The sequence below is a fragment of the Impatiens glandulifera genome, chromosome 7 (assembly GCF_907164915.1).
Source record: "Impatiens glandulifera chromosome 7, dImpGla2.1, whole genome shotgun sequence".
Taxonomy (NCBI): domain Eukaryota; kingdom Viridiplantae; phylum Streptophyta; class Magnoliopsida; order Ericales; family Balsaminaceae; genus Impatiens; species Impatiens glandulifera.
The window spans coordinates 31,220,311-31,285,169 of record NC_061868.1 but is presented as its reverse complement, the minus strand read 5'-3'; the positions used below and the strand labels follow the sequence as shown (position 1 = coordinate 31,285,169).

Below are 64,859 nucleotides of genomic sequence, written 5' to 3'. Positions count from 1 at the left end.
TAGTTGTGTTTTTTTTTTCTTTTCTTAAATACATATCATATCTCATCCTCCTATTTCCTCTAAAATTCAACTTATGTTATATTAAATTATTTTTACAATATATTTTCAATTTCATAATTAAAATATGAATAAATCATCCATGAAAATTATTTTAATTTTATATTTATAAATTATTAAAATTTTAAATATTATTTCATTAAATATTTTAATAAGTTATTAATAACAGGTCACTCCACTAATTATAATTCAATAAAAAAAGTGACAAATTAATTATTTAATTTAAATTTATTATTTTTTTTATTAATTAATTTTCAATTATTTTCTTGTTAATTAATTTGACAGTTATATAAATTATCAAAAATTATAATTATATATATATATATATATATATATATATATTATAGTTATTAAAATAATAAAGCTACATATGTCCAAATCAGTTTTGTTTACCTTTATTTTATTATTGGGTACTAATTCATTTTAATTATTAAGCTTAAATCTATTTTATTATTTAGACTCTATTAATTAAGTTTTATATTATTTTATATTAGTTAAGTTTATTAACTAATTTTTTTAATTAGTTTTCCTTGTAATTAATTTTATGATTAAAAGGTTTACTACTATTATAAATACATAAACCATTATAAATATTATTAATTTAATCTTTATTTTTATGAACTCAATTAAATAATTTTTACCTATTTTTATATTATTAATTTTAAAATTTAAATTGTTATAAGAGTTGATAAGTAAAAACTCTCATTTTAAAGAAAGAATAATAACACCTTAGTTTTATCCAAAATAATTGAAAATGACAAGTTACTCATATTGTAACTTTTTATTTTATAGATATGTTAGAAAAAAATTCAAAACTCAAATTCTTTCAACTTATAGATAGAATATTGTAATTAAATTAATAATTCAAAATTTAAACAATGTTTTTGTCCAATATCGAAGGTCAATAAAGAGATAATTGTTTCAATTAATAAGCCTACTCTCCACACAAAAATACCAACTATATTCTTAACTAATATTAGAAACTAAACAATTAATAAGCCTACTCTCCACACAAAAATACCAACTATATTCTTAACTAATATTAGAAACATTGGATACATGTATTATTGTCGGACGATATATTACTAATCAAAATTTGCAACTAACTCTACACCTTGGATTCGAAAGCGAATTTGAGTCTATAATATGTTCTCTAACTTCCGAATTTTTTTATCATTTATTGATATGACAAATATCATTCTAAATCATGAACAACGACTCATATAATATTTTTTATCTTCTTTATAAAAATATTCCGCCATATACTATTTCGACGAATACTGCATATATTTTTTGGAATGGAGGCGGAAAGAACCGATGACAGAATCACCTTTAAAATTCAGTGACAACTTTTCCTCCAATAGCCCATAACAATTTTGTCAAATTATTTTTGTAATCCAACTCGTGAGATAATATACAAGAGAAGACTCTCAAGTGTATCACTTTAATTCATTTACAAATTCTACGACAATGCTAGTTACATGGTTTTCTATTGTGAATATTATTGTTGATCGACTTGGTTCCCTAATTCAGATTCCACCTACCATGTCATACTAACCTTAATAATCCTTAAGCACATACTCTTTATACATGTATTCAAACTATTAAAGTAAAGAGTAATGATAGGAAATTCCTAGGGCAGTCAAAACGAAAGTCCACGAAAATAGAATATTCCCTTTAAACATCAAATATTCTCTCTTCTCTTACTAATTAATTTCTCTTTCTACCTTTACCAATTAATTTATCATTATTTTCACGATTAATTATTGAATTTTTTCACTCATTTTTTATTATCTCTCATTTAACTAGTAAAATAACTCAACATTTTATAACAATCTCTCACATTAAATATTTTAATAATATATTTAAATAAAACATAATGTATTGTATTTATTAATTATTATTTTTTTGCTAAATCTTAAACCCTAAACCCTAATTAATATCTCTTACCTTTAGTTTAGTTGAAATCTTTTATTTTTTTGTCTGACTTTTCAATTATTTTATTTATCAAATACTTTTTATTTATTCTTTATGTTCTTTTTTTTATAACACTCGTTGGTGATCAAATATTGTGAAAGGATGATAACATTCATCATAATTTTGTGTTCATTATTTTGTTATTCTTGTATTATATTACTAGTAATTTTATTATATCACATTATTTTTTATTCAAAAAAATATAATTATGATATATTAATAAAATATTATTTTTAATTTTTGAGTTACGTGTAAAAATTTGTTTTTAATTTTTGAGTTTTTTTTATTGGAAAGAGAGATAAGTAATAGAAAAGAAAATATAAAATATAATTTATTAACCAGAGAATAAATTAATTAATATTAAAGAAAAAAATAAATAATATGAAAATAGAGAAATTAACTAATAAAGATAGAAAAAATAAATAATATAGAAATAGAAAAATAAATTTATTAGCAAGAGAGATAAATTAATTAATTTGAGATAAATTAATTAAGTTGAGGGGAGAAATTAATTAATTCGCAGAGGTAGAGAGAAATTAATTAATCCGTAGAGGTAAGGAATATTCGGGTGTTTAAAAGAATATTCTATGTTCGCTGACTTTCGCGGAACCAAATTCGCGTTCCTATGTACCATTAAAGTTTTAAATTAACAAAAACATCTATACTTACTCAAATATTTTACACCATCGAGATATTGCTAAAAAAAAAATTAATATGGTCAAGATTCATCTAATAAAGATATAAATATACTAAACTAAATAAAACATAACCAAACCAAATTATTGTCCCATAACTAGTTCAAATTATTCAACTAAATCATTCATCTCATCTTTAGTATCCTCAACTTTTCTTATGAGACTTAAGAATATACATATTTACATAAGGAGGATTTACTTCAACTTTTATAAAATTCTTCAAAATTAGTGTTTTATGTTGCAATTTACATCAAAATAAATATGAGGTATAAATCGGTAATAAGTGAGATCAAGAATAGAAAACTAATTTCTACCTTCCATAAATCTCGTGCTCGTACTCATGCTATAGTTTTTGGTTGAAAACCAATATCATACAAATATGCGATAATTATATTCTTTTTGGATCTCATGTTTCACACGATAACAACATATTTTTACTCAGAGGTCCAACTCAAACCTATAACTAAATGTACAAGTAGATTTAGTTTTCGAACATAGATGTTTTTTTTTTCTAATTTGTAAAGTTAACACGATCTCATCGTGATTATCTTCATAATAGGTAGTATTTAATCTTTTAAACATTACTTTTTGTCATTTGAGCTACCTACTCTCATAACGAATAATATGTATTCTCAAAAAATTAATAAATATAATTAATATCAGTGTTAACTCTAAATATTATTTTGCAACATCTTCCTAACTTGTATTACAAGTGTGTTTTTTTTGAAAAAGTATTCCAAGTTTATCTAATAAATAAAAGTAATATTAAGAGATTAAGAGAAAATAAAAATCAAAATAATTTTTTTTACTATAAATGAATTTAATTAAGCATGATATGTATTAATGTATTGTGTTTAAATAATTAAAATAACAAATATTTTTTATAATTAAATTTTAATTGATAATTTTGTTAAATTACTTTTCCTACCTTGATTGACTGCAATAACTTCTTTATTGTTCATAACCGGTGATAAGAGGAGCCGGTAATATTATGTACAAATTATATATTGAAATAATAATAATAAAATACATTTATCAACATTTCTTATTCATGTTCAAAATATCTTGACAAAATTATTTGATTAAATAAGCATGTGTACAAAAAGAAAACAACTTATAAATATATTTTTTCTTAAAAATTTATATCATACTTTAATAAGTACTTTTAAAGTATTATAGCATAATAACTCATAAACATGCACAAAATGATCTATTAAATAATATGTATTTAATTTGTTGTTATTTTAAAATTTTTGAATTTTGTAAACATAGTAACTATCATTTAATTGTAAATTTTGAATATTTATAATCCAATGTTTAACTAATTTTCAATGTTAATAATTTTACACAAGTTTTTTCTTACCTTAACAAAATAGCCCAGATACTAAAATGGGATCATATTCTTCTGTTGCCATATTTCAATTTTAACCTGGAATATAAAATAAACAAGTATAAAATTTTGAGAAAAAAAATCTGACATTACAATAGTTAACACTGAGTCATATGTTGTACATAGGTCATTTGAATCACCATCAACAATAACACTGAGTCAAAGAATCAAATAATTCTACTTATTAATATTTATGTTTTGTTTATTTATTTATTTATACTTATTATTTGTTAAAAATTGTAATTAAATATTAAATAAAATAATAATACAATATATATGTTATCTATCCCAGATTCCCAATAATCTCTAATATCTCCCGTTGTTCTCTAACTGTTTCTAGGAGGATGAGCCCAAATTGATACATTTTATTGTCTTCTGATATCAATTTATATAATTTAACTAAAATTTTTAATTTTAAAAAATAAAATAAAATTATGACTATAATACAATTTATAGTAGTTTAACTTACCATGCATGTCATGAGAAAAATATTGATCTTCCTAAATTCAATAAAGCTCTAGTCATTATAAGATTAAAAGTACTAATTAGTATAAAGTATTAAAAAAAATTAGAATATAACACTACTCTAACAGAGATGATAAAAATAGAGTAAGTGAATATGTTTTAATGTCTCAAATTATAAGTGGCCGAGATAATATCTAAGAAATAAAAAAAATCGAGTTAAATTTTCACTAACAATATTTTTATTTAAAATGAGTTACACTAGTCTTTTTTAGAAAAATAAAATCATATATATAAAACAAATCTAATATATAAGATTTTAATAAATAGAGAAATAAATAAAGAAATCCTACATGACCAATTGTTCCCAACAAAATAAGGTATAAAAATCTTAACAAAATAATGTAATAGAAATCTAGAATTTTATCATAATTATGTATCATTACAATCACAATCATTTTTTAAAATTGTCAAAATAGAAAATGATATTGATTTTATTTTCATTTAATATGGAAAATGTGAATTAAATAAATGAAATTATTTTAAATGAAAAACAGAATAAAAATTGATTTTTTAATACATTTTTAGATTAAGTTACAAAAAATTATCTTTTATCAAATTTTTTCTAACAAACATGATTGGTTTTTAGTTTTAATAAAATGAAAATTTGTTTTTGTAAAAATAATATATTAATATGTGTAAACTGAATTTTGTATTTTCAATAAATAAAATTATTTTACTTATAACTTGTTAAAAATAGCTCAAATTTACAAGGTTTCATTCACATTTAGAATCGATTTTATATGTATTAAACATGAAAATAAAATGAGAGAATGTATGAGAAGAAATATGTAAAAAATATATATTATGAGATAATTGCAAAAATACTCCATCCATTTGATGAGACGTGTGTGACAAGTGACAAGTGACAACTTGGAGTTAGCTATGAGATTCCTTCTAAGTCGTGATCAAAATTTACAAAAATAAAAATAAATAACATATTAATTATTAAGTTTAAATTAAATTTATTATATTTTATTATTAGTCAAATTTTTTATTATTTTCTTATTAGTTAATTTTTAATTATATAAATCTTCTAACATTAATTATATATATATATATATATATATATATATATATATAACATATTATGTCTTTAAAGATAATAAAATAATTAATAAATCTTTTTTTAAATTATATAATTTACACATAATTTATATATCTAAATATATTTAAATTAAGGAAATAATATGTTAAATAAGTTATATATATTAATATGTTAGGTGTATATATATTAATAATTATAATTTTATATAACTAAAAAATAACTAAAAATTAATTAATAACAAGATAATTCAAAATTTGATTAATAATAAAAAATAATAAAATTAATAATTAAACCACATGTTTTTATTGGATTGTAACGAGATACAACCGTTATTAATAATTTATTAAAATATTTTATAATTTTAATTAAAATAATATTTAAATTATAAATTAATTTAAAAAATGTATAAATATATGATTAAATATTTTTTATTAATTATTAAAAGTTTATTTATTTTATAAATAAAAGAATAGACATTACATAAATTAAATTGAATAATAACAACGGATTCATGGTCACTACTTTCATCAGATGGTTAATGTAGAACAATAAGTATAGTAAATACATCCATCTATTGCACCAGTCGTTATAGGTTCTGTAGCTAAATTATGTATTGGAATCAATACTTTGGCTAAAAATGATGGCCACATGAATAAAAGTAGAGATGGCAATGGGACATTCGGGTGGGAATGTATTTACCATTCTTGTTCCATTTTAATTTTAGTGATTTTTTAATACTATCATTGCTCCATTCGTTTTTTTTTAGGTTTCAGGAAATTCCGCGAGGCATTATTAATAAATTATTTTTAAAATAAATAAAAAATATAAAAAAAATATATATAAATGGAATTTTTTAATATAATATATATTGTAACATATTAAAATTTTATATTATTATAAAGAAATAACTTTATTATTCTTATAAAATATAGTGAATAAATAAATATATTGGTGATTTAATATATTTAATTATGTTTATGGTGTTTGGGACATAATTGAAGTGAAATCGGGACGGGGAACACAAATATCATCCATGTCCTATCCCCGTTCGGTTTCGGGAAAAAACCGTCCCAAACGGGCAATTCAGTTCGATTTTCGCGGGGCGGTTTTAAATTGTCATCCTTAAATAAAAGTGTGGCTACAAAAATATATTAATTACCGTAGCTAAATAGATAGCGACGGTAATTTAAAGTAGTACTAGAGAATGTAAAAGCTTCTTCAGGATCAAGATTAATTTTGGCATTTTTTGAATCTGAAAATTGCATATAAACTTTAAATTTTCTTTGAGCTCACTTCACCTTAGGGTGTCAACTAAAACACGATAAATAAATTTCAACTATGGCTCATAGTTAACTAGTAATCAAAGTTATCTATCTCATATAAACCTAATCATTATCTTAGTAACAATAATATGAGAACTTTTTTTCAAGACATGACATGGGACGTATTCAAGAGGGATCTTGTTGCAGTTCGGTCCTTCCATACTTGACACCCTTATGAGACAATTGATGCACCAAAAATATGTCAATTCTGTCCAAGAATACAATTTCTGATAAATGACAATTTCTCAAAAACTGTATAATATGTCTAGGGAATATGTTATAGACTATTACATGTCCGAATTGAGGAAGAAAATCGCAAATGTGATTAGGCTGCGATTTCCCGAATCCTTAAATGAAGTCATGTCGATGGACAAAGTACAATAAGTAATATAAAAGTTGAGCAGCGGGCACTTGTACAACGATGAATCACTATTGTTGTCCAAGCCAGTTAATGTTAAATCATCCTATCCAAGCACAAACATAACCACCGATTTCAAGTCAAGTCCCTCATATGTGTCTTCTTCCAGCGTGAACCAGGGCCACACAAAACAATTAGACTCGACTGTAATGGATGAAAAGTGAGAACCTAACCACTTGTGTAAATCAAAGTTATTCATGGTATCGGCTAATGACCAAAAAGACTTACCAGGTTTCCAAGAAGCCACGGTAGAATTGATTCTTGATATCCTCCTTTGCAGTTTGAAGTAGTGGGAGAGCCTGCCATTTCTTTGCATGCATTGACCAGTTCTAAGAATTATCAGACACTCTAGATTTTTGACAAGACCAGAAACTTACCAGTGGTAATTCTGATTGATACGGGCATCACCCATAACTTCATAAACAAATGGATCATGGAGAATATATGACACGCTGCCATGTCCACTTAGGTGTTGTTAGTTCAAGTGGCAATTGGCTCCAACATATTTTGCTTCAACATTTGCCAAGACCTGAAATGGTCAATGAAGGGTAAAGATCACCAAACAGATATAAAGGTGTTTACCATGACTGGGTACGATATTATATTAACAATGAATGGTTGATTATTTTATGCCTTTCATCTTGAGATTTTGAGAATATAACTTTCTCTTTTGAAAAAGAATGGATAACCATTATCCTGCAAGGTATACCTCATACATAGATCAACCTAATAAGAGATAATTATTTGGAGAAGTTATTAAAGAAAGGTAGTGTTGCTTCCATGGTTCAAATAAGGAGTGATCATGAAGGATAACTTTTCTCACTTACCACAATGGCACTTGAAGAGATCCTAAAGATCTCCAACGGCTACTCGAAGACTTCAGCACGCTATTCTAGCAATGTGAAGACCTACCACTTGCCAAGGAGCAAGATCATTAAATTCCGTTAAAAGAAAGCACAAAAGTTGTGTGTCTGCATTCATACCGATATCATGTCCTACAAAAGATAAAAATTAAGCATTTAGTCAATGATATGCTGGACAGGAGAGTCATTAGAAGAAGTCACATTTCTTTTACTACCCATGTGGTGCTCGTCCTGAAGAAGGACATCTCTTAAAAGTTGTGCATCGATTATAGGCGTTTAACTCAACAACCATCAAGAATAAGTTTCAGATCCCTATCATGAATGAGCTGATGGAAGAGTTACACGGGTCCAGGGTCTTCTCCAAGCTGAATTTGCAGTCTAGGTTCCATCGTATAAAGATGCATCTAGGTGATTGCCACAAGATAACATTCTGAACTCACGAAGGCCTCTACGAATTTATGGTGATGCCCTTTGGCCTAACTAACACCCTATCTTATTTCCAAGACTTAATGAACGCAACCTTAAAGTCATTATTGAGGAGGTTATGTGCTAATATTTTTCGATAACATCCTGGTGTATAGCCCGAACTGGAATGAGATTCTCTTCCATCTATACCAAGTCTTATCAATATTTCAACAACACAAGTTATTCTTAACAAGGGAAAGTGTAACTTTGGTTGCAAGTAAATTTCTTACCTAGGCCATATATTGGATGAAAGTGGAGTGTCTACTGACCCAGAAAAGTTGGAGGCAATGAGTACATGGTCGGGTCTACAATCAGTAAAGAAATTGAAAAGGTTCTCTAGACTGACTAAATATTATTGAAATTTTATTTAGGACTACGATTGCATAGCCCGACCCTTTACTGCCCTGCTAAAAATGGGACAATTTGAATGGAATGAGAAGGTCAAGGTTGCGTTCCTGTTGTTGAAGCATCATGTGAAGAAAATGACTTTTAACGAGAGTAGGAACTCTCGGTGAAACTCAATATACCCTCGATGATAGTTTTCACCGAGGGTGACAAACGCTCTTAGAAGGTGTCAGTAATATGGTTGTTAGTGAAGAAAATTAATCTCATCGAGAGCATTTGTCCCCCTCGGAGATAATTAAATTCTTTTACCGAAAACAGAGTCAATGCTCTCAGTGATAATCAGCCTTTCTAAAAAAATTATAATATGAAATCTCCATCCGGTTGTCCAGACTCAATTACCATTTTTAGAATTTGAGTAGGGCTATATTTTAGAAATGTATTTAAACAGAAAATAGTCCAACAAATTACAGAAACAAATCAAAAGGATGAAGAAAAAGAAGAACGGTTGTATCTGGAGTACAATCGAAAATTCAAACAAATATCCAATTGAATATGGAGTACAATCAATGTATATATCTACTACAACAACAAATTAGAAGAGGATGAAAAAGAAGAATGATTGAGATTTTTTGATAGAAAATAATGAATAGAATGAGAAATATATACCAATCTTCAGATCTACAGGTGCATTTCGTTTCCTCCAGGGGCGGAGCCAGGATGAAAAATTACCTGGGGCTGACTCCAACTTGCACCTCAGATTTAACTTTCTATGTTCGGTTTTTTTTTCATGTAATTGATACAATAAATTAATAAATTCAAACATATAAAATAAAAGATGTATGAACATTTACTTTATGAAATTATGAAACAAAATAGTACATTCAAAACATTTAAAACACACATTATTGAAGTTGTGCCATTCTATTCTTCTTAGAATAAAATTCTTTAATTATTGTATCATTATCAATGTTTTCAAACAACTCTCGTTCAATATAGACGATCATAGAATCTGTTAAAAACTCTTCTTCCATCTTGTTACGAAGAGTTGTTTTCACGAGCTTCATAGCTGAAAATGTTCGTTCCGTTGTTGCTGTAGAAACGGGAAGAGTTAAAACAAGACGAATCAACCTGTCAATTAAATAAATATATTAGTATAAGTAAACAATATAACTATATTTCATAGATTATAACAAATGATAAAATTACCTATCGATCAAATTGTAGGTTTTTGACTTATTTGTCTCAACTAATCTTCGACATAATTCAGAAATAGTTGATAAATTCTGAAATCTTTCATTGACGGGCATGTCAAACTCATAGTGAGCCAATTGTGTTCTCAAGTGGTGCAAATCTTGTGCATCAAAATCTAGATGATAGAATTTCTCAGCAAGTTGATAGATGTGATCAATATTAAGAAGTTTAAAGTTGTCTTTAGGTTCCAAAGCACCACTGAGCTTAAGAAGTTCGACTGCCTCGTCCTTGAATATATTATTGAGCTCTTCAATTTGAAAATCTATTGCAGCAACAAATACATCAAATTGATAGTGGTGCTTTGATTAGTTTGCGATTGATTGTTGATCAGAATTTGAAATATAACAGAACATATTACAGATAAAAGAGATTAAGAGAATGAAACATGTAATGAAGGAGGAGAGTTAAGCCGATCTTGCAATGCGTAACATTAGTTCAACTTCCACTTCCTCCGGTAACAATCATCGATCATATATGCTCAAAAGATTTGATGAATGTATTAAACGTTTAAGAAAAAAAAATAATTGTGGACATCTTTATAAGAAAAACTATAATATATTATATAATATAATATAATAATATAACAATAACCGTCGGATGTTTTTTAATTTAATTGGGTGGAGCCCACCATAATCAAAAAAAATATTTTAACTAGACGAGAAGTTTGATCATTCTTTAGAGGGGACTTTTATTCACTTTGTTTTTTTTTTTAATTTCATTGGGTGGAGTCCACCATAATAAAAAAATATTTTAATAACTTGTGTGGGGCTGGAGCCCACCCTAGCCCCCTTGTTGGCTCCGCCCCTGGTTTCCTCGTTTACTTCTTCAGATCTGTGCGGATGGTTCTGGTGAGATCGAAGCTTCATAATATGATACTTTCGCCGAGTATGATAGCATATGATGAAGTCCGAGCTTGTCTTATTAGAAGCTGAATCATTTTTGGAGTTCAGTGGGGACTTGTATCAAACACATGGGGAGCACATCAAGTGTGGTGAAAATTGTCCTCTTAAGGAGCCGAAACTGATTAACGATGTAATGACATTTCATCATCATCCATATCTAAGAATCATCACGGCAATATTCTTGTAGAAGGAAGTCGATTCTCTAGAAGACGAAATAGTGGTCGGACAAGCATAAGAGGACTGTACCAAATATATCATTCATCCTTTATTACGAAAAGAAACCAAATAGAAGGATTTGGACCTATAGCCGATTATGTTATGAGAAATGACAAGCAAGGAATCGAGAAGAGCCGCCGGAGAAACAGTTTGGGATGAATGAACAGACGGTTGCGTCAAAAAAAAGAGGAAGAAGAGATTTGCAGAAATTAAGAGAAATAAGAGAGAATAAGAGATGAAGAAAGAGTTGGACGGCCGCTAAAATTAAATAGGGCACAATATATATTTTTTACCGAGAACAACCATATGCTCTTGGTTATAATCATAATTTGGTATAATCATAATTTTTACCGAGAACAAGCTTTTTCCCTCGGTGATATTAATATCACCGAGAGCATTCTTTCACTCTCTGCGATAATTCTCGTTTATTGTGCATTTTTTAATAGTGTCCAATCCTAGCATTGCCCAACTTATTTTTTTTTTTGAAATGAAAGAAAAATAGCATGACAACTCATAACCATGATCCCCACTTAGAATTGTCTTTGTGGTAAAAACGGATACATGTAGAGCTGGAATTGGTGTAGTACTAATATAGGAAGGTCATCTCATCTCATTTATCAGCAAGGCTATCTAACCGAGGAAGCTACCATATCATCTACATACGAGAATGAGTTGATGGCCTTGATTTTTACTATGGAGAAATGAAGATATTATCTCATGTATAAGCTATTCATTGTAAAGACAGACCACGAAGCTCTCAAATACCTATTAGGACAGGGAGTACAAACCTCGGCCCAAGAGAAATAACTTTATAAAAGGTATGCTACAGTCTCTAACCATTCCCAATCGGTTTTAGAAATTGGTTTCTATGGATTTCATTGAGAGTTGTCAAAGTCACAAGGGAAAACTATTATATTTATGGTATTAGACAATCTATCAAAAATGGTTCATTTTATGAGTTTACAACATCCTTTTACTGCCTGGACAGTTGCTGAAACATTAATGACCAACGTTTCAAAACTCCATGGTATACCAACAATCATTATCAGTGATCGAGATAAGGTGTTTTTGAGCACTTTCTGGTGGGACTTCTTGAGGATACAAGTAGTTCAACAAACCTTGTCCACAGTTTATCACCCCAGATAGATAGCCAAACCGAGATTGTCAACAAGTATTTGGTGACTTATTTACGCTGCATTGCCAACCAAACTCCAAAAGACTGGGTGCGCTGGTTTCCTTTGATAGAATGGTGGTACGACACTAATTTCTATACGACCATACAAATAACTTCATTCGATGTAGTATACAGATATCCTCCCATTGTCCACACACAATATGTTGTAGGAGACTCGAGAGTGGAAATGTGGATGTGTCATTGACAGTAAAGAACTTCACTTCAACTACTGAAGTTTCATTCGCAAAAAGCTCAGAACCGTATGAAATAGTTGTAGGACAAAATGAGAAAGAAGTTTACTTTGGAGGTGGGAAGTTGGGCATTGGTGAAGCTGTAGCCATAAGGCAACTCTCGGTCTAAAAGTTATTCCACAAGCTTTTATCCAAGTATTTTGGGTCCTTCCAAGTGCTGAAAAGGATTGGGGAAGTAGCCTACAGGCTGGAACTCGGAGGCAATACCAGGATACAATGTCTTCCATGTTTCACAATTGAAAATTTTCAAAGAATTTATACTACCATTATAGAAATTCCCCAACTTGGTGCACAAACTAACATGACATACAATATTGTGGGTGAACGGGACTTCGTGATGCAAGAGAAAAATAAATTAACCCCTTGTGGCCATATTTTTTTTTACAAAAAGACATATTCTAATCAATTGGGAAGGGAGAAAAATAGTAGACTAGGCGTGGAAAGATGTTAAAGTGATCATTCAATGCCCAGAGAGATGTTGTCAACCTGTAGGACCAGATCCAAGATCTCTTCATCGAGGACAATGAATATTTGAAAGGGGAATAATGCTGTGATCCCAAGATAGAATCGCACCCTGTAATATCTAATAGAGCATTTAGGTTGGATATGTGATTGTTGATTTTTCTGTTTTCTATTATTCAGTTTTCTTTCTTTTGTTTTCTTTTATTTACAAAATAAAATTCTATTAAATCCCAAATTCTCTTTCGATCATTTGTAACTAAATACTTTTGTGGGTTCAGCTTTTATATAAACTGAACTCACCCCCAATTACGGATATAAAAAGTTTTGTGAAAATTTGATTACTCTCCATTTGTATTTTCTGATTTCTTTCTTCGTCTTTAACTCTCAGACTATTAAGTATACTAATAATACTTTTTTCTCATTCTTGTTTCTTCTTCTATAATCATTGAATTCTCATTCTCATAATTCGTCCGCTGCACTTTGAATAACAAATTTCCCTCTTTACCTCTTGGTCTTTGAAATCAAGAAGAAACAGTAACCCTAGTTACAGATTCAAGTCGTAACACATTGTTGTAGAGTTACAAATGAAGCTGGAACCAACATACAAACACATTTGAGATAGATACTTTAGAAGATATCACATCCAAAAGTATAAGCACAACAATCAAAGACAATCTACAATAATGAAAAAAGGAGACGAGATTAAATTATCAGATAAAAAAGTCGATTTCAGTACAAAATCTGCACTTATGAAACTCAACTAAATGACGAACCATGGGATATTAAGATATTGCATGTCTTAGGGATGATAATTTTCCGACCACAACTCTCATTGCAACAAAGTTAGTTTAGAGCATATATATTGCGTGAGGACGAAGCTGAAAACGAGATGGGGCGTGCGATTTTTTGGCGAATGAAGTGAGCCATAGAGACAATTTGATGGATTTTATGATTATTTGGTATTTTTGAGCCATAGACAACCAAATGACAAAGTTAATTCAAACGAGAAAAGATGAAAGCGATAAAAACCTACCTAACTTCCTCTACATATACTAGAGTTCCGAATAAATCAAATTTTATGTCTGAAAATGAAGTTGAGCAGGATTGTATTTTAAGTGGAATGAGTAAAACAACCAAAAAAAAAAAAAAATTATCTATTTCGGAAAATAAATTAGCCAAGTATAAATTGGAACTATATACAGCCCAAAAGATTGGGGATAAATTATAGTTTCCAATGGATCATATTGTCAAAACTCAAAAGTATCTATCCAACAATAAGAAGATATCTAATTTATAAAATACAAAGATTGCAACCCAAAATGCAGAAAAACATGAATAGAGGAAGGAAACCCAACCTAAGTTTTATTCCATAACCACTTTTACTCCGACAACTTTCAACTTCTCTATTATTTGCCCTCTTTCATCCTTCGATACCCCTTCTTAAAGACAATCGGTGCCTTTTCCACGAAATCTTTGGTCAATCACTACTTCTTTGTTTTCATTTTCCTTCGTTTCAGGTTGGGCAAGTAGGCAAGATACCATCTTTAATTGACTGGGATAGATAGTATGAGTTAATGATAGAAGTTGTTTACTATATAAGTTTTTTTGGCAAATGAAGCCGCTTTGCAATCAAACTCATCTTTAGAAATCTTTAGACTGCTTTTAAATTGGGGGAGAGGATCTGCTGCCTAAATGAAGTTATCTCTTGCTGTCTATCTCATTTAACACTCACGGTAATTTTAATAAATTAGACAAATAAAAAATTATATATATATATATATATATATATGAAATAAACTCTAAATCCTAAATTTTAAATCTTAAATTTTAAACCCTAAATTCTAAATTCTAAATCTTAAAAATTTATATATATATGACATTTTATTTTAATATTCAATTTTCTCTTTCCTCTCTCCACTCCTATGAGACAGGAAATGAGACATTATCTTTGGAATAGCATATCCTAATTCTTTTAAATGACTCTACATAGCAACAAAAACTAATTTCAGAAATGAGAACCCACCAAACCAAGGGATTAAGAGAACCAGTTTTTGCACAATACAATAAAAAAAAATAACTTTTTTTATTATTTTTTTAAATTTTAATAATATAAAATAAGATATAAATAGTTAATATATTATAATACGAAAAGAAGAGATTAAAAAGGAGATAAAAAAATTTATATATATATATTTAATATGAAAAGAGAAAAAAAATAAGACTAATTATATAATATATAATTAATAATACTATTAAATATTAAAAAGATGTGGCTATACAACTCCTAATGAGAAATGAGAATGAAAAATTTTAAATTTTAACTTAGGTTGTTTAGTTCCGAAATGAAAAAGAAAAAGAAAAAGAAGAAAGCGTTTATGAAGAAGATTTATAAAATTTATAATGGTTTAAGATGGATGAAGAATTAAAAATAAGATGGTTTATATATTAAAACTGTGAAGGAGAGACATTGTAGATAAAAAAACAAATATTATAAAAGAATCAAAATATGCCACCTAAAAAATATAATAATACATGGACGGTTACATGACAAAAATTAATTATTGTTAACTTTTTTTTCTTATTTGAATAAATATAAACATAATTACAAGATTATAAATATACACAACAGATTTTCAGGTAATGAATAAATTTAAGAAATTGTTACTTTTAAATTTAAAAATAAATCTTATATTCTATGTGATATGTATTTAATATGAGAGGTTATATGTATTTAAGATGATAGAAAATTAAAATGTATTAATAATTTTAATAGATAACCTTTTAATAATATATTGTAAATAATATGTTAGTAATACAAATTTATATTTAAATATATTTAATTTTTTTTCTTTTATGGTTTTTTTAGCATGGTGTTTTCTTTTTCTTTTTACGTCACTTAAATTTGAATTTATATTGTGTTTGTTTGCATATTGTTTATCTAAATGAGATTGTATTGTTGATTATTTCTCTATTTTGTGTTCAATTCATTTTTAAACAGCAAAGCAGATTAAGTTATCAAATTTGAACTATTTTTTTTAATAAAGAATGACTGAAATTAATCTTTTAGTTGGAAGTCTCCTTCCAATTATCCTTTCATTATTTTTATGATTTTTTCACTTTTATATATATACAAAGTGAGTTATCATCTGGAAAAAAATGACTTATTTACCAACTTTAAGTTAAAGGCAATTTCACTATCCTTTAAAATATTTTGTATCAGATTCTTAAACATCATAATTTACTATTTTGTTCAATTTACTTTATTTCATTTCTTGTCATCGTAGATCTTTGAAGTTACTCTTAAAAAAATTACAAGTTTTTTTTGCAGCATTCAAATTTTATTTATTGTAAATTTATTATATTATTTAATATTTAGATTTTTATTTAATTGTATTAATTTTTTATGTTATTTTTTAACTCGTTGTTTAAAATAATAATAATTAAATCGTTTTAAAAAAATTGACTTGTCTTTTATTGTCATTATCAATAAATCACGCATGCATAATAATTTGTTCTGCCACAATGTGCTTAATTAATTATTCATATTCAGGATAATAAATAACGTATTTTATAATAAAGCAAACTAAAGAGGAATAAAGTTTCCAACATAGTCGTTGTTAGACCTTTAACCTTAAAATTGACCCCTCTTTGGAGAGTTGGTGAGCCGTGAGTCAATGCTCACTTAGAAAATGAGTCTATTATTGATGGTAGATGTCGTTTGTCTTAGGTAAAACTTGGTCTTCATCTTCATAGATTTTAGATTCATGTTTAGTTACAATTTAAAATGATAAAAATTATGTCTTAATATCTTGTCAAAACCGTTTACTCCAAATGTTTATTGAACAGTTATTTTATTTTTTATAAAATGTTTCGATCAAGATAATGTTCGGTCAACGTTTAAATAGTTTTACGAGTAGAATCAAATAAAAAAACATTTAATGTTAGAGAGAACCTTGAAATGTTGTTTCTAGTAGGTCGCACTTGTATGCCAATCTAGTTCTATTTGAAAGCAAGTTATACATAACACATTTCATAAACAATCATATTTTGATTTGATATTTATCTAATAAAACATTTGAGCTAACTTCTTACTTCTTTTTTTCAAACATTTTATGTTACTTGTTAGGGACATATCCTATATCTCTTTTGATTGATTAGTTTAGGGGTTTACTAGTGATCTGCCTTGAGTTTGAAACAATTGGTTCAAATGCTATAGTGTTGGAATTTTTAGGGTCACTTGTATAATAAATAATTGTGCATGTGTCATATTTAATATAAGCCAAAATAATGCGATCTAATGTGAAATTAAGTTTATGGCTTATGGGTGTATTTGTCATGAAAATAAAGTGAGGATACCTAAGTGACATTTCTAATTTTATGAAGGGGCTAAATTAGAAATTGTCAAACTATAATAACTAACTTATTGTTGTTTATATGTAACGGTAATGGTCCCCATTTGAAGTAATGTCAATTCTCCTTTGTGTCCCCATCAACAGAGAGAGAAATCCATTGACTTACTCATCAAATGGAAGAATCATTCCATATAAGGAAAGTTTAAGGAAAGAATCATTCAATCCATGCAAAGTTTAAGGAAATAGAAGATTCACTATTCATGTGATTAATTAAGGTACGTTTTCGCCGCATTCAAAATTTTAATTTCTCACATATTAAATTAGGATTTAATTAGGATAATTCTAACAATTGGTATCAGAGCCATCCTAATTTACTAATTTAATTATGTGAGAAGATTTTATATCATTCGGTTTAAGATATATATGCATGAATTTATGATAATTTCAAATAATATATATATTGACAATTTTAAATCACATCAATAATATTATTAGGAATAAATATATTGATTTTGATAATATTATTAAGAATATATATATTTTAGATATGAAATTTTAAATCGGATTATACATATATATATATATATATATTTCATTAATATTGATATATCTTTAAATTAAGATTATATGATATATCATGAAGATTGATGCGAGATATTTGAATTATCTCATAAGATCCCTAGATTTAGGGATATTTAGTTTTCGGATTATTTATATTGGTTTTGATAATTTCAAATTAATTAAGGAATATATATTGATTTTGTCAATCAATTTGATGAAGAATATATATATATATATATATATATATAAATTTGAAAATTTTAATCTGAAATATATATATATATATATATTTATCTTTCAAGATTTATATATTCTGAATTAAAATTAAATTTTATGAAGTCTATCATAAAAATATGAAAATTGATGATAGATTAAGGGATATTTGAATTTAATACATGATTAAGATAAGATGATCATGATATGAATATTTGAATTTTTTCTCATGATTTCGGAATATAAAGATAATTGAATTTATGAAATAATTGAGTACGAAATATAAAGATTTATCCTAAATTTATGGATATTTAGAAAATTTATGGATATTTAGATTCTCTCTAGGTTAAGTTCTATATATATGATATTTAGATTCTATCGGTTAAACGGTTAAATTTATAGATTTATGAATATTTAAATTCTTCAAATATTTATGAACGGTTAAATGATGTTATTTAATAATGTTTACTAGATTTATGGATAATTAGGATAATTAGATTCTCGTTTAGATTTTCTTGTTAAAGTTGTTAAAAGAGGAATTATATGTTTTAAAGTTTAGATTTTCTCGTTAAAGGAGGAATTATCCGTTTTAAATTGACGGTTGATATTGGTTTAGATTTTCTCGTTAAGGGGAGAAATTCTCTGTTTTAATCTAGATTTTCTCGTTAAAGGGAGAATTTTTTTTTTTTTTAAAAAATTAACCGTTTTAAATTGACGGTTGATATTTGTTGTTAAAGGATTAAATAATATATAATATATATTATAAATCAAAAGAGAATTAAGTAATAATGTTTAAGGTTATATATATATATATATATATATAAATCAATATATAATAAAATTTTAATTATATCCTTTATTTTAGGATTAAAAGATTAAGGTTAATGATTATTAATAAATTAGTTAATAATTGGATTTAGGCTTATATTTAAAATTTGGTCTAATAAATCTTCCTACGGTATAATTTTATTTTTTATAATAAAATAAATTATATGTTTCTTTAGAAAATCATATATTTGATTTGGATTATACAATAATATAACATTTAAATTCAAATTAATGATATTATTGTTCATTATTTGGATTGTATTGATTGATACAAATAATCACCAAAGTGACAATGTTTGTTGAAATTAATTCAAGACAATTTTGAATGGTAGTATTGTGTAATTCATGTGATTATATTATTTGGCCCAAAGGCTGATAATTAATTGACAGAATTGCATTAATACTTGTGATGATAAATATGTAATAACTATAAAGTCTTATTTATGTGAATAATTAATCCATCCAAAGATAGATTGATTATTTGACATGTCTTATTATTAATGTTTGATCATTACACCAAAATACTATTAGCAATTAATATTACTGTCCAAAGACTTGATATTAATGTTGCATTAAGTATTTTGAGATGAGATAAATCATTATTTGAATTTAGTTGTTACTTAAGTTTATAAATGTGAGCAACTAATTTATTTAATATCCTAAATAATTAAGGGTTATAATTTTTTTATGATGTCAAGTTAAAGATATTTTTTTTTAGACGAGACTACAATATTTGTTTTGAGGATATTGAGTTTGAGGGGAGAAATGATTGTGTCTTTAAAAATGATTTAGATCAATAATTCCTATTGTGGAAGATTTGATTTATATCTCAAGTGTTTTGACATTGATAAGAATTTTATTGATATTGAGGATAATGTTCAAAAATCAAGAGTAACAAGACAATATGATCAAACTCATTAAGTACAAACTCAACAACCTCAAAATCAAGTGTCTTTATGACAATCCAATTTAATTGAATTACTCTTTAAGAACAATTTATGGTACTCATTACATATTTTGATATGGAGCTTCACCAAAGTAGATGTTAAGAGGTTTTTCCAATAGAGACATTGAAAAAACAATTTGGTGCAATGAGAATACTTTGTGTCGAGAGACCAAATTAATATGGTTTGCAAATTAAAGAAATTAATCTATAGACTTAAAGAAGCGGCTCGTTAGTGATACCACAAATTTTACAAAATAACAATTCTCTCTTTTGGTTTTGAGGTGAATTTAATTGATTATTCGTGTATCACATGTTCAGTGGGAGTAAACGTCTATTTTTGGTTTTATATGTGGGTGACATTTTGTTTGTCACAAATTTTGCTTGACATTAAGTAGCCAATACTTACGAGATATTTGAAAAGAATTAAGAATTAAATGCTCACATATAGAAAGTCGGAAAGTCTTGAGATCATTGAGTATTCTGACTCCGATATTACGAGATGCCAAAATAGTATGAAATCTACTTCGGATAATATTTTTCGCTAGCTGGTTTTGTCATTTCTTGAAGAAGTGTCAAACAAACACTTATGGCGTCATCCACTATTACAGCGAAATTTATAACATGTTACTAGGCATCAAATTAAGTGATTTTGACATCAAGTTTAGTTTATGAAATAAATGATACAAAGTGGATAAATTTCTATAAAATATATATGTACAAACTCTATGGTTATGAACCTCATGCCAATAAGTTTATCATCTAATGTTTTTCATGAGGATATTGCTCGTATGAGTGTTGTAGAGATCAACGATCTCTAACTTCAGTGAGAGTTTGTAATTTTGACATCTTCCAATTTAATTATTTTATAGATATTTATAAAGTTTTTATTCTGATCAGAACTTAAGTATTATTCAGTTCATTACACTTTGTATAATTATGTTTAAAGTATGATCTCACTAAAGTTAAGTAGGACCAGTTGAAAATTGACATGAAAAGATCACCTTGCATGAAATTTTCATTCCTCACATTCATGATATGATTTGTCAATTAATTGTATTGATTTATGTGATCATTGTTGGGTCTAGTTGTGCTTAAATACAACGACGAGCTCTTTGGTCCTATATTGATATAATTAATTGATAAAATTGTTTATACAACATATGATTAAGATGACATAAAACTTCAGGCGCATTATGGTTGATACATTTATTTTTGTACAAACGTGACCCAGTGGGAGATTGTTGGAATTTTTAGGGTCACTTGTATAATAAATAATTGTGCATGTGTCATATTTAATATAAGCCAAAATAATGCGATCTAATGTGAAATTAAGTTTATGGCTTATGGGTGTATTTGTCATGAAAATAAAGTGAGGATACCTAAGTGACATTTCTAATTTTATGAAGGGGCTAAATTAGAAATTGTCAAACTATAATAACTAACTTATTGTTGGTTATATGTAACGGTAATGGTCCCCATTTGAAGTAATGTCAATTCTCCTTTGTGTCCCCATCAACAGAGAGAGAAATCCATTGACTTACTCATCAAATGGAAGAATCATTCCATATAAGGAAAGTTTAAGGAAAGAATCATTCAATCCATGCAAAGTTTAAGGAAATAGAAGATTCACTATTCATGTGATTAATTAAGGTACGTTTCCGCCGCATTCAAGATTTTAATTTCTCACATATTAAATTAGGATTTAATTAGGATAATTCTAACATATAGATCCATTGTTGTAGTCTTACTTATTTTTTTATTCTACTTTGAAAAAATTTAACGTCATTTTATTAAAAACCCAAAAGTGAGAGAAATGCTCCATTATCAAAACTAAACACACCATAACTTTGATTAAAAATATCAAACTTTAGAATATCTGATTAGAAAAAAACAAAAAAAACAAAAAACAAAAGATTAAAGACAACTAAAGCATATATATCGATACTACTAAACATTCTTGTTCAATTTTGCCAATATCATTTTCGCTATTTTCGGATCTCAATCGTCTGCTCTCGCAGCCCACCTACTTTGCATAATCACTTGTTTGACTCTAGACTTTATAATTAGTGATTGAACTGTTGCATTTGATAATGACTATTTGCGAGCATTGACCTCCTTTCCTTGGATTAGTTTCGTTTTAGAGGAGAATAACACTAATTTGATTAAAAAAATAAAAAATTATGTTTCAGTATTTTAGGATTTCACTTTTACTTGCACATTTTTTTGCTTCATTTTTGTCTAATTTTTTCGATCTATTTTCAAAATTTCCTCTTCAGTTTCCTCCACTGTATTTTTATAACTTTCTTTCTTTGATTTTTCTTTACTTTCATTTCCCGATTCTTTCTCTTTTCCTTACTTTGATTCTTCTTCATTTTTCATCCTATGAGTCTTATTATTTTTCTATGATTCTTCATCTTACCTTTTCTTCGATTTTCATCATTCACATCCTATGTATCTCCATCTTTAGCTTCCTCATTCTTGATTCTTCAATTTCAACATTTTTATTCTACTTTTAAACTTTTAGTTTTCATGTTGTTCTTCAATTGTTTTAGTATATTTATTACTGGGATGTTCAAAAGTATTGCAGAATGCACATCTGTTTGGCATCTATTTATACGTAATATTCATTTATGTGGATTTGCCTCTTCTGTCAATTACTGTCATTTTTGTTGGTAAGTGTTTTTAGGATGCACTTCAATGTTTATCCTAGTATATGTGATGTGTTCTTTTTTTCTCTATTATTGAGTTCATATACAATGATTTTCCCAAAAGATTAGCGAAATGGCTAAGTGTTTCTGCATTATACATATGAGCTGGAATGTTCATTAGTTTGAACCAAATTTGGGTTGTTTCTTTCGGTTTGTTGAGTTGATTCATACATTTAGACCATTTTTCCAGCTTCATACAATTTGACCCAACATATGAGTGTCCCAGCTTTAGAATATTTTCCAGATTTGTTCTCTGTTTTAATTTCAAGAAATAGAGATCATGAATATTTTCTAATACATTTTCCAGTCCTATATGCTCCCATTGCTTTAGCAAAAACATCATTAGTGACTAGAAATGAAAATGATTCATACCTATGTAGTTCATAACAACTACATTTTCTCATTTTTAATGCATTTTTTTCCACTTCAGCAGATAATTTAAATTCCAAATGAAATTTAAGAATCTTAACTTTTGGTTTAAAATTTCCTAAATAAGTTTTGCCTTTATATTTTCTCCTGATCTTCAATTTTCTATTTTGTATTTTTCTTCCAGACTTCGTTAATTTTTCAGCTGAAATTACTTTTGATAGTTGATAGTGTAGGTCTTAGTTTTTGGCACTACTAGTAAAGAGAATTTTTATTATATTTAATATCGATTTGTAAAAAATAGGTGATAAAACCTAGTTTGATGAAGGGTTAATCATAAATGGAAAACTCAACCATATAAAAACTTATATTATTTTCCTTGAGGTAATAAAAACATCTTTACAAAACAAAACAAAAAACTATTGTCTAATTGATATTCTCATTAGAAAAATTAATATCATTCTAAAAATATGTATAATTGTTGTGTTTGAAGATTAATATCCACTACATATCCCTTTTTCTTTTTTGTTCTCAAGGGGAAGTCATATCTTGGGAAAAAAATTGATATTATGGAATGATATCATGTTTTGGATTTAGGTCTTAATGAAATTGATATTGGTTGATTGTTTCACATGATATATCCTTTTAACATTCTTGATTGATGTTATGATATCTTGATTTATTTGAATGCATGATTATGAATTGATGTTTATAATTTGTTGAATACCATTGGTTGCATGCCTTGAAGTGATCTTTTAAGTTCAAATGATGATGTCAAAATTACTATTGCAATCTCGAATGATTCGTTTCGGGTGTTGGTCCTCGTGTTGGACATCCCTCTTCCTATCTTTTTCCAGGCGAACCAAGGGGCGTGAAAAAATGTATTCAGGGGTTCTAATTCGTTGGAATTTACTTGGTCGAACTATGAATTTCACGATTTATGTGACTTCAAGGCGTTAAAGACCCTCCAGTCCCCGCCATAGACACTCGTTCCCTTGTTTTGATTCAGAATGCAAACTTAGGTTAATACATCGCTATTTTAGTTTAGACTAAAATGTATTTATATTTTATAACTTTTGAGCTATAGAGAAAAATAATGATAAATTTCATAAACAGAGGCCAATATGTCAATTGAAATACACACTTCATGAACAAGGCTGCCCAAACACCATTTCTCCTCAATTGCTATACAAATCATAAACTAGCTAGCTAGATACACTCTTTGGCAAGAACAAACAGTAATCATACATGTGTCTCTGTAGGAGATAGAGATGAAGATAAACATAAAGAAATAGATTCTTGTTACCAATGTTATAGCTTTAATCCTTCTTTGAACCTAATGCTGAAGCTGTTTTCCAGTCCTTTCTTCTTCACACCTCCTCCTACAACTGGATTTCCTTTTTGCATCATGGCTGAAAACTCATTGTAATCTATACGTCCATCCTGATAACATTTTGCAGAATCAAAAGTTTATTCTACAAACAGCAATTAAAACTCGATCCAATTCAAAACTTACATTGTCCTGGTCCACATCTTGGATCATTTCTTCCAAACGGACATCTGTTATGCCAAACTCCTCACAGGCTTGCTGCAGCTCATCTGCTGTGATATAACCGCTTCCATCCTTGTCAAAATAATTGAAAGCAGCAAACAAGTTATCTTCCCTCTCTATCTTGTTCAAGTGAAGCATTGCAGCAATGAATTCCCCATAGTCAATTGTTCCACTGTTATCAATGTCGGCCTGCAATTTAAGATAAAAAAAAATTGGATCTTTTTCAGATAAATTGTCAATATTGCAGTTACTAGTTAGTCCTAATAATACTTACAGCTTTCATTAGATCATAAATTTCGGACTCGTTAAGATTGGCACCAACTCTTTTCATTCCGTCTTTAAGTTCTTCAAAGGTGATATGCCCACTGTTGTCTGTATCAATCATTTTGAACATTTCTTTCAGACCAGCAATCTCTTCTTCAGACAGGTTCTCTGCAATCACCTGAACAAAAAAAAACAAAATTGAAAAATCATATACTTTTTGCTGAAAATAATACAAATTTATTGGGCAACTCGAGATACTTACTCTAAGAACTATCTTCTTGAGCTTGTTCAATGCGGAAAATTGTTTCAAACGACTTAAAACAGCAAAATCAAGAGGCTGGTCAGGAGCCACACCATCGACCTGAACCCATGGGTGGCCTGCAGAACAAAAACCACTGTCAGACACAAGATTTCAGACCAAAAAAAGTATATACTATAATAAATCAACCAACCAACTCACATAAAACTTCATGTGCAGTTATACGTCGTCTTGGATCTCGAACAAGCATTTTCTTGACTAAATCCTTGGCATCTTCAGAAATACTTGGCCAAGGATCTGATGAGAAGTCAAGATCACCATTCAAGACCTGCTCAAATATTCCTTGCTCTTTTTCTACAAAATTAAAAGTCAATTAAAAGCATAATGTCTGATTCATTGAGGAATAAAATAAACATACAAGATTCCTCACCAGCCCAGAAAGGAGGCACTCCACTTAATAAAATGTAAACTATAACTCCAGCACTCCAAACATCTGCTTCAGAACCATATCGCTTTCTCAGCACCTCTGGAGCAACATAATAAGGACTTCCCACAACATCACTAAATTTTTCTCCTGCAGTTTCTCAATCAAATTAAAGAACAAAATCTCAAGAAGACACACACAACATGTAACATATACCTGGCTTAAAGAATATGGACAATCCAAAGTCGATTGTTTTGAGAAGTGAATCCTCCTTCTGATCCACAAACAGGAAATTTTCAGGTTTAAGATCTCTATGCATAACCCCAAGAGAATGACAAGCTTCCACAACTCCAACTATAGTTCTAGTAAGCTCAGCAGCCTTTCTCTCGGTGTAATGTCCTCGTTTTATAATCCTATCGAAAAGCTCACCTCCAGCACATATCTCCATAACAAGATGAACCGCCACAGCATCCTCATACGCTCCTTTGAATGATATCACATTAGGGTTCCCAGCCAAATGGTGCATTATCTGAATTTCCCTCCTCACATCCTCCACATCCTCATCTGTTAACAATTTCCTCTTGGCAATTGACTTACAAGCATACTCTTTTCCACTGACCTTCTCCACACAAAGGAAAGTTGTCCCAAACTGACCCTGTCCTAGCTTTTTCCCTATTCTGTAGAATTCCTTCAGATTCCCGGTTTTCTTTTGCAATACAGAACCAGTTCGAAGGCCTGCACTAGCAACCCTCTTTATCTTTGGAGGTTTAACGGGTTTCGAAGGTTCCTCTTCTTCTTTCGGCATTGTCATTTGCTCAGGCGGTTTACTTTGGACTGCTGTGGGCATTTCCATATCTCTAGTGGGATTAGAAGTTTCCCGCGTGTTATCTCCTCCATTGGTGTTGGTAGGAGCAGCAGCAACACCACCATCAGAGATCCGTCTTCTCCAAACTGCATCAGAAACCGATTGGAATAAACCCTGTCTTGAAATGCTTGGTCCAACACAATTGTTTCCCATTGTTAACAACAAAATCCACCCCTGCCCTTTATATTACTTGGGTCCCCTTTAGTTGAAGCTCAGATCGTCGGGTCAAAAGCGCAAAACATGAGATGGGAGGGACAAACAAGTGAATAGATGAACTAATATATAATATATAACATACAGTTGAGTTGAAGAAACCCATCAGAGGGTGAGATCATATCCAGCCAATATTTAACAGATAATCAAAATTAGGAGAAAGAAAGTGAAGATATCAAACTTGGGGCAAAATGGGATCTTGAAAAGAGGAAATTAAGGTCGGACAGAGTTTGGAAACTGCGGAATTGTAAAAGTCTTCCTGGGATTTACAAGCTGGTTTATATAGTAGTAGACTTGAAGAAAATGAAAAAGAATAGACAAAAGAGAAAAAGAAAAAGAAAAAGAAAAAGAAAAGTCAATGTCCTAGTTAGATGAGAGATGGATAAGACTTAATACTAGTTAAATGAGAAATTTTATTATGATCAACGCATAAAATATTCGGATAAATTATTCTAGCCGCGTAACGCAAATCACAGAATCGTCACACGAAGAGAAAGCCTATGAAATTACCTCGACACATAACGTGAAGGGCACGATCATTCTGAACTTTTCACAGGTTTTTTTTTTCGCGAGACGATCTTGCCCTCCACGTTACGCGGCAAAGTAATTTCGTCAAAATATTTTGAAATGGTCATTTGCGCAATTAAATTTATGCGTCAGTCACCAACACATTTAATGACATTTTTAGGATCATTTCGTCAAATTTCTCGATTAAATCCTAATGAATCTGAACTATTTTTCTTGTTGATAACAAAAAAAAAAAAAAAAAATTATATATTAAATGAAACTTAATATATATATATATTCTATGAACTTAGCACCTTCCTATCTACCTACCTACAAAGTTATTTATTTTATCACTTCAACTAATGTAGTATAATTAAAGTGTGATAGAGCTTCTTTTAATATTGTTTTCTCTATATATTTTTTATCTCTGACGCGGTTTATATTTAATGATAAATTAAATATGTTACTTTCCAATAAATTATAGTTTATATTTTAATGAGAGTGTTTCATTAAGTATGTTTTTTTTATATATAAAATAAACAAATAAGTGATAAAAATTTGATCATTGAAAGGGTTAATATCTTTATGTAAATAAATTTGATCACATCTTTAAAATGAAACAAAAGACTGTTATCAATATTAAGAAAGTATTTTGAATAAAAAGATATTATAAATTTAATAAAAATCATTGCATAAAAACTGTTTTATTTTAAAGTAATTGACAATATTTAGAAAATAAAATAAAAGAAGAGACAACTTTACTTATAATTTGATTTTCTTTTTAGTTTAAAGTCTGAAGGAGGAAAAGAAAAAAAATTGATGTCTGTGTTCTTAAATAAAGTCCAGATTGGTAATTAAAGTATACTAAGATAAGAAAGTCAACTTGACTAGATTGGTTAAGTGCCTACTGCCTTAGGGTTTAACACTTCAAAAATTAATAAGAAACTCAATATAAGAATTAACGTTTCGACATTGTTCAAATCTGAAAAACGGGAATAGTTCCGACACTCGAAATATGTAACAGACATTTTACTTCGCGATAGTCTTAGCATGACATTGTTCAAATTCTTTTCAATCTTAGTTAATAATTATGAAGTATAAAAGGGAGACATGTTCTCTAATTTATTTGACATAATTTTAAATAGTGCTTTAAATGTTATTTTTTTTTTATAAATTATTTACCTAATTTTGATTGAGATAGATTTAGAAATGTTAAAATTATATTATTTGCATTTGTTAAATTGATTATTTTTTTCCTTAGAAGAAAACTATAATCATGTAATTATATGCAATATAAATATTTAAAAATAAGAAGAAAAGGGTTGAGGTTAAAAAAAAAAAAGAAATGATTGAAGGAGGGAAATTTGGAGAATGAATTTTAAAGAGAATGACGTGGCGCATTCTGATTGGCCGAAAAAATAACAAATTTTTTCTCTCTTCTCTCTCCTCACCTTTTATCATTTTTCAACCAGTGATATATAGTGACACATCATTCCCTCACCATTCTCTCTCTCAAATTCCCTCCCCTATCACCCTCAAACAAAAACTAGTTAGTCCAAATTATTTGATTTCAGTTGATTTTACATTAGTTTTCTCATATTGCAAAATTTATTTTTAAAAGTTATAAAATAAATATGAATATATATGATAAATGGATATAATTTAGAATTAAATAAATTATTATTGATAGGACTCTACATCCATTTGATTAATTTCATTACTAGAAATACGTGAATAAGAGAATAAGTAGGGATAAGATTAGATGAAACACATTTAGGTTCGGTGGTGGAAAAGTTAGGAACAAACTCATTTTCTTGATATTTTATTAATTAATAATATGTTACATGTATAAAGTATATATAATGATATAAATTAAGAGTTAATAAGAGGTTAATTACATTCTTTTCCACTTATGTACACATTAAATTGAAACATTAACTAATGCTAATATAAATTATATAATATTTATACTACAAATTTATCAAAGAAGTCTTAAACATTGTTTTTGGTAAAATTTTAATAAATAACTAGATAATTTAGTAAGTGTTTTTTTTTTAGTTTTATGAACGTGATTGATGGAAAATTACAAAAAAAAAAAAAAATCAGTTTATTGGGTTTTAATATATCAAAATACTTTTTTATATATACTCTTTATCCCTTTTTTTTTATTATTTTAAAGTTAATAAAGAGTAATTTTAATATTTAATAGATAAAAAAAAATAGATTTAGTTAAAAATAAATAAAGTGAGAGAATTCAATTATCATGTTATTAACTTATATACATAGTCAGTCCCGAGTTTTGGGGTTAGAAAAAAAAATTTGATTTTTTTTATTATTTTAGGTCTAATTTAAAAAATTAATAAAAAAATTATTTTAATAAGATTTTAACCCAAATTTAAATAAAAATTCTAAGTTTTATCTTGAACCGTTATCCTATAATATACTATAAACATAATAAATTTTAACTAAATATCTTAGTGTTGTAATAAATGACTACCGGGGGCGACCCTTTTTATATATAACAAATGATATGAAAGAGTGATTAAAACTTGCACACTAACATTAATTAAGAGGTTGATGTTTTACACTGTCTTATTAGTAAAAATGAGGAATAACTATGATATTTGAAATAAATATAAACACACATTCTACACTTTATTTATAATTAAAATTAGACTTATTTAAATAAATAAAAATAGTACAAATAAATTAAACAAGTTAAATAGTTAAAATAATGAATTGTATCTATTAATTTAATTTGTTGTTTTGTTATGTTTTTTTTAAGATTAAAGAATTGACCAATCAATCGATTGGTTAGACGCATGAACCATTTCCTAAACTAGTTTAGTTTGACGTTCAATTTTTCAAACTAAACTAACCTATTTTGTTCATTTATTTTCAAACTAACTTAGTTTATTACATAAACTTAATTTTTTTTTTAAATTTATTTATTTATTATATTTAAATTTAATATATATATATATATACATTTAAATTAGTATTTTAATAAATTTGATATATTTAAATTATCATTTTTATAAATTAAATTATTTATATTTTTGATATATATTTTAAATTATTATTTTTATAAATTTAATTATTTATATTTTAATACCTATATTTTCATTTCAATTATTATTTATATAATGTAATAAAAATTTCCTTTAGCATTATAATAGATAACTTATAAATACTAATAAATTTAAAATATTTAAAATATTTTAACCTAATTATATAATAATTAACTATTCATAAAAACGATTATAATCATTATGTCTCTAAATTGTTGACGATTTTACTTATGATATCGTTGACTACGTCTCGTATGGCCTTCTTGGTCACACATCCCACAAAATGATGGTACTTCGTGAGTTATTCATTTCGGTTTGAATACGTTGACTTTGCCTACGTTGTTTTTTCTTCTTTCTCAAATTTTCATTAGGAACAAGATTACCATATTTCTCCCAATTATGTGTTATTGGGAACGTCCAATATGATTCGTTAGGTATTGAGTGAAAATCATACTATCACATCAGAGAAAGTGTTATTAGATTGTGACAAATATCGATGTATTGAACCCAATCGAGATTGCACACTATACAACCAACAACTATATGTGAACATTGAGAGTGATATCGGTACCATTTCCACAAGAACAAAAACATTTACATTGATCAACGATATGTTTGTTGCCACCTTTCCAAGAACCATTATTTGTTATGTAATGTATAGTAATCACCTCAAAGATTTTACTTTGCTCATTGTATGGAATAATTGTGTGTGTTGATGCATTACTTTTGATATTTTCAAATAATTTTCTTGATACTTTGCAATAAGTATACCCATTTTGAAGATCATTCAAAGTTTAAGTACGCCTTTATGCAACAAGTTTTACAGAGCGATAATATATATATTCCACCATTGACGTGATCGGAAGAAAACGAGCAAATCTTAATATTACATTAAAACTTTCAACCATATTTGTTGTTGCTCGATTGTAATGATATCCTCCATCGTGAGACATAATCCACATCCAGTCCGTTTTGAAGTAAGCTTATAAAAAATAATAATTTAAAATATATATCAAAATATAAATAATCAAATTTATAAAAATAATAATTTAAAATATATATCAAAATACAAATAATTTTATTTATACAAATAATAATTTAAATATAACAAATTTATAAAAATAATAATTTAAATATATATATATATAATGAATTTAAATGTAATAAATAAATAAATTAAAAAAAGCTGAGTTTGGATAGTAAATTATGTTAGTTTGGGAAGTTGAACGACAAACTAGGTTAGTTTGAGAAATAGTTTCCAGACGCATTTGGTGAGCACCTAAACACCCAAAAGAGGGAAGTCAAACGAGATCTAAAAGAAAATCAGACATCGATGATGCGACAGATTGCCCAGGTCCGAGAACCAGCAAAAAGAGAGAGAGGGGAGGCAAACAACGATCCCCGGACATAACCTACAGAAGTACGATGCTCGCCAACAATCAAAGGATCAACGAAAAACTCACTATCTAAACAAATCAAGACGCAAGCAACATGCGGAAGGCACACCCATTTATCTTCGCCTCTTCCCTTCTTTCCCCGAGGCTTCATATCATAACCCATTAAATCCCCTCTCGAAAAAAACGAAACCTTTGATTTACTAAATTAAAACGCCAGATAGGCTTGACCTGTCGTGTCCTGAAGGCATTGTTACTAATAGTGACTAAAATAAATATCGAACGGTCTAAGAGAAGCACGCTGAGGCATCAAAATAAGAACACTTTCTGGTCCTACTCACATTTTTATTCTTTTTCACAAACTACCCATCTTCCCTCTCTACATTATTAATTAACCCATTAATTAACTCCTTCTCACTTAACCCATTAATTAACACCTCTCACTCTAAACCCATTAATTAACCCTTTCTCTCTTACCTATTAATTAACATCCTCTATATATATCTAAACTATTAATTAACTTATTAATTAATCCTTTCTATCTCAATTAACTAATTATAATATATTATATAAATATTAAATAAAATAACACATATATTTTATTTTTATTTAAATTTATAAATATAATATATATAGTTAAAATTAAATACACTAAATTAAATAATTTAAATAACTATTATAAATTAAAATAAAATAAAATACGTTACATAAACAGAACTTGAAATAAAATACATTACATAAACATTACAATAAAATAAAATACATAATAAATATCAATCACGTTCAGTACATCGCGAATTCCCTCTTGTATATTCTTTTTATCCGCATCGTCCACAAACTCTCACTTTTCGAGGGTTGTCCATTTTAGTTCGAATACGCGAACTTTGACCCCTCATACCAGACTTTTTTTTCTTCTTCATGTCTTCATCAGCAATGAGAACACCATACCTTTCTCAATTATTTGCGAGTGGAAACGTCCAATATGCTTGATTAAGAATTTGGTTAAACTCGTATTTCCACATTTCACAAAGTGTTGATAAATTGTGACATGATTTAATATATTGTTTCCAATCTAAGTTGCATGTCAAACAACCTGCCATAATATGTGAACATGGAAAATGGATATCGAAAATGGATATCGACTCCATTTTCCACAAGAGCAAAAACCTCTACATAAATCCACATTATGTTTGTTACCACCCTTCTAATATCCATTTATGGTTCTGTATTGTGCAGTAATGATTTTGAAGGCTCCTCTTTGTTCATTGTATGGAACAACCTTGTGTGATGATGCTTTCTTCTCAACATTTTCAAATAATTCTCTTAACCTTTGACAATAAGTTTAACCATTTTGAAGGTCATTAAACGTCACAGTTCATCTTTGTACGACTAATTTCACATATCGATAATATGTATACTCAATCATTGCTATGACTGGTAGATATCTAGCCGAGCGTAAGAGTCCGTTGAAACTTTTAACCATATTTGTTGTCGCTTGGCCATAACGATAACCTCTGTCATGAGACATAGTCCACATTTCTAGTGGAATCTTTCACAGCCATATTTCGGCATCAAGATTAATCTCCTTAATTTGCGTCATTGCTGCTTCAAATTTTTGTACCTGAGAAGTACTTCTGGCCATCCAACGGAGCATCTTCAAATGTGCGTATGGAAAAGCTGAACTGAAATTACTACGTAAATGCAACAAACAAAATCGATGTATACCCCACTCACGGGTAAAATCACTTTCTACCATTTTCATGGCTTTAATAATTACAGCATGTCGGTCAGAAATAAAGCATATTCCCTTTCTATTTTGACAAACATATAGTCAGAGATGATGTAGAAACTAAGACCAATTGACGGTTGTCTCTTCATGAACTAAGGCTTATGCAATGGGATATTGTTGATTATTTGAATCAGAACCCATTGCAATCAATAATTTTTCATTGTATTTTCCTTTTATAAAAGTACCATCGATGCTAATAACAGGCGCAACATGCTGCCATCCGTCAATCATTGGTTTAAATCCCCACCAAATATGTTTGCACACAGATGTGTTGGGTTTTGTGCCATGAGCTTCAGCATCAATGATAGCAATTGTGTTTGGATTAAAATGTATCAAAGCGCTAAAAAATGTAAGAAGTTTAGCGTAAGAAGTCATCTAGTCGCCATAAACATATGATATTGCTTTTTGCTTTCTGATCCATGCTTTCTTGTAATTAACATGATAGTTGTACATAGATGCAATTTGATTTCGGATGTTGCTTACTTTCAGATAAAGACTACCTATAACCTGTCATAAATATAGGAAAATTATTTATAATATGACATAAAATGAATAAATTTATAAGTAATATAAACTATTCAATATGTTTACTTGTATTTTTATTACATTTCAATCATTTTAGACGTTAGTTTCTTATGATCTCGTTCTAGTGTCATCAATAAACAAATGTGTTCAGCAGATAGTTTAGTGGATACAAACAACCCATATTTCTTTTATTTCATCACTCGAATTCTCCATGGACAATCTTTCACAACACATGATGCCTCATATCGTGTTGTATCACTTTTCACAACATGAAAATTTCTAGAACTTTTAATGTGATATTCTTTTATCGCACTTATTGCAGATTGTTTATCTGTAAAAGATTGACTTTCAAATAAATTATAATCGAGTGGACTAATGTTTAAACAATTACCTGAATTAACATTAATCTCTTCAGTTTCAAATCAAGAAACAGTTGGAATATGTTCATCATCGTTGTTAGTATTATGATCTGAGTCATCTTGCTCTACATTGTGTATTTCATCGCATTTAGATTCATCACTTTCTAACTCATTTTCATGATTTTGATCAGCATCAACACCACTTAAGTTATATATTGTATTTGATCTTTCAATTTCGTTGAGAGAATTATCCATCTGTCACAAATAAAAAAATATTAATAATAAATTGTAAATATTTAAAACTCAAACTAACATAACTTAAAAAATCTAACCTTGTGAATATATTTGAATTCTCAATACTATGAGGAGTTATTTATACAAAAATTTAGCACTAACATTAAATATATGAATTGACAATATACTTAAAAGTTATATGAATTATCAACTCAAAAATTGAATTGACAAATCACTATAAAGATAAAATTGACAAAAATCGGATTGACAAATCAATATAAAAGTTGAATTGACAAATCACTATAAAGATAAAATTGACAAAAGTTAGATTGACAAATCACTATAAAAGTTGATATAAATCTTAAAAGTTTGATTGAGAAATCACTGTAAATATAAGATTGACAAAAGTTGGATTGACAATTCACTACAAATATAAGATTAAAAAATTGAATTGAAAAATCAATTTAAAAATTTATATTAAGTATATCAAAAGTTTGATTAACAAATCACTATAAAAGTTAATATGATTTATCTAACTCAAAAGTTAGATGTGTTGTAGAAACAAAATTGAATTACAAAGATAAAATATACATTTTATTTTAACGTTTATGTAATTTATTCTATTTTAGTGTATAATATTTTATTTTAACATTTATGTAATGTATTTTATTTTAGTGTATAATATTTTATTTTAGTTTATAATATTTATTTAAATTATTTAGTTTAGTATATTTAGTTTTAGATATACATTATATATATTATATTTATTAATTTTAAATATATATATATATATAATATTTATTAATTTAAATAAAAATAAAATATATGTGTTATTTTATTTAATATTTATATAATATATTTTAATTAGTTGATTGAGATAGAAGAAATTAATTAATAATTTAGATAGAGAGAGAGGGAAATTTGATGAAATGCCCTACTAATAGTCTTAATTCCAAAAAAGGCCCGCGCCTAATAATGTTTGCAAAATGAGCCTTTTTGCCCTGCGAAAAGTCTATAATTCTCCTCGTGCGCCTAATTTACCGCTCAAGTACGAGAAATGTCTTTCACGTATTTTCATCTAAAAAGCGTGAGTTGATTAACACGTTTTAGATAAAAATGCGTGAATGAAATTTCTCGACTTTCCATTTACGGGAAATGTCACTCACGCGTTTCATCTAAAACGTTAACTAACTCACGCGTTTTAGATGAAAATGCGTGAATGACATTTCTCGTCTTTCATCGTATATATAAAATTTTTTGCCATAATTTAAAACAAAACCGATTCACGAATATCTATCGACTCTCTCACTTTCCCCACTCCGACTCCACTCTCAAATCCTATTCCCCTGAAGACCACGACCACGAGCAGCAACTGACGACGACGACCACGACCTCTCCGTTTGAATTCGTGACCCACTACTCTTCGTTCTCCAAATGGGTATGTTTATTTTATGTTTTTTAGTGACTATGAACACTAGGTTGGTTATATCATAGTATAGATAGGTTGTATTCGATAACTCCTGAATGAATGTGAATCAATACTATGTTATACTAGATGTTACACATATTTTAGTATAGCTCACTCACGCGTATTGTTTCCCACTCACGCGAAATACTCACTGAGAAGGAGTTTGTTGGTATGTTTCATGGAGATATAATGTGCCAAGAATTGTTCACAAGTTTGCTTCAATGGACCTATTGGATAGGGGACTCATATCCCATTAGATTCATTGAAACAAACTTATGGAAAAGTTGTTGCATTGGATTTCTTGAAACTCTACCAGCAAACTCCTCCTCGGTTATGGTTCACGCCATCTTTAAAAAGCAACAACCAAAGTAAATCTTGTAATGTTGTTGAACTGTTTTCAATTGCAGCTCAAGTACTTCTTTACTTTGATGGAGAGTGGAAAACTACGGATGATGTTACTCATTTTTTTGAAAAGTCAAACAACGATATGATTGTTCCCCAAAATTCTACTTATGTCTAATTAGTTGATCTAATCTATTCTACCACTAATGTTGACAAATTTAGATATGATTTATTGCTTCAAACCAAGTATAATGCTCCTGGCATGAATGTCAAATTTTCTTATATATCTGATATAAGAAAAAGATGTGGATGTGGAGTTCATTTTACATGAAGCAGTTTCAGTCCACAACTGCACTCTATTGTGTGTATCCTTAGTAGAGAAGTCACTACCTAGAAATCCAACAAACCCAACTCAAGAAAGTGTAATGGTTCTAGAAATTGATGATCCTGACGTATTCCCGAAGTAGCGGGATATTTTCTTTGAAACTGAAAATGACATTGAAGATGAACTGTGTTTGCGTCTGAATGAGGGGGATGATGATTGGGTTGATTGGGTTTCTAGTACCAATCCAAGTAGTGCTTGGGTTCCTAGTACACAACCAAATAATGTTGTTGCTCGTACCCAACCAAACTGCAGTGATTGAGTTGCTAGTAACATAGCAAGTAGTGAAAATCCGATACATGAGGCATTAACTTACGAAATCGGATTGGAAGTCAATTCGTTGTTTGAGAATAAAAAAGAACTTCAACTGATGTTACATAAATATGCGATGCCTAATCATTTTGAATTCAAAGTGGAGAAGTCAAAAAAAGAACTTTGGTGTGTGAAATGTTTGGATAAGAATTGCAAGTGGAGATTGCGTGTTGTGAAAGGAAAATCTTCGGAGATGTTTGAGATTCATAAATTTGTAAAAGATCATACATGTTCAATTGTGACGAGGCAAGATAATCAAAGGCAAACACCAACATGAGTTTTTGGGGAATGCATGAAGAGCGAGTACATAAACCATCACCATGACCACATGCTCAAGAAAATAATGGAAGACATACAGAGAACTTATGGAATAAAGATGACTTATAATAAGGCTTGGAAGTCCAGAGAAAAGGCCCTAATGGCGGTGCGAGGAATTGTAGAAGATTCCTATGGTAAATTTCCATCATACATGTACATGTTGGAGAAGAATAATTCGGGTACCATAACAGACATCCAGACGGATGAGCACGGCCATTTCAGGTATATGTTCATGTCCTTATGCCTCTCAATTAGGGGTTTCAAAAACTGTTGTCGTCTGATATTGTGTGTCGATGCCAGTTTTCTTAAGCACAAGGTTGGAGGTCAACTATTGGTTGCGATAGAATTAGATGTGAATGAAAAACTCTATCTTGTTACATTCGGTGTTGTTGATTCAGAGAATAACAACTCTTGGAATTATTTCATGCAAAAACTTAGAGATGCAATTGGATTAGTTGATGATCTCGTCTTCGTATCCGATAGACACCCAAGCATCGCCAATGCCTTGTGCTCAGTTTTTCTAGAAGTATATCACGGTGCATGTACTTCCCACATCAAGATGAATATTATGGCCAAATTTAAAACTGATCACTACCACTTAGAGTTTGATTTATCTTCTCGTGCATACACAATCTTGCAGTTTAATCGGCATTTTGACAAGATCGATGCTAAGGACCCTCGTATTGCCATGTATTTGGCAGATATTGGGTTGGAGAGATGGAGTCGTGCCTTTTGCCCTGGTAAACGATACAATCAAATGACAAGCAATTACGCCAAGAGCTTTAATAGTCAAAGTAGTGAAGCTAGAAAATATTACATAACAACCTTAACTAATTATTTAAGATTCACAATACAAGAATGGTTTAATAATAGAAGAGAAAAAACGTCCAATCACAAGGAACGTTTATCTCATTATTATGAAAAGTTCTTACGTGATCAAGTTGAGAATGTCAGATTATATAACATCCATCCACTTTACCGATTCAAGTTTTATGTGCATGACAGTGAATCTGATTTTAAAGTTAACTTGTAGTTGTAGGGTATTTGATGTATCTGGTCTTCCTTGCACTCAATTGATACCAATTGATAGAAACAGTTTTCCACTCATCATCTTAATAGCTCATCTAGAAATGATGAAATAACAAACTTTATAAAGATTCAAGAGAAGGAAATATGTGAATTTGTTGGTGAGAGGGAGAAGTTTAGGAAGAGTTATGATTTCAAGGCAAGAACGATGGAGTAATCTGCGTGTTTTAATTTGGAGATGAAGAAGATGTCTACATGAATTCGCCGGGATGTCGAATTTCAGCTGGAGAAGGTATTGTTACAAACTGTAACTACAAAGGATCCGACGGAGACTATGGAGCCACGTGGCGACATCACAGCAACCTGATGAAGAATATCATTTGTTTTTCCTTTTCTTTTTATTGTCTTTTCTGTTTTAATATTTCTTTATTTCTGCCCCTGAACTTATGTCTTTCTTAAATTCTGACCCAGTTAGTTAGGCCAACGGTCTAATCCTAAAGAGAATGTGCTGAGAATATATAATCAATAATCTCTCTTTAGATGAGTATTAATTAATTTTTGAATGAAAGGGCAGTTGCTCATCTCTTTCCTCATCTTTTCAATCTTTACTGATCTTCATTGTTGGGTGAAACAATTTCTCTTCTCATCTTATTCTAAAGATCGTATCAAGTGGTATCAGAGCCAACGATTCTCAAGATGGCAGACAACATGCATCAATCGGAAAACAGCTCGCTGCGTGTATCAATAGATGCTCTTGCTAAGACGGTAAACAAAATGCAGGAATGGCTGAAAAACAAAATGGGATCTATTGAAGATAAATTACAAACTTTAACAAGTCATGATGTTGTAGATTCAACGGGTTACTCACAAGCAACTCCACTTATAGATAGACAATATGTTTCTACAACGAGACTGACAGAAAAAGAGTTCCCAAAGTTTGATGGAGTGAACGTCGAATGGTGGATGATTTCGGCTGAACACTATTTCAAGGTTGGTGGCACCACCGACACTGCTAAGGTGAATATTGCCTTGATCCATTTCGTGGGAAATGCTAGAACCTGGTATGTTGCGTTTTTGCAGACAAGAAACCAGTTAGTGGCATTGACATGGATGGAACTCAAGAAAGCACTCCTACAACATTTTGGCCTTTTGATTTGTGACACGTCTACCAGCCAACCAATGAACCTAAATCAAAACAGGTTAGTTCATAAATATAACTTGAGTTGTTATTGCTCCACTGATAGTATGAATTTGGGATCTGCTGATATGCCAACGAATCAACATAATAAAGTATTCTTTAAATGATGCACCATTTAGACTGTCTGCTGCAGACATACCCATGAGGATGAACACTTTAAAAAGCCCTCAGTCATTCAGTTCTATTCTAGAGGAATCATCCCATATTAATGATATTAAGTCTGCACATACTCTCTTTATAGTGAAGGGTTTGCAGGTCAAATCTCATCCTGTTGTTTTCCAAAACAAGAAAAGATATCAGGAGGGGGGTTTGATTTGGATCTGACTTACAATACAAATAATATAATTGCAATGGGATTCTCGGATGAAGTTGATTTTTGGTTCAGTACTCCAAAGAATGGTAGTAATTATCCTAATTCAATGTCAAATGGGAAGGTAGAGGAGCTGGGTAAGAATGTTGCTGATATAAGTATGGAATTTGAAGGTGGTGAATGGGAGACGTGTGTTTGTGAGTCCAAGAATAACTCTTTGAACAAACCCGAAAAACAATGGAATCAACAAACTGTGAATTCCCCACCTAAAGCTTGGGGGAATAATGAGAAAAGTGCAGGTAAGGGTTGGCAACAACCAAAGATAGGAAGAGGAAATAGTTTCGGTAACAATTTGGCAGCTTCAGGGCCTGCAATTGGTCTGTCTCTTCAGAATGGATGGAATTGGTCTTCAACGGCTGCCGCTTCTACTGTTGTTGCTGCCAATGTGTAAGTTTTTAAGGAAACAATTTTCAATAATCATGAGTCTGATGAGTATGATGTACTTCATGATTCTGACAATGATGTGTATGATTCATGTGCAAGTGAGAAGAGCCATGAAACTAGGAAGAAATATAAGATGTTAACCGATTTCTTTAAGATATTTGATAAATGTTCGAATGAGGAAATGAATGATGTAGCCAGACAGTGGCACTGGCTGGCATGCTTGGATGGTCCAGGTACTATTTACTGGAATAAAGGTTTTCCATTGATTGTCACGCATGCATCAAAGGGGGCGATTAGGATGAAGCTACATTGCGAGCTTGCGACACTATTGGATGAAGAACTCAAGATTCGAGGAGCCCCGATTGTACCAGCTGGTGAAGCATTTGGCCAATGGAGGGGTCTTTCACATCAAACAATGAAAGATCGCGAAATTGTGTGGCCTCCCATAGTTATTATTATGAACACAAAACTCAAAAAAGGTGAAGATGAAAAGTGGATAGGCATGGGAAATCCAGAGCTTCTGCAATATTTCCATGAATATAATACTTCGAAAGCTAAACATGCTTATGGACCTCAAGGACACCGTGGGATTAGTATTATGATATTCGATAGCTCAGCTACAGGACACATGGAAGCTTATCGCAATCATGTCATGTTCTATCCTGGTGGAAAGCATCAACTCTATGGATTCATGGCAGATAAGAAAGACATGGATGTCTTCAACCAACATTGCCAAGGAAAGGGGAAGTTGAAATATGAGTTGTAGTCTGATAATGAAATGGTTTTGAAGCAGACAAGGCAAGTAAATGAAGACAATTAGCTACTCATGTGGTCTAGGGATATGCTGGCTAGAGAACAGATGCGATCTAGAGGTCTCGAAAAATCACTTGGTATAGTTAATGAAAAGCTGCAAAAGACTAAGGAGGAGTATCACATCGGTAAGATGAGGTTCAAAAAACATTACGAAGAAACCAATGAAGAGTTTGTGTTTCAAGAAGACTGCTTCAGTGCTCAAATGAAGATGATTCATGAAGCCAGAGTAGAACTGGAAACTAAGTTTGAGAAAATGCAGCAAGATAAACGAGAGGTGAAGAAACATGTTTCCAATCATCATCCAAATAGCTCATTTAGAAATGATGAAATAACAAACTTTATAAAGATTCAAGAGAAGGAAATAGGTGAATTTGTTGGTGAGAGGGAGAAGTTTAGGAAGAGTTATGATTTCAAGGCAAGAACGATGGAGTAATCGGTGTGTTTTAATTTGGAGACGAAGAAGATGTCTACATGAATTCGCCAGGACGTCGAATTTCAGATGGAGAAGGTATTGTTACGAACTGTAACTACAAAGGATCCGACGGAGACTATGGAGCCACGTGGCGACATCACAGCAACCTGATGAAGAATATCATTTGTTTTTCCTTTTCTTTTTATTGTCTTTTCTGTTTTAATATTTCTTTATTTCTGCCCCTAAACTTATGTCTTTCTTAAATTCTGACCCAGTTAGTTAGGCCAGCTGTCTAACCCTAAAGAGAATGTGCTGAGAATATATAATCAGTAATCTCTCTTTAGATGAGTATCAATTAATTTCTGAATGAAAGGGCAGTTGCTCATCTCTTTCCTCATCTTTTCAATCTTTACTGATCTTCATCGTTGGGTGAAACAGTTTCTCTTCTCATCTTATTTTAAAGATCGTATCAGAACGTTAATCTCATTATTATGAAAAGTTCTTACGTGATCAAGTTGAGAATGCCAGATTATATAATATCCATCCACTTAACCGATTCGAGTTTTATATGAATGATAGTGAATCTGATTTTAAAGTTGACTTGTAGCTATAGGGTATTTGATGTATCTGGTCTTTCTTGCACTCATGCCCTAGTTGCTGCCCGTACCCATAAATTGGATGCCTATGAGTTCTGCTCAAGGTAATGATTTGCTCTTGAATCTATCTAACTAACTAACCAATTGCTCACATGTTCAATTGTTATCTTTTTCAAGTATTACTCAAGTGAATCGTGGATCAATGCATTATGCGGAGACATGTTATCCAGTTTATCATCAAGACTCTTGGGATATTCCAGAAAATATCAAGCAATGAGTGTGCCTTAAACACCTGTTAATGTTAAGAAAGGGAGACCACAAATAAAGCGTAGGTCATCCCAAGGTGAGACTCGTAATGTACCGAGAAGATATAGCTCATGTGGTGGTCAAGGTCATAACAGGGCAACATGCAAATTAGTGATGCATGCACCCTCTACTACAAGAGCTGCAAGAGCATCATTTCAGCCGCTATCATCTCAACAGCCATCATCTCAGCAACCATCATCTCTTGCTTAAACAAATGTTGGTTTTATCTTATGAATATTGTATCAATTATTGTTGGTTTTGTCTTATGAATATTGTCTATGGTTATGATTACAGATGTTGGTTTTGATTATAGATTATTGGTGTTAATTAAGATTGTTGGTAATATACAAATTGTTGGTTTTGATCAACCATCATCATCTCAGCAACAGGTGAATAATTTCAAGTAAATAGAGAGAATCCATATTACAATTCAGTATTACACACCAGATGCGAGAAATATATCATTTGCGAGAAACACAACATATGCGAGAAATATTACCACCATTCAACAAATCCTCAATCAACACATTCTCATTCTTCTTCTCCTCCACAATCCCGACATTGTATTTCTTCTCCACAAGCCCATCATTATCATCATTCAAAAAATCCTCAATCAACACATTCACCTTATCTAAATCTTCCTCATCTATCTCCTCCAAATCTTCCTCATCCTTATCTTCCACATTCACCTTCTTTTTCTCCCCTAGTGTGGATGATAATATGTCAAACTGTTGTTGTAGTTGGTTTAACATCTCTTTTATGAGATTTATTTCAATTCTCATTTCAGTTTTTAGTTCATTTAGCTCCTTCGTAAGTTCATCCAATCTACATATATCATGGGGAGTTATTGTTGTTGAAGTCATGGGAGATGATTCATCATCTTTTCTACTCGTGGCGCTCTCGACGAAATAAAAGCTGCTGGTGTTGGGGATAGGGTTGCGGGTTCTTCTACTCATGGAAGGTATGACTTTGGCAGAAGTAATTTGTCTTTTCTTCCTCATGTCAGGTTTATGAGGAACTACATCTTCAATATCTCCAAATTTCCTCTTTCTGCAATCAAGATCAGAAAAGATATCATAAACATTACCTCACATGTCTTCAAAGTCATCCCCATCATATAAGATATTCTCTTCTTCAGACAATTCCATCTTCTTGACAATCTTGTCTTGCAGGGCAGTGTGAAGATTAGAGGCGATGCTCTTCCTCTTGGATTTGTACTGTATTATCCTTGGGCAGACAAGCTCTTGCACTTGAAACATCATTTTACTTACAAGATTGGAGACAAACGTTTGGATAACCTCATAGGTCCACACTTGTAAGGCTAGTGCGAACCCATATACGGTATAAGAAACATTGACATCCTTGTCTTTCTTCTTCTTCCCCATGGCTTTCTTCTTCTCCAGATATAGCAACCTGTAGCGATCAATGTTCTTCTCCAGATATAGCAACCTGTAGTAAACCCTTTATGGTTGCTTTAAAGGACACATTTCCCCATGGAAAATTGAGGAAAGTGTCGATGTCCTCGACCATGTTGAGGAGTTTGATATTTATTATCCTCTTTGGGTCACGGGCGATAAGATATTGGGAAACAATGTATACCAGCCCTAATTTCCATGCATCTTCCTTATCAGAGTAGGACACGAATTTTGAATGAAGGTATGTTGTTCTAATAAGTTGATTACTTTTAAAATATTTAACAACCAAAGGTGGACATTCTTCAACTTGATTGAAAATGGTTTCCTCCGTAGGGAATCTCCCAAAATTGAGGCATGTGACCAATGCAAACTCCTTCATCCCGAAGCACATCTCTTCTCCATTCACGAGGAACTTCATCTCCATAGAATTTGAGATGCACTTCCTGAGGAGCATTTGGTGTATAATCGTTCCTGAGAACCGCGGTAACAGGTATCCTTTGAATAAGAATCTAAATTGGGTTTGCTCTACCCTTTCCATTAGATTCATTGAAGCAAACTTGGAGGCAATTTTTTCGATATTGGTTTTCCATGAGACCCTCCCAGCAAACTCAAGAATTATAGTGGACTTCATATACAAAACAAGGAACAACATTGGAGTAAGCAAATCCAGAAAATTATAATTACCTAAACTATTTCAAATAAGGTCTAAGTTGCCCAGTTTTACTGCACATCATTTTTGTTGTCAGTTTGGCACCATAAATATAATTTATTATCACTTCATGTGCATATAATGTTTAGAATAAAATATGATTTTTTTCCTAAAAAATGAAGTATGAAGATGAAACTACATGTTATAAGACAAATTCTTGTCATCTTGAGCAAGAGAAAAGTAAGATTACAAAAAGATTCTTAAACGAAGACCCCATATTACCACCAAAAAGCTCACCGCAATCTGAAAGACAGGAATTGTTTTGATATGTAAGGTAACCAAAATCATGTTACAACTAGTTGTCTTATTAGTTTTTAATAATCCAAATTGAGAAATGCTTGCAAATTGACAGTTCTAAATACATTAATATAAAAAACATAATATAACAACTCAAGCAACATCCAAGAATACATGAAAATGTCATTTCTTAACAAGAACATAACAAATATCATTTCAAGTTTGTTAAGAATACTGATATACGAGAACATAACAAATGACGTTTCTCGTTTGTTAAGAACACTAATATACGAGAAACGGCACAATGTTCATGAAAGAATAAACGAGAAATGCATGCATGCAAAATAAGAACACTGATATAATAATCGTCATATACCCTAAAAGCATATTAACGCATAAACGAATATAAGATACATGAACCCTAAAAGCTAAATACATCAATATCCATCAATATAAACGGCAGAATATACATCGAAGAGAAAATTACAAATTAAATCAAACCCTAAACCTAAACCCTAAGCCATAAATTCACCTAAATATATCGAAGAGACGGACGTACGGATGACAAACGATGATGTTGAACGAGGTTGATCGATGATGTTGAACGAAGTTGGAATGGAAAGTCGACAGTTGTAAAGACGAAGTTTTGGAAGTCGGTGTGGGAGAGAGTCGATAGATATTTGTGAATCGATTTTGTTTTAAATTAGGGCAAAAAAAATTATATATACGATAAAAGACGAGAAATGTTATTCATGCATTTTCATCTAAAACACGTGAGTTGATTAACGCGTTTTAGATGAAACGCGTGAATGGCATTTCCCGTAAATGGAAAGTCGAGAAATGTCATTCACGCATTTTCATCTAAAACGCGTTAATCAACTCACGCTTTTTAGATGAAAATGCGTGAATGACATTTCTCGTAATTGAGCGGTAAATCAGGTTCGCAAGGGGTATTACAAACATTTTACAAGACAAAAAGACCCATTTTGTAAACATTATCAAGCGCGGGCCTTTTTTGGAATTAAGGCTATTAGTAGGGCCATTTCATCAAATTTCCTTAGAGAGAAGATGTTAATTAATAGTTAAGAGAAAGAGAGGGTTAATTAATGAGTTTAGAGAGAGAGAGGTGGTTAATTAATGGGTTAAGAAAGAGTGTGAGTTAATTAATGGATTAATTAATAATGTGGAGGAAATGTGGATAGTTTAGAAAAATGAATAAAAATGTGGGGAGTTTGGGGAAAAGTTTTGTTTTATATTTTTGTTATTTTCTTTTTTCTTTTTTGACCCTAGTCTATTAGGCCAGTTCGAAAGAATTTGTTAAGTTTTAACTATAATAGAATCTACTAGGAAAAAATATATTGTTAGATTCCCAAGAATATTACCATATTAATGAAAGAGCATTAGCTCATCTTTGTTTCCTATTCTCTCACCTCATCTGTCTCCCCTCCGTCTTCATCTCTTCCTACGAGATAGACCCTCCGTCTTCATCTCTTTCTACGAGATAGAGTTTCTCTTCTCATATTATTTCTATAACATGTCACGAAGTTACATGGTAGTTGAGGACCACACTCAGAAGTTGATCCAAACACCAAGCTCCTATGGGAGCCTTAACTCACATGCGAAAGTCGAGTTGAAGCTTAACTCCATGCGGAAGTCTCGACACGAAAGTTGAGGTTCTCTCTACAACCAGGGGAAAACAAATAGGGAAAATGTGTTATTTAAAAAAATGAGACGAAGTTGTTTCATGTGTTGTTTCTTTCATAACCCTAAGGTATATGGGGTTAAAAGAAATTAAAACAAATAATTTATGATAAACATTGTATATATTTTATCCCAAAAATTATTTATTAAAACCCAAAAATATACAAAAATATACAAAAATAAAATAAATAGAAAAAATAAATTATATATCTATTTAATTATTTTGTAGGTTAAAAATGGAGTCAAAAGGAATTGAAAAAAAATCGATTTCAAACAAGCTCCAAGGCTGAAAAATGGTTGGGATATGTTGTAGCAGAAATCAAGAGAAATTAGTGCAGCATACCGCACAGTCATCGAATGAGCATTGTAATTTCATCCATTGCAAAGGAGTCAGTCGCGTCGCCCGCTGCAATGGAAAAGACACACGTTTATGAAGAAATGGAACAACTAACGTGGGCCTCAGCGCTGTTAGCCCAGACGCAACGGAACACCCAGGCGCAATAGAACACCCAGGCGCAATAGAACGCTGACAGAATGCGGACGAATGCCTAGGTGTTCGCATTTCAGCCCAAAACGACGTTGTTTCCCTCTAGTTTGTCTTCTTCCTCGTGACGATCAACAATCATCATCGGCAAAAACTTTTCATTTTTCAAAAGTGAAATTCAGTCGGTACTTAATCAAAACGGCTGATTCGAAAGCTGAAATGATCTCCCTAATATGGTGATCATTTCAACTAGATGAAGAGCAAACAAAGGTCATTAATGGAGTTTTGACTGAAATTCGATTCACTTGATCGATCAACCGACCTTGTGAAGCTATAAATAGCCCCCCTAGGCAAACCGAAGGGAAAGATCACAACCCAAACTCTCAATCAATCCCATACAGAATCCGCCATTAAAATTTTCAAACTTTTCTTAAAAATTTTGAAACTTTGTATAAGGCTATAATGCTCGGATTTGGACATTCACAAAGTTTCTAAAAGAGTTCGGGAGGGTTCTCCAACTTAGAGTAAGCTTCCAATCATGTTGTAATTCAATTTATGAATTCAAATTAAAAATCTTACATTTTAGTTTGACCAATTTTATATACTCTTTGATTGTTCAACTTTTTTATAGGAAAATAATCATAAGATCCTTTATAAGCTTTCTATCAAAACTAATCTGAATCAATTTATCTAAATCAAAAGTACTCAAATTTAATTTTGAAAATTTTCAAAATCGGGTTTCTGTTATTGAGTTATAGCTCAAGAACAACGACCCAAAAACTTTTCTAACACGTTTCTAAGGATGTTAGGAGTATATCCAAACTCATTCTAGGCAATTTCGATCATGTTTGATCAAAATCTAATTTATTTATAAAAATGAAAATTTCAGTTCTTCAATTTGTCAAAACGAACCGTTGGTGTTTATATTTTGGTTTCATTCGATCCTATAAGGTATAAGGAAGTTATTGGCAAGCTCCTTACACTTTATCGTACATTAAAAATCAAAAACATGTGTTTTACTTTTAAACTATTTGATTTGAATGGAACATAATCTCGGTCGAATGATACATCCTGACGATGTTAAAAGTGATCATTGGGACTAGATGAATCTCCCCATGCCTATGGATCAAATGATTAGAGCCCTAGATGGAATAATCAAATATGTAGTTTAATGTTCTTGACGCCGACCGAGAGTTCGACCTAAGTTTGTTTTCCAACCGAGAAAATCGGACCCTCCCTTGCACCTAACCGAGGAATCACACCCGACTAAGGAATCACACCCAATCGAGTATTCCTAGCCTAGGACCAAGAGCTTCCCACACCTTAACCAATGATTTCTAGCCCAAGACCGTAAGCTCTCTTGCACCCGACCGAGAAATCTCGCACCGATGATTCCTAGCCTAAGAATGAGTGCTCCCTACACCTCAACCAAGGATTTCTAGCCCCGACCGAGAATTATCTAGCCCATGATTGAGGGTTTCTCGCACCTCGACCGAGAGTTCCTCACATCCGACCAAGAGGTTTCGGCATAAGACCGAGGGGTTTTAGTCTGAGATCAAGGCACCATCGACCGAGAGGACCGGTCCTAGGGCATGTTTGGTTGGGATTTTAAATTTTCAAAAATTATTTTTTTTTAATTTGAAGCCCCAAATCATTTTCTTAAAATCCCCAAAAAAAAATAGAAAAACTTCAAAATATGTTCACAAAAATTATTTTGATAAGGGTCTGTTAGGAATTTATTTTTAATCTTAATGCTTGAAATTGATATTATTCAAATACTTTCATCAAAAATTGTTGACATCAATTGCAGGTACCAACATTTAAATATTATTCTACAATTTTAAATTCAAGAAAAATATGTGCATGTCTAGGACTTGAATAATAATTGGTTTAATAAAACGTAATAAAACCAGTTTTTAAAAGTCAATATTTTATAAAGTAGAGACCGTTTTTAACGGGTACAGAATATATAGTGCGAAAATCCTTAAATATTTTATTGATTTTAAATTAAAAATTAATTATCGATTCTTTTATTAAATAAATAATCTTTTAAATTAATTATTTTTAATAAATTAAAAAAATAAATTTGTCTTAATGGTTATATGATCTGATTATCCTAAATTCATAATATTATTTAAATTTGATCAAAAATTAATTATTCTTGTAATTAATTTTAAAATCAATAAGACATATTTCTATAAATCTTTTAAAATAAAATTTTATTAAAAAAATTTCAACACGCAAATCGATGTTGAAAATTTTCAAACCTCAAGTTTTACCGGGATAATGAATTTCGAGTTACAGTGATTTATAGCCAAACCTAGTAAAAAAATCCCAAAGTGGCATATCGAGGTCTCCGATAGAGAATTTGAAAAGTGAAATCCTCACACTGCTCTTTTGAACACTTAACACGATAATTCGAATTGGATTTAGGATTAAGGTTATATGTTGAGATTGGTAATAAATCCCCCTCTGAGTTTTGTTTTAGGTGTAGAAAAAATTTGGGCTAGAAATTTAGTTTTACAAGGAAAAAATAGTTTTGAATTTTATTAGCTTGAGGGTTTGGATATACGAATTTAGCCTAACCTTGTTCTTCACTCGAGTATTTCTTTGTCTTTGATTTGGAACTTAAATGATGATGGTGTAATCTCTTTGTTGGATTCGTTTACATATTCTTGGTTTGATTCTCGTTTGAAGCTTCTCTATTTGATTGTTGTTTGTTCATGAAATATTGGTTCTATTTGAAAGGTGTTTCGGATTATACTAGGGGAGTAAGATGGATTAGTAAACGGACGTTTACTAAGACGTGGAACGATATGTTCCCCATAAAATGTCCAAACTTTGAATATAAGAACGGTTGATCATCGACCGAGAAAGCCAATAGCAAGGTTCACGACGAATATGTAAATTTGTATGTTATGTTTTAATTGGTTCTATCGATTGATAAATGTGATATGAGTTGACTCATGCAAGTTCGTGGGTTGACTCATATATGAGTTAACCAGGAAAAAAATTAAAATGAACAGTTTAATTACTTAAAATAAATAATAAAATGATAAATAATGGATTGGGCTTAGATTTTGGTTGGTCCATTTAATTTGGATTTCGAAATTCGGTCAGCCGTTATTAAAAAAAACTAGAAATAAATAATCAAAAATTGAGGGGCTGGACGTTGGGCCCTTCTTTGAATCTGACCAGCCCATTCCTAAATACCTAATCACCTAACTATCCTTTTTTAAATAAAAACATTATACGTAAAAAAAAAAAAAAACTAATAAAAGTCCACCTACTTTTTAAAAAGAAAAATAATAACATTGGGTCTTTTGGATATTTGTACTCGATCTTAAAAATATTAATAAATATATACATAAAATCCTTTTATAAACAAATAAAAAATTTTATTTTATAAACAAATAAAATAAATTCTTTTATAAATGATTTTTTGTAAATAAATAAAATAAATTCTTTTATTTATAAATTCTTTTTTTAAATAAAAAAAACTTTTATATATTCTATTCTTTTTATAAAAAAATTCTTTTATAGACAAATAAAATAATTTTTACATAAAATAAATGAATTTTATTTCGGATCAATCTTTTGATGACCTAAAATAAAATATAATGAAGACATAATTTCAACTATCAAATTCAAATACTAGATACATGCATTCGAGTTAGATTAATTCATTCGACTTATTTCATTATAAATTGTCCAAATGAATGTTAGAGTTAAATAAATTCTATACCATATACTAGACACAAGACACATGTTATGAACTGATTGTAACAAAACTAAACATGTGATATAATTGAATTTTCTATCTCGGTACCATGTCAGGATCCCAAAAAAATAAATAAGAATAACATATAAATAAGATATTTTCTAAAATAGCAAATAATTGATAATAGAGAGTCATTCTCCGACACTCTGAGTGTAATCCAATCCAAACCTAATCATAATCTCTTATATTTAGCGTCCACTACATCATTTTTTCCACCAAATGACGACTCTTTTTCACCAAATGACAACTCTTATGAAGTCAAAGTTAGCCTAGTCGAACCCTATTTTGATTTTTCATCTCATTTGACGAGACAACTCGAAAAGTGTCAAATCTCATCCCACTATTAAGAGATTCGAGAAAAAAAAGGGAAACTACACCCTAGGCGCGCAATTTTTAAGCATTACAAAATCTATAACAAAAGCCACAATTTATCACCAAATAAAATGTATACTTTTACAATAATAAGGGCTTCTCAAACCCAAACATAAAATTTGAGTATATGTTCATATGTAATCACCCAACTCGCTCAAACAAAAGTTCCAATAGAAATAGTAAGATAAACCTGAATATATAGACCAACAAAAAGAACCATGAAAATTTTTGAGAGAAATAAGAGCCCTAATCTAGTTAAATCCGTGGTTATATACTTTAACAATAAGATTTCATCCATGGCTATGGCCGTCTTTAACCATGCATCAACTTGGTTGCCCTGCATAGCCTTCAACATCACCAGAACGTTTCCACACTTCCCCCTCTTTACATGGAAGAAATAAAGAGAGATTATTTAATCAGGCAATATACTAACAAACATATACTTGTGAAAGAAACCATCATATCTCTGTTGATCTATATGTTCCATAACACAATAACAAACATATATTATTGCCTGAACATTCTTTTTCTCCTTGTGTTGAAAAAGAGAAGCAAATTTCAAAAAACTCATTCATCGATCTTCTTCCACATATCCATCGCAAAATGGCACCATAAAGATGATCTAGCTATTTGTCATATGGAGAACTTCTTGTATAACCTCTTTTTCTCATTTAAAGCTTAGTAAATCGCAAATGGGAAATTTTTAAAGGTATAATGGGAATTTATTTATAACTTTTAAAGCTTACAATGATAACTTTTTAATATTGAGATCATCTCTTAATCTTTTCTACCCTACTTGCAACACATCATGGTATAGCTCACCCAAAGAAATATTTCACAGCCAAATTGCTATTCTTCTACCATTCCCTAATTAATATGAAATCACATTTTCTAGTTTTAATATTCTTCTCAAAACTTTAACCATTGGTCCATGGACCTGTGGACCATTTTTCATTTTCCGAAAACAAATTTTGACTCATAACAATCTTCCAAAATAATCATCTCTCATTCCAAGTAAGCAGTTGTCGCGTTATCATAATCCAAACAAAATCAAGAAAAGTGATACATTAATTATTAAGTTTTAAATATATTTTATTATCTCCTATTAGTTAAGAAGCTCTATTTATTAGGTTTGTTATTATTTCCTATTAGTTAGGTTCTATTAATTAGTTTTTCAAATACTTGTCAATTAGGTAACTTTTCTACTACTATTATAAATTCATAAACAACTCTGTAAACATTATCAATTCAATAAATCATATAAGTTTAATATTACTCTTCTTCAAGAACTCAATCAAATAATTCTTATTTATTTGTATATCATCAATTCTAAAATTAACTCTCCCAAACATCTTAATAACCATTTTGTCACTAATGCCTTATTCAATACTTTAAGATCAATAATCCCCGACAATCAACTGGCCACTTTACTTTCTTCCAAACCACATGACACTCTGTCACGAGTAGATCAAGAGGTGTAAGGGAAGGCTAGTAAGCAAGGCATGTAGAGGATTATATCCTTGTTATTATATCAAGCCCTATATAAAGGAATAGAGTCTTATGCTAAAGGAATGATATGAATGATCTTTATTTCTTAAGTTAAAAAACAATTATGAGTTTAGATAAATCTACACATGAAAATAATCCCCATATTCACACTTATATCAGGAGTGAGCTACTTATGGGTTAATTCAATCCAAAATTGATTTATTGGATGGATTAAATAAATTGAATTACAATCCAAATCCAAACTATTTTTTCATCAAACAATATTTTTTTTTAAAACTCAATAAAAGTCCAAAATAACCAAACATCAAATAAGCTTTAAGTTGATGAAAGAACATATCAAGATATTTTGAAAGTATTAAAAGGAGATAGAGAATATGACCTCCTTACCAATGTTATAGTTTTAATGCATCTCTGAACGCAATGCTGAAGCTGTTCTCCAGTCCTTTCTTTCCACCACCAACCGGGTTTCCCTTTTGCATCATGGCAACAAACTCATTGTAATCAATGCGTCCGTCCTGAAGATGTTTTGAGTCAATTTAGGTATGTTCTTGACAGTTTCTTATAGAGACTCTCTCATTTGCAAATGAACACTTACATTGTCCTGATCGACATCTTGGATCATTTCTTCCAATCGGACATCTGTTACACCGAACTCCTCACAGGCTTGTTGTAGCTCATCTGCTGTGATATAACCGCTTCCATCCTTGTCAAAATAATTGAAAGCTGCAAAAAGGTTATCTTCCTTTTCTATCTTGGTCAAGTGCAATGTTGCAGCAATGAACTCCCCATAGTCAATTGTTCCACTGTTATCAACATCAGCCTGCAAATTTTATTTTCCAAGCTTTCAGTTAGGGAAGAATTAATCAGATAAGAGAACACCAACAACATTCCCATTCTCTTTTTCGTTATATTTATTATGAGAAACACAGAAAGGCTCCCATATATGCTGATTTTCTGCTTTCTTTTTCGGGTAATTGTCAATATTACAGTTATTTAATCCAACTAAGTAATTGGCTTTAATTCAATACTCACAGCTTGCATTAGATCATAAATTTCGGACTCCTTAAGGTTGGCACCAACTCTTTTCATCCCAGCTTTAAGCTCTTCAAAGGTGATTTGGCCACTGTTGTCTGTGTCTATCATTTTGAACATTTCTTTCAGACCAGCAATCTCATCTTCAGATAGGTTCTCTGCAATCACCTTAAACAAAAAAACAAAAAACTATTCTTACATTTTTTTCACAAAATTAATGTTACAATATTTTCAGACAAAAATGCTATTTTGGTGAAATGGTACAAATTTATTTGACAATTTCAGACACTTACTCTAAGGGCCATCTTCTTGAGCTTGTTCAATGCGGAAAATTGTTTCAAGCGACTTAAAACAGCCGAATCAAGAGGCTTGTCAGGAGCCACACCATCGATTTGAACCCATGGGTGGCCTGCAGAGGAAACCAGTGTCAGGCACAACAATTGCAGAAAATGTATTTTGACTAGATAGAAAATAAAATTAGATTTATTTTGTTGTTTTTTGAATTAGTTGGTTTTAACTACTTAAATAATAATACAATGCCTCAGGAGCTAATCAGATTATTTTGAGTCTCAATTTCCGGGTGATAGTAGAAAATTTTCAAGAAAAGGAACATCACCCATTCTCTCATAGGTTATTTAAGATTTATTTTGAGTTTATTTTAAAAAAAACTTGTTTATCACATCAAATCAATTAATTCATTAACTAAAATACCTTTACTTTACTTTTATTAAATTTAAATTTAAATATTAAAAGACATTTTAGTCATTCTTCTTTAAAGAAAGAATCCCCATATAATCTACTTTTTTTTTTATCAAATAAGATTTTTTTGAAATAACCTATAAAATTCCTAACAAAACCCAAGATCAAACAAACTCATGGTGTTAAGTGACATATATTCAACAAATACTCACATAAAACTTCATGTGCAGTTAGACGACGTTTTGGATCTCGGACAAGCATTTTCTTCACTAAATCTTTGGCATCTTCAGAAATACTTGGCCAAGGATCTGTTGAGAAGTCGAGATCCCCATGCAGGACCTCATCGAATATTCCTTGCTCATTTTCTACAAAATTCAAGAATAAAATAGGAAGAAACCGATCAAGAATTTCAGAAATCTGAATCTATTGTTCAAGAATAAGATTTTTTTATCAAATATTTTGAGTGATTAAAATATAAATTATTAAATTTGAGAATCTCACCAGCCCAAAAAGGCGGCACACCACTTAATAAGATGTAAACTATAACTCCAGCACTCCAAACATCTGATTTAGAACCATAACGCTTTCTCAATACCTCAGGAGCAACATAGTAGGGACTTCCAACAACATCACTAAATACTTCGCCTGAAAATATTGGATGAATAAATCTTAAACTTCATCTATTTTCAATTAAAGGACAGAAGGAACCTAATGTTCAAGAATGATATCACTGAACTTATAGTGAGATTGGCATGCATAGATTATCATAATCTAATGCCAGGATTCCATTTCTTTTTTAATCAGAAAATATGTTAAGGTGTCATCTCATGTGAGAACCAAAACAAGTTCAAGAAAGCAGTTCATAGTTCATGTCTTACTACGGTATCAAGAAGAGAAAAAAATTGACACTTAATCCAATCCGATGGGATAACAACCCAATAAACAGGTACCTGATTAGTATTAAAACCGAGACATCACATCTGACATGTTAAGCATTTTGGACAATCTCACAAAAACCATTTGGAGCAAATCTGAAGAAGAGAACATGCATACCTGGCTTAAAGAAAATCGACAAACCAAAGTCGATTGTTTTGAGAAGCGAGTCTTCTTTCTGATCGACAAACAAGAAATTTTCAGGTTTAAGATCTCGATGCATAACCCCAAGAGAATGACAAGCTTCCACAACTCCAACTATAGTTCTAGTAAGTTCGGCAGCCTTTCTTTCTGTGTAATGCCCTCGTTTTATAATCCTATCAAAAAGCTCACCTCCAGCACATATCTCCATAACGAGATGAACAGCCACAGCATCCTCATATGCTCCTTTGATCGCTATCACATTGGGATTTCCTGATAAATGATGCATTATTTGAATTTCTCTCCTCACATCCTCCACATCCTCGTCAGTCAACAATTTTCTCTTGGCAATAGACTTGCAGGCATATTCTTTTCCTGTGGCCTTCTCCACACAAAGGAAAGTTGTCCCAAATTGACCCTGCCCGAGCTTCTTCCCAATTTTGTAGAATTCCTTCAGATTGCCGGTTTTCTTTAGCAATACTGAATCAGTCTTAAGACCTGCACTACCCACCCTCTTCATTATCTGTGGAGGCTTCTTGGGATTTGAAGGTTGCTCTTGTTTTGGTTCTTCTTTTGGCATTGTCATCTGCTCAGGTGGTTTTTGAACTGGTGTGGGCGAATCAGATTCTTTCATGGAATTCACTTTTTCTTGCGCACCTTCCTCGTTGGTGTTGGGAACAGCATCATCAGGGATCCGGCTTCTCCAAACTGCGTCTGAAACCGACTGGAAAAAGCCTCGCCTTGAAATGCTTGGTCCAACACAATTGTTCCCCATTGTAAACAACAAAACTTACTTATCCCCTTATTATAACTTGATAGAATTTAAATGATGATCAAATCTTTTGATCAATAGAGCAATAGCATTCTCAGGTCAAACCAATTAAATCCAACTCTAAATTGATCAAACACAAGAGCCGGAAAAAGTCAACCAATGAGAAACACGTCCAGGACACGACATTCAAGTAAATAAATGAACTAGAATTGACAACAATAGCAATAGATCAAATCTAAAATACAAATTGAGAGGAAAAACTCAGAACGCAAGTCAACCCAATAGTTAACAGATGATCAACTGCAAACTGGTTCTACTATAGAAAAAAAAACAAATGAACAATGAATCATCGTAAGGGAATAAAAACGGGATCTTGAAGAGAAGAAGCGAGATTGAGAAGATGGGTCAAACTGATTCTGGGTTTTCACAAGCTGGGTTTAAAGTGGCGGTAGAAGACGAAATGTGAGAAGGCCAAAATTGATGAGAGTTCCGTTAAGTAATAATACAATTAAAAGGATGGCTGTCCAACTTGTATATTGGGATCTTTCACACAAGAACGCGGCTTCTTAGGAATTTCCAAAACCACAGTTTCCTCGCGACGCTGTCCACGATTGAGCCTCAATTGCCGTCTTTGCTGACTCAAAACCTCTGTGGGCGGTTTATTCGGGTCTGCATTCCACCTAATTAAATTTCCTATGGGAAGATATTTAAATTTGTTTAGCATAATTTTTTTTTTTCATTCTTATAATACTTTTAAATCCAAAACTTAAAAAAGTGACTAACAATATAATGAAATAGTATTCAGAAGTTAATAAAAAGAAATGATTAGGTGAGGAAATTTGGTGAAGGAATTTGGCGAGAGAATGACTTGGCATAATCTTATTCGTTGAAAAAATCAAATAATTTCTCTCTTTCCTCCCACTTTTACATTTTCCAACCAATGAAAGTGATGACAAGTCATTCCCTCACCAAATTCCTTCACTCTATCACTCCTCTTAAAAAAAAATATTTCACTTTCAAAATGAAATGTTGAAAAATAAAATGTTCAAGTAGATTTGTTAGAATGCACTACTACTTTAAGTTTAAGTATCATATAAACTTAGTAAAATAGATTTGGTGAAGTTGTCATCTTCAACAAAATAAATATAACAATAGTCAAATCAATTTAATTGGAGAAAAAACAATGAATAAAGGGTTGAGCTTTTAAATCATTACATCATATTCACATATTCTATAAAAATCAATGGTTGAAAGGTGTCATCAATCAAGACCATTCTAGATGTGAGTAATCTGAGTATTGCATTGTTGTAAACATTGTACAAACATTATTTATCTAGTGAATTGTAGGATTATTACACAATTTCTTCATGAATAGCCAAGCACCATGCCTTAGAAAAGTGGATGCATGAATTATCTATGAATCATTGTAGCAGAAAAGCTATGTCATGTTTTCTTTTAATTTGGAAGTTTTTCTAGATTCAAAGAAATGTTTCAAATCTAGAACCAGGTAGAAAAAATGTCAAAATGATTAAAATAGGTTAGTTATAATCTTATTAGATACTTAAACTAAGTTGTTATACCTACTAGGCCTACGAAGACAAAACATATATCAAATGTATTAACTTCAGAAGTCAAATTGAATACGAATTCGGCTTCGAAACCGATCTAGCTTGGGTATAAATACTCCCTACGTCTTCTTCCTTCAATCCATCGAACACAATCAAACTATCACAGTCTATTCGAAGATCTTTAAAGGAATTCCAACGACTATTTTTTGAAGAAACTGTTTTGGTGCTCCAAACTTTGATCTAGATGGAAAGCTTCATTGAGATTATAAGAGTATTCTCCAATCACAAGTAAGCTTTCAAACAACCTGTGATTCATGTTGTGATTCAAATTTGATTTTTTTTTTCATTTTTGATTGGCTTGAACTTATTTATGGTTCAATTATGTACTTTCTATAGTCAAAATTGATCCTCAAATAATGTCCAAGCTTTCTATCAAAAAAGATTTCATCAATTCAACCCCAATAAAAACTCAAACTTGATTTAAAAAATTGGAAATTTTGAAATTTGTGTTCTTGAGCTTTTGAGATTCAATTTTGATTCAAATAGCTGCCTAACATGTTAGAATGAGTATCAAATCATAAAACATACATCAAGATCATGTTTGATCGAACTGAAATTTTTCAAAATAAAAATTTTAATTTCAGTTTTGAAATTTGTTACCGAGCTTGATTGACGTTCTTATTTTGGTCATGTTTGATTATAAACATCATTTGGAAGTTGTTGGAACAAGAATTAGGTCATGAGATGGCCTAATTTAAAAGTTCTCAAATTTTGCCCTAAAAATCATTTCAAAAAATCAATCGTCTTAGGGCTCGATTGATCGGTTTTAGAATTAGGGGTTGTGATCTCTACATCCAATTGAGTTAACAACAACTTACGGATCACATTTTCATGATCTGTATCAAAAGTTGCAAACTTGCAACTTTGAACCAAATGAAGAACACTTAGTGTTCTTGGACCAAATCCTGTAGGACCAAGTGTAGGACCGAGGACCGAGACCAAGGAACGAGAAAATTAATCTAGGACCGAGACCAATGACCGATGTTCTTGAGTTAGGATCGAGCCTAAAGACCGGTGTTCTTGAGTTAGGACCGAGCCCTAGGACCGATGTTCTTGAGCTAGGAACGAGAAATCCGATCGAGGGTTTTCACCTAGGACCGAGAAATCTGACTTAGGACCGAGACTCCCAGGTCTTAGGACCGAGAGGTCCAACCTTAGGACCGAGTTTCCCAAACCCAGGACAGAGGATCTCAGCCTAGAGCTAACCCCGGACTGAGAGGTTTCTATACCTCGATTGAGAAACCTAGCCCCAAGCTAGTCTAGGACCAATAGGCTTTTATACCTAAACCGGTAATTTCAGCCAAGGACAAAGAGTCCTCGGCACACTAATCTAGGGACTTCGGTCCTTCGACCGAGTATCCGAACCCCGATTGAGAGCTCCCCTAGTCTAGACCGAGTCTCTCTAGTCCCTAACCGACAAAAACGGACCCGACCCTTAGGACTCCGGTCCTAAAGCCTGTTTGTTCCACTTTTCAAAATCCAAAATTATTTTTGTAATTTTGGAACCCAATCCATTTTCAAATGATCCCGAAAGGTCGGAAAATAATTTCAAAATATTTTTTGTATATTTCCTAAACAAATATTTTAACTAAGGCTCCATTTGAAATTTAGTTGTAAATTTTAATACTTTTTTCTATTATTTTTAGGTCCTTTACTCAATCTTTTCTAACCACAATCGCAGTTACGTGCACCTCTAAATAATTTTGTACAATTATTTACATAATCCAAGTTTATCCTTGTTTAGGACCCCCGGACTACTAATTAATGAAAATAAACGTTATAAATAAATCTTTTAACAGCCAAATTTTTAAAATATAAAATTGTTTTCAACGGGCGTGGAGTACATAGCGTGCAAGCTCTTTTCTGATCGTAACTAAATAACGAATCCCTTATAAAAAACTCTAATATAAAGTATGTTTGGCGACTTTGTTTTTAAATAAATAATATTTTCTTAAATTAATTATGTTTAATTAATTTAAACCGGATTTTAAATCAAATCGTCATTTGGTTACAACAAATCCTCAGATTCTTAATATTTGAATAAAATTAATTATTTTATATAATTGATTTTAAAAACTGTCATGTACTGTCAAAATCTTTAAAAATAATGTTTTAATTTAAAAAGATGTCTAACATGTAAACTAAGGTTGAAACCATCGAACCTCGAGCCACTCTAGGTCCCCCTGTATTGTCATGTGTCCTCCAAACACGTGCTAAGCTACGGACTAGGGATTTCTCAAAGATTACAATATAAATTATATTGTTATGAATGTCGCGCGTTCATTAAATTTTGCGTAGAATTTAAAATATAAAGTCTTATTAGCTTAGTTTGTTAAAGGATATTACTTATTTTTGTTAGGTTAGAAGTTCGAAACATACATATAGCATTTTTAATTTTATTTTTAACCGTTTCAAGTTTATGGGCGGGTCAACCCACGATCCGACTCAAGTATCCATTTACTCTCACATATATATTCAAATTAACCACAGCTCTCGACCCGACAAATTCAAATTAAGCATTATTATATATATATATATATATTAGTTAATAGTTAGTAGCAGTTATAATCATTGTTATGTTAATTAATATTAATCATAAAGATTGAGGTATATTTTATACCTATAATTAGTTGAGATACTTATTTGGAATTGGTATGAGTTTTTTTACTTATTATGAGTTTTGTGATACTATTAATATCCAATAAAATATCATAAATCTCATATGGAATTTTTCTCATTCTTATGTACATTGCCTTTCTTTTGATTATCTGATTAGCACCATTTCTTGATATTGATTCGTGCTAAGTTACTATAACATTTTTATGATAAGCATTGGTTTTAGTCGCAACTTAGTGTAATTTTAAAACTAAGAAAATGAGAGTCGAAAGTATGCATTCCAGAGTTCTGAGTAAGTTTTTTTGTTACAATAGGGGACCAACCTCAAATACTTAATTAGTCTACACATGTATTATCTTGCTTTCCTAACCTGTCTCTACTAACAAAGTTTATTTGGCATAAAACTTTTAATTCTTTATACTTTTTAAGAGTTTATGAATATAGTTATTTAAAAGTGTTGCAACATGAGTTAATTAAAAACAATGAACTAGGTACAATGTTTACAAGATCAACAATTACACGTGGATATAAAAAAGAAACATATGAACTCGAATGTCTATACAAGAATTTTTTTGAGAAGAATATAGATAAAGTAGAGAATAAAAAAAGCATAGAATTGTTAAGGACTTAGAAAGGTAAGAACTGTTAGAATTTATAGAGTCAGGAGTATAATAAATAATTGTGCAAATGTCTTCTTTAATATAAGCTAAAATAATGTGATCTAATGTAAAATTAAGTTTATGGCTTATATGTATATTTGTTATGAATATAAAATGAGGATAACTTAAGTGATATTTCTAATTTTATAAATGTGCTAAATTGGAATTATTCAAACCAAAATAACTAACATGTTAGTTATTTTTTTAACAATATGGTCCTTATTTATTTGATTGAGGTACAATCAATTTCCTCTTTGCGTGCCATCAATTTCCTCTTTGCGTCCCATTACAGATAAACAAATTTGACATACTCATCAAATTGGAAAAACCATTCCTACTAAGGAAAGTCTAAGGAAAGAGAAATTTAAAGAATATTTACATTATAAAGAAAGAGAAGATTTATGTTTACAAATTAAGGTAGTTTAAATTAGTATCTAATTTGGATAATTTTAACAATAGGTATTAAAGCCGTTTTAACTTAATTTTATGAGAATATGTATTTGTAACTCCGGAAATACCCTTAAGTTTTAGTTCCGCGGAAAAACTCGAGGTTCGAGAAATTCAACTTCGGTTTGCGTGTCAAGAATTTTCTTTTTAAAATAAAACATTATTTTTAAAAGATTTTATTAATTCCTAACAGTTTATGAATTTAATTAAAAATAATTAATTTGGGGCTTCAATTTTAAATAATCCGGAGATTTATGATAATCAAATCACAATTTGATTTTTTAGAAAATACTTTAGTTTAAATTAATCAAACATAATTAATTTAAAAGATTATTTATTTTGAAATAAAATCAGCAATTGATTTTTGAAAATCAATAAAAAGTTGGCATACGTGTACAAATGTATTGACTAGAATTTTCTTTTAGTTTGTAGTTTGGTAATACTTGGGAAAGAGCTTTCACGCCTCATCCTTCGTACCCGTTTAAAAAACGGTGTTTACTTATAATGTTGGCTTTTGAAAATTGGTTGTATAATATTTGAGTTTTAACCAATTATTCTTTCGGTCTTAAATATGCGTAAGGTTTTTGCGTTATTGAAAATATTGAAACAACAATATTTAAATGTTGGTACATGTTGTTGATGATCGCTTAGGGAGGAAATACCTAAAGAATATCAGTCATTTTTAAAGGCATTATGGTTTAGAAATAAACACCAAACGAGACTTTGTCAAAATATTTTTGTGAAAATATCTGAAAAAATATTTTAAAAGCATTTTCTAATTTATCGGGATTTTTAGAAAATGATTTGGAGTCCCAAAATTACAAAAATAATTTTGAGTTTTAAAATGGGTACCAAGCCGACCTTAAGACTGGAGTCCTAAACCTCAAGTTCATTTTTATCGGTCGAGGTCAACAAACCCTCGGTTCGGGTCGAGGTTCGGGATCTTCGGTCTGAGTGCTGAAGTCCCTCGGTCTAGGTGCTAAGGACTCTTGATCATTGGCTGAACTTACCAGTCTAGGTGTACAAACATATCGGTCTTGGGCTACCCTTGGGCTAAGTCCCTCGGTCGAGATGTATAAGCATCTCGGTTATAGGCTAGCTCTAGCCTAAGTCCCTTAGTATGGGGTTCGGAAGTTCACAATCCCGGGTTAGGGATTCTCGGTCCCAAGGTCAGACCTCTCAGTCCTAAGGTTCGGGAGTCTTGGTCCCGGGTTGGACCTCTCGGTCCTATGTGGAAATTCTCGATCGGATTTATCGGTCATAGCTCAAGAACATCAGTCGGATCTCTCAGCCCTAGCTCAAGAACATCGGTCATAGGTTAAGAACATCGGTCCTATGTCTCAATCATATGTTCAATTTTCTTAGTCCTAGGTTTCGGTCTAGACCGAGGATCCTCGGTCGTATCTCTCGGTCCTCAAGGACATCAAAGGTTTAATTTTTTAATTCATTTTTTAGCTTGAATTCTTTTATCCAAGGGTTTGGATAGCTTCACAAAGCTACCAGGAACATGTTAATCATCATCTCAATGTATCAATTGAGCTGGATGATAATCAATTTGTGATAAAAAATCAGATTTTTGATTTTAAAGTTGTTTTGAAGTGTAAGGAGTTATCCAATAATTTCCTTATATACTACATACACTTGATTGGTACCAACACAAGAACATTTGCTACTTGTTTGAACCAATTTAAGAACTCAAAATTTCCATTTATTTTGAAAATTTTGATTTTAATCAAACATGATCCAAACAGTTCCCGAACATCATTACAATCATGCTGGGAAGCTTTCTAGGCTATGATTTAACAGAATTAGCCCAAGAACATGAAACCCATTTTTTATTTTGAAAATTCATATTTGGGTTTTGTTATTTAGATCGATTGATCGGTTCTATCATATCTAGATAGTTTCTAAATGATTATATGATCAATTTCTATCCATAAAACATCATAAATAACAGGCATACAAGTTTATGCAATTTGAAATATAAAAATTTCAAATTTAAACTGTGAATATGAATTAGAGGGTGATTGGAACCTTACCAAGGATTGGAGAACACTCTTTGATCTTTAGGGAAACTTTTTGGATGCTTGGATCCAAGTTTTAAGGCTTCAAATAGATTTTCGAAAAATCTAGAAGTTTGAGCTTTAATGGCGTATTTTCTGTAAATCGTGATTTGAGAGTGGAGATTGGATTCTCTACTTTGGGAACGACTTAGGGGGTTTATTTATAGATGCCCTAAGTCGATGGTGGCTTCAAGTAGCCTGAATCAGCCAAAAGCCGTTAATGGTTGTTCTTGGCTTAAGTCGTTAGAATAAGGATGAATCATTCTTGTTTTGATAGAAATAAATGATCGCCATCGTAGGGTGATCATTTTAGGCTTTAAATGAGCCGCAATGATTGACTAACGAGGGAGTTCCAAAAAGAAGAAATCAATGACGGATCTTCGTCCTTATCCCTCCAGTGTTGCGTTATAGACGAAAGTGGCGCTCAAAACGATGTTATTTTGAGCGTGTTTGAGCATTTCGTTGGCGTTCCATCTAGGCACCATTCCGTATGGGAGTTTCGTTAGTATAAGCATGAAAATTTGACTTACCCTATTTTCAAATAATATTATTATTTTTAATAATATTAAAATAATATTTTGGATTTTTATATTTAAAATAACTCAAAAAATGAATTAAAACCTAATTCATGGTTAATTATTGTGATAATTAAACCCTAATTAAGGAAATTTTCCAAAATTCTAAAAATAATTGAAGGATAAAATATTGTATTTATTTTACCCAAATTAGACCAAAGAAGGGATTACAAATATTTAATTGTGATTTATGTTTAATTCATGACTTAAATCAATTAAATAAAATACCCCAAAATTCTTATAAATACCAAAAAAATAAAATATGATCATAATTTTTATTGATTCAAGAAATACTTTTTGTGAATTTTTTTTGTGAAGAAATGGATTTAAAAGGGATTAAAAATCGATTTTAAATAACCTTTTAAGTTATT

At 30.5% G+C, this 64,859-nt stretch overlaps 2 protein-coding genes across 2 annotated transcripts; both read right to left on the bottom strand.

Moving 5' to 3' along the window:
• Positions 1-24,417: 24,417 nt before the first annotated feature.
• Positions 24,418-27,197, bottom strand: LOC124944581 (calcium-dependent protein kinase 1-like). Its single transcript, XM_047484875.1, has 7 exons — positions 26,048-27,197; positions 25,838-25,981; positions 25,609-25,761; positions 25,411-25,526; positions 25,159-25,326; positions 24,849-25,073; positions 24,418-24,775 (listed from the first exon to the last, which is right to left on the bottom strand). The coding sequence occupies exons 1-7, from the start codon at positions 26,847-26,849 to the stop codon at positions 24,644-24,646; spliced, it is 1,740 nt and encodes a 579-aa protein (XP_047340831.1). The 5' UTR covers positions 26,850-27,197; the 3' UTR covers positions 24,418-24,643.
• Positions 27,198-51,452: 24,255 nt separating this feature from the next.
• On the bottom strand, positions 51,453-57,140 carry LOC124944953 (calcium-dependent protein kinase 1-like). The gene is made up of 8 exons (XM_047485300.1): positions 55,708-57,140; positions 55,156-55,299; positions 54,867-55,019; positions 54,249-54,364; positions 53,956-54,123; positions 53,519-53,743; positions 53,311-53,438; positions 51,453-51,796 (listed from the first exon to the last, which is right to left on the bottom strand). Exons 1-7 carry the CDS (start codon positions 56,501-56,503, stop codon positions 53,316-53,318), a joined length of 1,725 nt encoding a protein of 574 aa, XP_047341256.1. The 5' UTR covers positions 56,504-57,140; the 3' UTR covers positions 51,453-51,796; positions 53,311-53,315.
• Between the last annotated feature and the right edge of the window lie 7,719 nt (positions 57,141-64,859).

What these genes read in the sequence shown, in the direction of transcription:
- LOC124944953 (XM_047485300.1), bottom strand. Translation starts at nt 56,503, where the DNA reads ATGGGGAACAATTGTGTTGGACCAAGCATTTCAAGGCGAGGCTTTTTC. An exon ending in AACTGCACATGAAGTTTTAT is followed by an intron (nt 54,365 to 54,866) that starts GTGAGTATTTGT and finishes TTTCCTCTGCAG; the next exon opens with GCCACCCATGGGTTCAAATC. An exon ending in TTTATGATCTAATGCAAGCT is followed by an intron (nt 53,744 to 53,955) that starts GTGAGTATTGAA and finishes TAAAATTTGCAG; the next exon opens with GCTGATGTTGATAACAGTGG.
- LOC124944581 (XM_047484875.1), bottom strand. Translation starts at nt 26,849, where the DNA reads ATGGGAAACAATTGTGTTGGACCAAGCATTTCAAGACAGGGTTTATTC. An exon ending in GTCCATATTCTTTAAGCCAG is followed by an intron (nt 25,982 to 26,047) that starts GTATATGTTACA and finishes GAGAAACTGCAG; the next exon opens with GAGAAAAATTTAGTGATGTT. An exon ending in AAGATGTGGACCAGGACAAT is followed by an intron (nt 24,776 to 24,848) that starts GTAAGTTTTGAA and finishes AAATGTTATCAG; the next exon opens with GATGGACGTATAGATTACAA.